Here is a 72,089-nt window from a genome sequence, read left to right as displayed (position 1 = left end):
CAAGCCATTCCCACTCCAGGGCATTTGCATTTTCTGCTCCCTCTGCCTGAAATATCCTTCTCTTATTTTGTCTTCTAGTTTGTATTTCAGATTTCACCTCCTTAGAGATGTCTACCCTGAGCACCTTATCTAAAAAAACCCAAACACACACCCGCACACATATGCATGCACACACGACATGTACACACTACAACCTAATTTCAATCTCTACTTCCTAATGCTGCTTTAATTTCTTCACAGCACACAACATGGTTCATGAGTGTATTAATTGCTTCAGGTTCATTGTGAATCTCCATTACTCCCCTATGAGGCAAATACTTCATCTCACTTAATGCTGCATCTACACTTGACTGGAATTATGTTTCTGCACATAGAGAATGCTCAGACATATATGGGAAATTAATGAATACAAGTATTAAATATATTCAGAGATGGAGACTTTCTGTGAATGCAGAAGACCTCTTTTCCAGATATATGTTCTGGGGAAATTCCACTGCAACAAGAGCGTCCTCTAATTCTTCCATCTTAAATTAGAGGCATCAAGAGGTTAATGTGGAGAGAGAATGGAACTTAGGGTTCCATCCACAAATATTCAAAAATGAGTGAAATTTAGCCCCCCCCTTTTTAAGCAGAGGTTATATTCTAAATGGGTATAGATTCTTCTTCCAAAAAGTCTAAGTCCTCTGGAGCCTTCTCAGGCCATGATAGAGACCAGAACTACTAGTCTGCTAGAATTTGTCTGGTGCCTCTGGTCAGAGTATAACTTATTATTCCTCCAGATCTAAAGGATGCCCTAAATAGAAGACTGCTTTGCCTACATCTTCCTGAACCCGCCTTATGACAACTGGCCATGGACCATGTTGCTAGAAAGATCATGTGACCCCAGAAGGATGAGCCTCCTTCCTGCTGCTGTTAGGGGCTGAGACATCCTAGTGCAGTCAGCAAGGAAGCCACATTTGTTGAGTGACTACTGGGTGGAGCAAAGGGGAAGAATGTTGAATTCTGTGATTTTTCCCTGTGAGGATTCACCGTGTTCACATGGAGACACTCCCATATCACAGCATCTACATTCTTGATGAGCTAGCCAAAGACCTATGCATGCCAAGGAAATACATGAAAAAGGGGACCAGAATAAGATTGTACTAGCCTGGGTTCTTCAGAGAAACAGAACCAGTGGTATTTATTTTAAGGACTTGGATGGCACATGAAATTGTGGAAGCCAAGAAATCTCATCAACTGATGTCTACAAGCTGGAGAACCAAGAGAGCCAGTGGTGTGGTTCCAGTCTGAGTGCAGAAGAAGGCTAATGTCCTGGCAAAAACAGTCAAGTGGAGAGCAAATTCTCCCCTAGCCCTCCTTTTGTTCCATTTAGGCCTCCAGTGGGTTGGATGAGGTCCACCCACAGTAGGGAGGGCAATCTGCTTTACTCAGTCTACCAGTTCCAATGTTAATCCCATCCAGAAATACCCACACAGACACCCCCAGAAAAACATTTGACCAAGTTTCTGAGCACCCCGTGGCCCAGTAAAGTTGACACATGAAATTCACCATCACAAAAAGTTGTGGTGGAGACTTCTTGAGGAAAATTTTGAAAGGGGTTTTGAAAGAGGAGAGACTTTCCCAAAGAAAAGTGATGGGAGGATTCTCTCTGTCTTTAATGTTTTTTAATTGTTTCCTACTCCTCACTGTGTGAATTCCTTCCATGGGAAACCTTCCCTAATCCTTACCATGCCTAATAGACCCACTCCCTGCCCAGTGCTTCTTCTGTAACTTATTTATAGCTTTTCTGTATACTGCTAAGTGCACCATTTTCTATTGCACCCTTATATGGCTCTGTACACCATTTAAACTGTGAGGGTTTTGCAGTGTTTCTAGATATCACACAGTGTATGCCACAGAAGTGCTGGTCAAGAAGTCAGGACCAGAGGTTACAGGTGTAGATGTGTAGCTGGGGTAGAAATAAGGAATGACGTCCTAGCCACTCCGTCTGCTTTATGTGCCTCAGGATACGTGTCTGGGTTTGAATCAGGGCTTGGGCCTTTATCAGTGGGTTAGACGAATTCTTAACTCTCTGTGCTTCACTTTTCTCACCTGCAAAATAGAGAAGAATCATGGTACCTGCCTTTATAGGGCTGTGTGACTTCATACATGAATGAGTTAATATTATGTGAAAAGTAATGTGTGGCTGGGAGATAGTACAAATTTAATTGATTTCAGCCACCATGGTTATTCTTGTTATTGTCACTTTTATTCTATTCATCGTACCTGACAAAAAAAAATTGACTTATTTTTCTGTTCTTTAATCACAGTCTACATTCGACAGCAGAGTCTTATTTATTATGCTATTCCCAAAGCCTTGCAATGTATCAGGCGCATAGTGGGTACTTTCCTCCTGACTGTTGAATGAATTAATTGAATGGATGTGAACATGAAGGAAGTAGCGGGGAAGAGGGCAGAGGATTCTCCTGGTCTGTTTATGCTGCAAATGTGTGTTTTGCTGGAAAGCATGGGCTGAAGGAAGCAGAGCTGTGCCTAGAGTGGGTTATAATATGTTCAGCAAGATAAATTGAGAGTGTGGACCACATTTTGGAGAGAACTTTTGGTGGCAGCCCTGTGGGCTTTCCTTATTCCCTGTCTCTTGGCCGGCAATTTGAAGTTTAACCGACCTTCACGCACAAAATCCTAGTAATGAATTCAACTCATCTTTGAACAGAAGGTGATAAAAGTAATACTGCGCATCGGGAAAGTAGGGGAATTAATGAAGTAATTAACCTTAGTCAGCATGTTATGTGACCCTGGCCCAAGGAACAGATAACAAAACAGGGAAAAATGCCTGAGCCGAAAGACGGTTTATGATCAGTGGGAAAGGGGAAGGATATTTAAAAGCCATAGTGAAAGGGCAGCAGCAGAAAAACTTTATGGGGCTAGGGCTCAGGGATTGCCCCCACTGAAAGGTTGTGGGTTGAAATTTAGGCTAATGGTGTATGGGGCATTGCAAAGGCAATTTTGATGGAGGAAAAGTAGCACTTTTTTTTTTCTTTTCTTCTTTCTTTCTTCTTTACTCTCTCTCTCTGGTTTCTCATCAGTTCCTGCCTCAGCATTTTCTTTAGCTTCCACTATTAGAAGATTCTTGGAGTCATCCCCTCCTATGTGATTGCCCATCTCTGGCCCCCACACCTTAAGAGAAACAGCCTGGAGTTGATGCAATTCAGGAAAGCTCTAGAGATCCAGGGTCCTATAGAACTCTTCCTTACCCTCATGCCTCCATCAGCAGCTGTGAAGGCTGCAGCCTAGCTCTCTGTGTGCTCCTGGTTGGACCCCTGCCTTCCACCCATGTTCAGTACTCTTTGCCTCACCTCCCTTATCTTCCTTGGAAGCATCAGCTCTAGTCTGGAGTTCAAAGCACAGAGGCAGAACAAGCTGACCTGTTGGTGCTTTACTTTCTAACCCACCCTCCACTATTAGATGGATTAGAACAAGTGGAATCCAATGGACATTTTCCCCTCCTTCCTATGAGTGTACAACCATCTATGTTGAGTATCTGTGACCCATATTACTTGGTTTGCACTGTGCAAAACGTTGGGTTAATGAGTAGGTTTCCTGCCCTCCTGTGACCTGTAATGTGGTCAAGGTGGAGAGCTATGGAAACAAATGAAGCCAATAAAGTGACTATTGCTGAGATAAAACTCTCAGGATAGACTAGAGGCACAAAGGGGAGGCAGGGATACATTTGGCCAGGAATTAGAAAGTCAAGAGAAGCTTCACAGTCGAGGTGTCATCATGAAAGGTGGGAGATATTTTTTGGGAGATAAGGGAGCACAGGCATTCGGGGCAGCCACAGGTGTTCAGCCGGGCAGCCGCAGGTGTTCAGCCAGGCAGCCACATGTGTTCAGCCGGGCAGCCACAGGTGTTCAGGCGGGCAGCCGCAGATGTTCAGCCGGGCAGCCGCAGATGTTCAGCCATATGACCCGGAGACTGTAGATAGTGCAAGTGCTGCAGTCTGTCAGAGAGCGGGGCTGAATGGGGATGGGCTGGATGGTCAGAGCCTTTTGTGTTGGCTAAGAAGCCTGGACTGACCTCTGGCAACAGGGAAATCCTGAAGGGTTTTCAGCAGGGTCGTCACGTGCCTACTCATTCTTTAGTCACAGTTTCATAAGATGCATGTGTTTTGAATGTGTCACATGCCAGGCACTTTTCCAGGCATTTGCGGCACATCAATAAACTGAGAGGTCCAAGATTTGCAGGAACTGGAGGAAATGATGCAAATTGGAGGCAGGGGTTGGGGGAGATGGGGAGAAGGTGTCAAGGGCAGAAGGAGCTCTAGTTCAGCGGCCCCACTCAAGTTGGGAGCAGGCCAGTCATGTGTGAAGAATCTGGGAGGCCCAAGGGGCGGGAGTTAAGTAAACCAGAAGTAGAATAGGCGGAGAGAAGGTCCTGGGCTCTGCAGGACCTTATCGACCACTCTAAGGACTTAGGTTTATGTTGTAGTGAGATGAGCAGCCATTAGGGAGACAATGAGAGAGAGGGTCGGAGGAGAGAGAGAGAGAGAGGGTAGGAGAGTGAGCTCACACAAGCATGAGCAAGAGTGAGCAGAGGGTGACATGATCCAACTTAAAATTCAAAGGGATCATTCAGCTCCTGAGCTAAGCACAGACTGTGGTGTAGGGTTCACAGAGGATCAGGAAGAAAAGTAAAGAGGCTGTTGGAATAATCTAGACAAGCAATGGCAGTGGGTTGGACCAGAAGGGTAACAGTGAAAGAGATGACAAGTGCTGGATTCTGGATAGATCCAGATTTTTATCATAGAATTATCAGTTTTATAGTGTAGAGGATAAATTTTACATGGGCTTAACATGTTTTGAATGCTTACTATGTGCCAGATACCAGTCTGAACCCTTCCCATGTATTGACTCATTTATTTTCCACAGCCACCCAATGAAAGAGGAGTCATAGTATTCTCCACTTTCCATATGAGGGAACTGAAGTCGAGAAGTAATAGTGGGGTTGAGAAAATCAGGTTATTCCAGGCACAAGATGATAAGGGTCAGAGTTAATGGAAATGAAAGCAGGAAATCAGGCTATGAAGTGGTGGAAATGAAGCAGGAATCAGGCTATGAAGTGGTGGGGGAGAGAAGATACTATTTCCCATCTTTTTATTTTATTTCTTTCTTCCTGAGCAGGACATCGCCTAAGTGACCATTAAGATGGTACCAACAGCTTGGATCTCTTCTCTGGACAAAAGACTTTTGGAAACATTTTCTCTATAAAGCCGTGAGAGATGCTTATTGTTTGCAGGCTATCACATTGATTCATGGGAAAAGTATTTTTGGTGATAATAAAGCAGACAGTGGAAAGTAACTGCAGTGTAAATACATCTTTACACTGGGAGAGATGATAGAAATGTTAAAATTGAGAAGGTTGAGGGAAGGTTTTTGTAGTGTTTTAATTTCTTTCCCATGCTGTTTTCTGCTAAGCGAATTTCTAAAGAAGGGGTCTAAAATTTCTTTCTTGTGCCTGGGATGATAGGCAATGACAATTTGCAAGTCTGAATTGACTTGAAATGGGTCTTATTAATGAAGCTGTCAGCATGAAGGTGGCAGGAGATAGCGTGCCAGATTATGTTTTGGATTCAGTAGAAAAAGACCTTGATTCTGCTCTAATGCTGAGATTTGCTTTATAAAACTTCCCTATGTCTTATTTATAAAAACAAAGACCACAAGGGACAGCAGTAGGAATGGATGCTTCCAAGGCCTTTTTAGGGTGAAAAAGATGCTAAATAAATGAAAGGTACATAATGAAAAACAAAAATCTCCTACTAGGAACTTTTGAAGGGAGGGAGTTAAAGTTATTTACTCACTCGAGGGGATTTTTCTGCTGCATTTACCATCTTGACAGTTTGCCCAAAGAAAGGGATATGGCAGTTAGAAGTTATTAAGATTTACAAACGTCATTTGTCATCACAGCTGGAGACTCAGTAACAGCTCTTCCGTCTAGACCGCATTTCGAGTCTTGCCCTTGGTCTTCTTCGGGCATCGGCTGTAGTAACAAAGCCTCCTTCCTTTAGATTTCTTTGCTCATGGGAATGTGGACTGTGTTTTAGTGCAATCCACATTCCTACTGCTGCATTAAATCTCCATACTTAAAAATATACTCCAGGTAGCTTAAAGATGGTGATTTGGGCTGTGTCCAAAGGAAAGCTATGTAACTCACATTGAAATGCTTGGGTAATTGACATTACCTTGGACTTGTTGATAGGCTAAGAAAGCAGAAATTGTTTGGTTGTTATCACTGCTGAGACCAAACAGACTATGATTTGTAAGAAATACATCTCAGTATTTATTTTGGTATTTCTATGGGAGCAAGTGAGCATATAAATATTACGGGTCATAAACCAAAAGTACTCGTTTTAAATTAAATCACAATTTGAAGATAGTCTAGAATATGGGGAAGTCTTAGCCATTTATATGCTAATTCGTTTTTTAAATTATTTTTTTAAATGCCTAGTTTCATGGCAGATATAAGCAGAAATGGTTTCTTAGTGACCATCTGGTCATTTTAAGCCATGTTTAAAATGACATGCTGTATTTGCGTTTTATGGCTAAAAAGGCTGTTTAAGGTCATCTTGTCTTGGAATCTCAGCACCTCCAGGTTCGGAGTGAGATGAGATTATTTGAATTTCCTTTTCAATACACAGCATGAGCATTTTCAGTGCCAAGAAACTCATTATTTCCCAGAGGAACCTATTCTCTCATTAGAACTTTCGACAGATCTTTCCATTGAATCCAAATTCATCTGACTCTAACCCTTGGGTCCTTGTTGCAACCACTGGGACTGAACAGTATGAATATAATTTATTTTCTATGTGACAACTCTTCAAATATCTATCATGCAAGCTACCTTCCCCATCTCCCTCCTTGCCTCTGTCCTCTCTGCTTAAGGCTAAACAACCCGGAAAAAACTATTATTTATGAAACAGGGGCAAGAACCCTCACGAGTCTGGTTATGTTTAGCAACTTATCATCGAGGTGATATACATTCTTCCCTTTTGGGATCTCTAAAATATATTTCCTTATTTTCGGTCTTATGGAACTGATTTCACATAGATGGCTAATAGCTTGTCCTCTCCTCTCCCCGACTCCTGTGTCCTGGAATACAATTCTTATGAATCAAAACTCTTGAATTCATCAAAGGACTGGGGAACTCTTTTAAAATCTCTATATTGGCTATGGTGTTTGTTTCTTTTTGCATTTTATTTTATTGGTAAGAATACAACATGAGATTTACCCTTTTAACAAAATTTCAAGAGTACAGTTTGTTATCGTTGGCTGTAGGTACAATGTAGTACAACTGGTGTCTAGAGCTTACTTATCACGATAACTGAAGCTTTATGCCAGTTGATTAGGAACTCCTCATTTTCCCCTCAGCCTGGCCCCTGGAAATCACCACCCACCCCAACTCAGTTCTGTGAACTTGGCTATTTTAGATACTTCCTATAAATGGAATCGTGCAGTATTTGTCTTTCTGTGACTGGCTTAGTTCCCTTAGCATTATGTCCTCAAGGTGTATACATGTTGTTACCTAGTACAGAAACTCACACCTGTCAGGATGGCTATTACCTGAAAAACAAAAGAAAATTATTGTTACTGAGGATGTGGAAACATTGAAACCCTTGCACACTGTCGATGGAATGTAAAATGTAGCAAGTATGGAAAATGATATGGGAGTTCCTCAGAAAACTAAAAATAAAACTACTATATGATCCTGCAATCCCACTTCTGAGTATTGATCCAAAAAAGTTGAAATCAGGACCTTGAAGAGATGTAGCACTCGTATCTATTTTCACTGAGTTTCTATTCACAATAGCCAGGATGTGGAAAGAACTTAGATGTCCATCAAAGAATGGGCAAAGAAGAATGGGCAAAGAAAATGTGGTGTATACACATACCTTTAAAAAGAAGGAAATTCTGCACTCATCTCAGATTTTGATACTTCTTCAAACACCGTCTCTGCCTCTTTTGTTCTCCTTGGCAGAAAAATTAAATCACAAAGAAAGTACAAACTTTTAAAAATGTGCATGTGGGGGCACCTGGGTGGCTCAGTGGGTTAAGCCTCTGCCTTCGGCTCAGGTCATGATCTCAGGGTCCTGGGATCAAGCCCCACATCGGGCTCTCTGCTCAGTGGGGAGCCTGCTTCTCCCTCTCTCTCTGCCTGCTGCTCTGCCTACTTGTGATTCTATCTCTCTCTCTGTCAAATAAATAAAATAAAATCTTTAAAAAAAAATAAAATAAAAATGTGCATGTGTTTATGGTGAGCATAGCATAACGTGTAGATGTGCCAAATCACTACTTTGTACACCTGAACTAATGTAGCATTGATACACAATTTTTAAAAAGCTTTAAAAAATGTGTGTGTGTGTGTGTGTGTGTGTGTGTGTGTGTGTAATGTGTGGTGCACCATTGGCACAGAGCAACCGATCATGCTCCCATTTGCTATTTTCATTATTAACATAATTAGGGGAAATTTTTCGTGGTTGGTCCCAAGTCTTTTGTCTTTTTTTTTCTTTTAAGATTTTTAAAATTTATTTGACAGAGAGCGAGAGAGCACAAGCAGGCAGACAGAGGGAGAGGGAGCAGCAGGATCCCGATGTGGGACTCGATCCCAGGACCCTGGGATGCTTAACCAACTGAGCAATCCAGGTGCCCCCCAAGTCATTTTCATATATTTCAGCCTCTTCAGATTCTGTTGTCACAGGTCTTAACGGAACTTGACTATGTGACTTCCCTTCCAGTTTTTTACAGACTTCTTAACTGAAATTATTAGTAATTGCATAACTGGTGTCATGTTTTTTGAGAGCTTTTAACTCTTTTAAAGCATTCACTCTTTTAGCTTCTCCAGCCTTATAAATATGCCTGTTTGTCCATGATATGCCTTTGAAAGCCTGTCTTCTTTCAACTGGGACTACATAGATGATGCTAGTCTTTCTCCCTGTGGCCATAGCTAATGTTAGGGTTGCATAGTTGTTTTTCTCCTACGTTTTATTTTGTTTTAACTTTACAACCAATTTCACCTTGTGAGTTAGAATTACATACAAAGCAGCAATCCCCCCTGTCTCTTCCTCTATGTTTTGAAGAGATACAATTTTTTCGGGAAGTCAAGTGAAGAACTCATTAGATACGCTCTTGTTTCCACGCGAGACTTCCAGCAGGTGGCTGGAGGACCGACTTCACCCACCACTACTATTTGAGCTGTTAAGGTCATAGTCAATGATTTATTATTCTGGGTCATTGGAGCCGAAGAGTGTGCTTAGGGTTCAAAATCTGAACATACCATAGCATTGCTCCGCCACAGATCAGCTCTGTGACTTGAGGCAACTTACTTCTGTGTTTTCATTTCCTTATCAGAAATGAGAATGAAAATAATGCATAATACATAGTATATTTGGTGAACACTTAGAAAGTTAGTGTCCCTAAAATGTTTAGAATAGTGCCTGGTGCACAATAAGCATCACTGAGTGTTCACCGTTACTATTATTCCAGCCGAGGGATGAGGCACTTCTGTACCTTTAACTGAAAAAAAAATTTTTTTTTCTTCCCTACCTGTGAAGGGGACCTATGCAATAACCAGGGATGACAGGAACATTTGTCTTGTCCAGAATGAGTGTGCCCATAGCTGGGTAAAAAGAGATGCTCCCTGCAGCAGAAGACCCTCATATCTATGTGTTTATCTGGGTAATCCCAGCACTTCCTCACATCATGCCTGGTACAAGGTAAGCTTTCAGTATCTATTTGACGAACTGGAATATAAGGATGAGAGGAGTGAAAAGTTTTTGGGGGACAATTTTGCCATTACATGGATTAGGAAAATTTTCTCTATCTGTCCAATTGTTTGCAAGATATTCTCACAGTAATGTTAACTTGTATTCCTTTATCTCCCCTTTCCTTACTGTTAATGCTTTCCACCATGTTTCAGAAGCTCAGCTTTTAGGACCTGAGATTCCCACAGAGGCATAAATTTTGATCTCTTCTTCTAAAAAAACCACTTCCTTTTAATATTCCATACCAGTGATTGCTCTAATTGCACCAAATCTTGGGATAAAGTGGAAGCAATCTGGAGTATCATCATCTTAGTTAATATTAAGTATTTAACTATGTGACAGCCACCATGCCGTATGCCTTATATGAAATCTCCCATCTAAGCCTCATAGGAACTTTATGAATAGGTTCTGCTATAATTTTCAACTTAAAGATGGAAAACTTTGGGTTTGGAAAAGTTAAATTGTTATCCCAAAGTCACATGGTTGATAAGGCACTGTGCTAAGATTTGAACTAAAGTTGTATCCTTTCTTAAGATTTGAATGTCAAGACTGCAATATTCCTCACTTTAACTTTTTAACCTACTTTTTTTTTTTTTTTTGCTAATAACATTAGCACATATAAGACATTGTGGCCTAAAAACTCTTCTAAATTATTTTCCTCACAGAATTTATAGTGGTGGATTAAGTGTTGGTCACTTACATTCATCTCTGGGGGCTTCTCTGTACATCCGTCTGTACTACGTTCTAAAGAAGGAACGTTGAGGTGAGTCAAAGATATGGGGTCCCCCCAACATTCACAAGGGAGCCGCCATGCTAAGAGGTGAAGATTTGAGACAGAGAAGCAAGGGATCAGTGCTGTTGTTTCCTTCATGGTACTATGTACTAGTTTGGAGAAGACTTGGACTTCTAAGACCAAGATATGGTATAGAGTAAAGGAGGTGGAGAGGTGAGGCCAACTTTACCCTGTATCTGGGGAAATGGCTTTCTTGGTCCTGGGCTTGGTCTCCTTACTTCCTCTTAAAAACTGTCTTATAAAATTCAAAGGACAGTATCAGGATGTGACCTAGAGAAAAGGTATGAAAGAGACAGTTATGTCTATCATCCTTTAGTTTCACTATGCTTGGTTCTTAGTAAGCTCCCCAGGACAATCTGCTAACAGAGTAACCAAATGATGAATCAATTATTACACCATTTCAGTTGATCAGGAATTTGCTGACATTTGATATATTTTCCCTTGTTTCCACATTTAAATTTTTATAGTACCCGTCTTTTTCTTGAGAACTAATCTAGAAGTTAGAAGGCGCAATAAATTTTCTAGACTTTTTTTACAGGTTTTTCAGAAACTTTGCTTCCCCATGAAGGAAGAATTAGTCATTGAGATTATTCCTGGAAGGTCCTCAGAATTTTAGTTATCTGGATTTGGAAGATCTAAAACAGATTCATCAAGTTTTATAGAGTCCTACATTTTTTGCTGTAGTCTATAAAGTTGGTCTAAGATTACTAAGAAGGTTAAATACTTTTCTACTGGGGCTGCAGTGGTAGGATGTCATACCTTTGATGCAGACCTCCCACATCCGGGCTCAGGAAGGAAAGTTGATCAAGGGCCTACAAGATTCCATTGTTGGGATGCAGGGTATTCTCCACAGAATGCAAGTATGTAGTTACCCGTATTATGTCCCCTCTGACTTTATTTTACCTCCACAGCTTGCAAACGAAAAGGGAGGCCTGATTTTATGTTAAAAAAAAAGTCTGCAGTTCTAAACCATAGCCTCTGAGAGGCCTATTTATGTCACAAGCCATCTCCGTGTCCATAAGCAAGTCATTTAACTTGCTTTAGCCTTAGTGTTTTGTTTTGTTTTTTTAATCTTTTAGGTGGGAGAAGTAACACCTTGTAGGGTTTTGATGAAAATTAAATGAGAAAATATAACAATAGAGTCTTTGCTTATCATCCACACAGAGGAGGCTTTATAACATCAGTCGCAGATACTCCCACTGTTGCAATGCTCATCTTAAACAGATTTTACCTGTGTGAATAGCAGGCAGAGGTGAAAGGCCTGTTCTCCCCAGGTTCATCTCTACCCCAGCTAGAGTGTGAAGTTACTTGGGTTTGCATTTTCAATTAAATCCTGTAGATCTTTCTGTTAATGTAGGACTGGAAGAAAGTGTACCCTGCAGGCCAAAGTGAACCATAAGCAAAATGAAGAAGGGTAAGCAAAGATTGTCTCAGCTCTCGTCCCTTGAGCTTTTACTGGGATCTTCCTCCCTTCTCTCATTCCTTTGCCACAGCAAGCTGACCTAATTTTTGAGACTAACATCCCAACCAGTACTCTTTAATGATGCTTTATGTAGCAATCAGAAATTACTTGTCCCATCTCACCTTTTGTACGAAATTAGTTCATTGAAACTAAGGTGATAAACGGTATTAATGCCTCAATGCATTAGCTTTCTCGGGGAACAACTTTGAACCTTTTATCAGCCTCCCCAGCAATTTTATTCACCGGAGAACATAATTTTAGTGAAGGAGAATTTTAGCAAACCACTTGAGTGCTCAGTTGGGGAGCCCTGAAATCACAAAGCTGAGTCACCAGAGTATCTCTTAGAGGAGTGCCGCCCAGACGAAAGGGTACTGAGGAGTTCATGATTTTGAGTCCGGGGTGCCTGGGTGGCACCCTCCGTCCAACTCTTGGTTTCCTGTGATCTCAGGGTACAGAGATCAAGCCCCGCATCAGGCTCTATGCTCAGCGGGGAGTCTGCTTCAGATTCTCTCTCTCCCTCTGCTCTCTGTCTCTCAAATACATAAATAAATCTTTAAATAAAATAAATAAAATAAAAAACTCCTTAAAAATAATTTTGAGTCCAAATGCTATGTTTAATCTAAAATAAATTGCCATTGATAAGATGCACCATTATTTTAGGACAATTAAGGAGAATTCTTTTAACTAAAAATATTTAAACTATGACCAATGCTTTCTTATTACTTAGAATTTTAATTTTACCCTAGTTTAAAGAGATATATTAGTCTTATTTAGACATGGATTCTTAGTATACGTGTTATATATATACATCATTGTTACTATATATATATTAGATTATGTATGCATAAAAAGGAACAAATAATAAGTGAAATAAATTGGTTAATATATTTCTGAGACTTTTTCTTTAAGATTATATTTATTTATTTGACAGAGATCACAAGTAGGCAGAGAGGCAGGCAGAGAGAGAGAGAGAGAGGAGGAAGCAGGCTCCCCGCTGAGCAGAGAGCCTGATGCGGGGCTCAATCCCAGGACCCTGAGATCATGACCTGAGCTGAAGGCAGAGGCTTTAACCCACTGAGCCACCCTGGCACCCCCTGAGACTTTTTCAACTCCAAGTCCTACTGTTCCTAATCACTCTCAACTTTGAAATCATTGGTATTTTTGTCTTTCCACACATTATTTTCCTTTCTGCCTTTAAGAGGGTTGGTGATGTCATATTACCAGAAGCGTGTTCCCTTTGGTCTACAGGAGTTTCTTCTAAGCTTTTGAGACTATGCACAAGCCATGGTAACTTCCCCATAGCTGTGGCCTGACAGCAGCACAGATCCAGCCTGATGTCAAAGATGGGAAGACATTAAAAAACTATGAAGCTTAGGACTGATAAATTCTAAATTTCTTATGATTTTTAGGGGTAAATGTTTACATTTTCAATATGCATTTTCTCAGTGCATGAAGTTAAATGAGAAATAATCACAGTATTTCATGCTTGTGTCTAACTTTGTATTGTCGAAGCAGGGGTTTCATATGGCAGTATGGGAGTATGGGAGAGGTAGAGGGAGAAGGAGAAGCAGGCTCCCTGCCGAGCAAGAAGCCCCATGTGGGACTCGATCCCAGGACGCTGGGATCATGACCTGAGCGGAAGGCAGCTGCTTAACCCCCTGAGCCACCCAGGTGCCCCAAAATATTATGTTTTAAAGAGCTTTTCACCCTTCCTGTCTCTTTTCATTCACTCACTCTAAGGGAATTAAGGAATGTTAATGACCACTAGGAAGTGTTCCTGTGCTACTGAGTGCCTACTGAGTGCCTTAAAGCAACAGGTTGGAGAATGCAGGCTGACCTAGAATGAATACATTCCGAAATTTTCCCTTCTACCACATGTGTGTCTGCTTATGTGTTGTGTCCCAGAAATAACCACAGGCTTATATTGTCCTGTCCAGAGGCGGGGAGGCGTGTTCCCGCTGAAGGCCGCTCTGTGGGAGGAGATGCATGTTGCAAAGACCTTCCAAAGGAATCCACTCAAGCTTCATACCAGATTTGGGAGGGCTGGTTTTACCTGCCTAAAGCTGGCACACGCAAGACACCATCAAGAAATCCCTTGTCTGGGGAGAGTGGGGATACCAGTGCTCCCTTGTGACTTTGGTGCAGTTTTGACCCACTCTTTCCTTAGTAACAACCCAGCTTAAAATCTAAAGCCTTGAGACACACCCCAGTTCCCCGAATGAGGCCGCAGAAAGGTCAGACTCTCCCAAAGTTTGTAGTTGGATTACAGATTTAGCTTCCTCCATGAGTGAATGAATTGAGAGAGAGAGAGAGAGAGAGAGAGAGATGAGGAGGAGGAGGAGAAAGAAGTAAGGAAAAAAGGGAGAGGGGGTAGGTAGAAAGGAAGGAAGGATAAAGGAAGTGGCTCGACCTTGAGACTCCAGTGCCAGGAAATTGGGAAGCCATATTCTCCAGAATACGTATTTTATTTCTGGCATTAAATAAAGCCCTTAGGAAAGGCTATTAATTTATCTCTATATTAAATTACACTCGTTCATACTCTAGTGGCCTAAAAAAGTTAATTTACCTTTGGGTGGCATGAATGATGAATACTTACATCAAGCCCGGGCACTTTACAATACCCAACAAACATTTAGACTTATTTATTTATTTATTTATTGTCTAGATGTGCTTTATTTTTTTTTTTTATTAGTATCTATGGAAAAAGAAGATAGTGGTGTTCTGCTGGGGAGAGCAGGACAGCTCCTTGATAGGGTACCATCTCAGAGAGAAAGATGCTTTAGCATAGGGCAGCAGAGGGAGGAGAGAATATCAGAAAAGAAAAGGGAGAGGAGGGGAGATGATGTCAAATCCCTTGCCTTTTCTGCACCTGCCCTTTTTGTTTGGAAGGTAGTAACCTTCTATCCCACAACCTTAGATTTCTCTAAACCCCATGCCTACCATATCGATGTTTTATGAGCTGTCATGTGAAGGCTAGAACGGGATTCAGGAAATTAACAGCCGATTTTTACTCTCCTGGATGTATCAGTTCCCTGGGGCATTAAAATAATATGAATTGGTTTTGAAATGAAATGTCACTTGTGGAAGAAAAGCGCATCATAATTTGTGTAATTTAAACAATGGGGAGGAAGGGACAGACATTTGAACTGCATTTCATATGTTAATGAATGTTTATTGGACTTTTGGATATTATAGAAATACGAGTCTGGACTGGGCGGTGGGGCCTGATCACGTAGTGATCTTGCAAGAGGAATATGGACCAGCGTGAAAACAGCTGTACCCTTTAGTTATTTTAGAGGCAGATATATTAATCACATAAGGTAACATTGGATGTCGCTTCTCATCTTTGAAAGGTGTGAGGGTGCCCTTGTGTTCCAGAAAATGCTTGGTGCAGAACCCTTGGGTCCCACGTCTCCATAAAGAGGAGGTGAGATGAAGGAGAGAGAGTGCTTGGCAAGCCACAGGCGAAACGCATTCTCCTTATTTTTATAGATCCAATGCAGTACACGAATTTTTGAAATAAAGAAGGCAATGAATCAAGGAGTAAATGGATACATAAGAAAACAAATGAAATTTCTAACGTAGCTCTTGGGGAGCTAAACTCCCAGATATGCAACAAATGATGTAGGTAAAGGAAAGACTTGTAAGGTGTCAAAGCCCTAGGCTAATCACACTGAATGTTGGCTCCGGTCCCTCGGAGACACCAACAGTTGGTTGAAATAAGGGAAGCTAGAATCCAGGGCCCGCGTGGGGCTTGAGGCTCCCCCAGTGCCTTGCAGGAGTTTAGAGGCGCTTAGAGCCCAAGCACTGCCCGCAGGCCCGGCCCCTCACCGCCCTCAGGGGTATTTCCTCCGCTACCTAAGTACCTGGCTCAGTCCCCAGAGGGGAGGAAGCGGAGAGTCAGGTGCGACCCAGTAGGGGGAGCGGGTGAGCTGGCCCGAGGGCAGCTCGAGCACGTCCTTGAGTGTGGGTGTGGGTGTGGGGCAACTTGGGTGGGAGCAGCGTGGAGGCTGCCCCGACGGAGTCCCGCGCCTCGAGGCTGGGGTGTGTGCAGGAAGAGCGAGGATAAATAGGAGGCTCCCTCCGCCCGCGCTGCTGCACTCCCGGAGCCGCCCGCGCCCCGGGTGTTGCCTGCCCAGGCCCGGGTGCCCGGCTGAGAAGCAGTTTCGTTTCCGGCTGGCCGCAGAGAGTAGTTTCCAGGCCCGCCCTCGGGCGCCCGCGGCCGGGGAAGGGGCGCAGGAGGAGGCGGGGGACTCGTCCAGGGGCTGCCCGGCCCCGCAGCGTGGGGTTGATGGACCGGGCCGCCCCGGGCAGCGGCGCCGGCTCCCTGCCACTGCTCCTGGCCCTCGCCCTGGGTAAGTGGCGCGCCGGACGCCGGAGCCCCCGCAGGAAAGTCGGCGGCGGAGTGGCAGAGAGCGCGACCCGCTCCGCGCGCACGTCCCGGCCCCCAGGGCGCGCTGGGGGCCGTCAGGGCCCAGGCGGAGCTCTCTGACCCCCTGGGCGAGCGCGAGGTGCAGGTTTCGGCTCTTGGCACCTAGGGCTGCACCTGTCGGGGCTGCCCGAGGGCGGACGGGATCCCGCGGCCCGGCTGCTGGCGCAGGTGCCTGCGAGTGAGGGGGTGGCAGCGGAGCCCACCGACCGAGGAGCGGCAGGGGAGCCTGGACGGAGGAGGACAGCGCGGGGAGGCAGAAGGGAGGACCCCGGTGGCTGAAGATGGGGCCCGGAGTGCCGAGGACGGTGGAGAGCAGTTGGCGGGAGTGTGTGGGCCTTGGGTGTGCGAGAGATGGGGGGGCGACTCTTAGAGGGGCAGGAATGGATTAAGACCCCCGGCCCTTGTCAGGACAGTGGGGAGGAGCCGGAGGAGAGTGGAAGAAAACTCCTGATAGGGAAAGGGAAATGGCCCGTTTTAAGGAGGGCACTGTATAAGCAACGCGGAGATGTTTTACTCGGAACTTCTTTCCTATTTTAGGATGGCGTGGGGGAGAGAAAACTTTCCTTCACTGAGAAAAAGTACACTTGGGCTGTTCGGTTCGGGAGCTCTGGGTGCGGCCCGGCCCGAGGGAGGAGTGGTGGGGCTGGAGGAGCAGGACGCCTGGACCCTCTAGAGGCTCGCCTCGCCTCCTCCGGAGGCCGTGTTGGCGGAGAGCGCGGGGACCGCAGGTGCTGGGGACAGTTCTTGCAGCTGGATGTGGGAAGGGACCAAGGGAGGCACGCAGGTGGGCAAATCCTACTACATCAAGACATCCCTGCTACATCATGATCATTTTGAGGCAGGGAGGGGAAGGGAGAAGCAATATTTTGTAGTTTTAGCTGGGCTGAGGCTAGGGGCACCTGGGCTTGAGGGGTGGATGTGGGGGCAGGGGGGTCTCCGCAGCTTTCAGTGTCTCCATGATATCACCTCTACCTTCAAGCCTGGCAACGACTGGATTTCTCCTGTGGTGGGGAAAGAGGTGAACGCCTTGTGGACACTTTCATCTGGCTTTGGGCCTTGGAGTAGGAGACGTGGCTGAAATGTGTCATGACCTCGGTTGGAAGTGGATCTGACTTAGGGCCATGATTACAGAGAAGGGACTGATTGAAGGAACCCAATGCTTTGAGTGAGGAAGGCATTGAGTGACCACGTAGTAGGGGCATCACGTGGAGTCTGAAAAAGAGCCACGGGTAGAGAGCGTTAGGTGCAGAGACAGTGCTGATGCTCTGGGCAACATTACTGGGAGGAAGCAGCTGTTTTCTTCCTCCACCTTGTCTGGATTTTACAACAAAGCAGTGATGGAAAATCTGCTCTAGTCAGCAAGATGTTAGAGCATATGGGGTAGGGCTGGGAAGAGGGCTCAAGAGGTTCCTAGACGTGAGGCCTGCCTGAAGGATGCTATGCTGAGGTCCCCCTGGGTGGCTCAGTCGGTTAAGTGTTTGCATTTGGCTTAGGTCATGATCTCGGGGGTCCTGAGGTGGAGCCCTGTGTCAGACTCCCTGCTCAGCGGGGAGTCTGCTTCTGCCGCTCCCCTCCACGCCTGCTCTACCTCTCTCCCCCAAATGAATAAAATCTTAAAAAAAAAAAAAAGACGTTATTCTGAATTTGGGAATGCAAGACTAACCAATATGAAACAGTAAGAGAAACATTCATAAAACCAGACAGAGAAGGGCTAGCTCACCAGGGAGCATGGAGCAGCGGGAAAAGTTGCATGAAAGACGTGAGTGGGTGCCTTGACGCTTGAGTAGGATTTGAAATAGTCAGGAGAGGCCCACGATACAGGGTGCAGTGTGGAGCGAGGGGACGGAGCTGGGGGCCAGAGGACCTGACTGTCTCAGATATAATCCATGGACTAAGAATAATTAAGGCTTAGATAAGGGCACTGGGGCAGCAGAAATGTCGTGGCAGAAGTGATGATTCCAGGTGGATAGATATCCTTTCCCCTTTACTATCACATAATGCTTTATGTTTTTCTCAAACCTTGTCACAAGGCAGAAAGGAAGAGACAAAACAGAACTCCAACCCAATTCGATCGCATACTCAGGGTAACCTGATTGGGCAATTGCCCTGTTGAATGTTTGGCTTAGGGAACTGAATTCAGTCTCCAGATCCCCTAAGAGCCCCACTGCAGGCAAAATCCCGAAGGATGTAATCTGTTGGCATCAGTGGTCCCATAAAGTGGTTCTATTTCTCTTCACACATGCTTGACTTTTCAGTTTCATTCCTAAGTTAAATCACATGTTAAATGTTATTTACTTTTTGAAGAAAATGTGAGCAATGTACTGTGTGATGCACTAATGTGTGCATGTGTGTGTGTTTGTGTGTGTGACAGGGGAGGGGTGCAGTGGGAGAGGGGAGTGCCTTGAGATCAGGAATGGAACAGACATGAGACCTGGTTCCAGCTCTGCCATTCTGTGACTGAGACGTCCAATTTCTGAACATTGTTTTTCTCATTTGTAAAATGAAGGAGCTGCTTTAGATGAGACTAAGGCCCTTAGCAACTTGACATTGTACTCATCTTTAACTAACATTTCCACTGGGAAGTTCAACTGAAATTTTTGAACACTATGTAACTTTCATTTACTTTGTAATGGGATCTTTGTTTCATGCAGAATTTATCATAATAGAGAGAACCATGGATGCTTATTTCTTTGAGAAATGTGATAACGATGCATTAACTTTGGGGTCCTTGGGTGGCTCAGCTGGTTAGGCATCCAACTCTTGATTTCAGCTCAGGTCATGATCTCATTGTTATGGGATCTAGCCCAGCTTCCTGGTCCAGGCTCAGCAGGGAACCTGCTTGAGATTGTCTCTCCCTCTCCCTCTGCCCCTCCCCCAGGTCCTGCACACTTGCCTGTTTTCTCTCTCTCTCTCTCTCTTTAGGGGTGTCTGGGTGGCTCAGTCAGCTAAGCATCTGCCTTCGGCTCAGGTCATGATCCTGGGGTCGTGGATCCAGCCCAGCAACAGGCTCTCTGCTCAGCAGGAAGTCTGTTTCTCCCTCTGCCTCTGCCTCTTCCCTCTGCTCCTGCTCTCTCTATCTAATGAATAAATAAAATCTTAAACAAATAAAATAAGCAAATAAATCTCTAAAAAAGACAATAACTTTGCTTAAAGTATCTTTTTTTTTTCTATCTCAAAGAAATCAGATTATCTTTTTTGATTCTGTATTAAATTTCTCCCTCTCACCCAGTGGCAGTATAAAACTAAAATGGAAATCATAACCAGCGAAAAAGGTATAAAAGTGCTGCCTTTTAAAAAATGAGTGAGTTTTAAGACTAAAAATATATTCCCCTCCCCATTAAAATTGAAAACATTAATATTTGTGGGTCGGTTTAAGTTCTGCCTGAGAATATGAATGTGATCATACTGTCATACAAGTCATACAAGATCATACAAGTCACCAAGCAGGTGGGTGACAGCAAATAAAATTCCCATTGTACAAATGAAGTAACTGAAACCCCAAAAGCTGAACGATTTTAGGCTTTGCCTCTCCAGTTATACTTCTGGCCTAGAAGAACATTAGGAGTGTTTTTTCCCTCTTCAAAATCCCAGGTTTTGCACTTAAGCAGCTGTTACAAATTGATTTTTGCTTTTTCTCCGTTCTCAGTTGTTGTGTGGAAATTCCCAAATAATCCTGGAAGATCCCACCACTTGCAAGCATGCCTTGTTACACCCTGCTGAAGGTGCCCCTGCAGATACTTTGGTCTGCCCATGTCTGTGCTGAAGTCAAAAGGCCTTGAGGACACACAGTCCCCATGCTTTGTCCCATGGTCTCTGTAGACATTGCTCACCCTAGTGCCTGCGTGCCTGTGAGTCCTCAGAGAGCCCAGTGCAAGAACCTCATCTTGTTTTTTCCCACCCCTTTATTGTAGTCGGCTCATGCTGGGACACAGACATGAGTGTCACGAGGAGGACAGTCGGGGGGACAGTCAAGAGAGACAGGCAACACGCTCTACTTTTAATCAGCTCTATGAATTATGGACCGTACTTGTAAACTCTCCATTAAGATTAGCAGCTTCCAGGAGGATCCAGACAAGCCAGGGTCCATGGCTTAAGCCTAAGCCACGATCTTGAAACCCTTCCAAAATTACCATGACAGATCCCTGGATCCACAAAGAATCTGTGGGTGGGTCGGGGGAGCAGTCAGGGACAGGAGGGCACCAAAGTAAAACGTAAGAAGAAAGCAATCTGATTAAAATGGGTATGCTTTGTAATGTTATTATTAGCTAGCCTTCCCAGACATATTTTTATCTTAAGGAAGGAAATTTGGTAGCTTAAATGAAATCTCTAATTGTTAAATTTAAAGAAATGAGAGGTTTTTTTTTTTTTTTTAAATGGTTGGAGAGAGAGGGTGTATTTAATCTTAATTCAGATCACTTAGGCAATAACCTACTTTAATTATCAACGAGGTAAATTCCAATAGCCACGGAGTACTTTTCTTCATTCTTTACTTTTTTTTGAGGATATGCAGTATGTTATTTACTTGACTGGGAGAGTAAAGGCACGGATTCCAAAATGGTGATGAAAAGTGTAACCAGACTATAACAATGTTTGTGTTCAGCCTTTTTTTAGTTTAAAAGTGCCTGAGTTGATAGTATAACAGGATGAGTTATTAATTTAATATTTCCCTCACTGCAAAGCCTTGGATTTATTAATTCATTTAGCCTTATTTAGTTTTTTGGCTGGGGGATGCACAAAGAGTGCCTGGCACATCGTAGGACCTCAAAACCTATTAGTTAATTGACTGAATGAATGTAAATCTTTGACAGTATCCAGTCTTTAAAAAAACAGCAGATTGGGAAAAGAAAACAGTTCTGTTTCTTGCTGGCAAAACATGCACACAATTCAGAGATGTAGAGAGATCTCCTTCTTCATCTTTTTTCACTTGGGAACTGCTTCTGGTAATGCTAGAGATCCTTTCATCAAAGGACTTTCGTTTTGCAAGTAGTAAGTTTGCTTCTGTTTCTTATGTTCTGTATGGGGGATTCTGAGTGCTCCTTGTCTCTCAGTGTTTGCTTCAAGGGCACATCTCATCAGTCAGAATAGGGGCTTTTAAAATAAATGTTTAATGGGTGCAGGAAGGGCACAAGTCATGAAAACAGGTCATGAAAAAATGACCTTTGAATTCTGTAAGGTGTGAGGTAATTTGCTGACTTGTTTGGTTATAAGTTTCTCTCTCTCTCTTTTTTTTTTTTTAGCCATTCTTCTTTCCTTTTTAAAATTTAAATGCAGTTAATTAACATATAAATGTATTATTAGTTTCAGAGATAGAGGCCAGTGATTCATCAGTCTTATATAATACTCAGTGCTCATTACATCGCATGCCCTCCTTAATGATGATTATAACTTTTTCTAATACACACGTTTCATTAGCTGGGAGTAACCAAGTTGCTTTGTTCATGGTTTCTATTCAGTATTAAATGAAATCAAACCTATGGTGGATCCTATAGAAGTTGAGACAGGTTGGCTGTTGAGGCTGACTGCAGTCTGACATGTTAATATTGAGGAATCCCTAACTAATCTAACATTATATATAAATATTTCATAGTCATCGATGGTCTGGGTTTCTTGATGGTTAGACTGAAGCACGTGATGCACAGACCAAGGTCCCCCTGCCCTGTGGTGAGTCACATGGTCCAGGTCTTTCCAGAGCAGGAGAGGACAGCTTCCTTCTGCCTCTTACTCCGGGAAGCCCAGTAAGACTGCCAAGAAATTGTCGTCAGGGCTGAATGAGGCACTTGTAGGAGATGGAGACTTGACTTTTTCATGACCACCTCCCCACTGGGATGTCATTCTGAGTTTCTGAAACTTGACTGGTCTCATCTCCTAGGGTGACTGACACAAGATATTGCTGATGACACAAGCAGATGCCTACTTGACCTTTCCTACGGAATCTCAACATAACCTTTACATTTGGGGGACCTTTACAGTTGAAAAAGCATTTTCATATTATCAGCTCATTGATCTTTACACCCAAAATCATAAGAGGGCAGTTCTGTCGTATGCATGCCAGTCGCTGTTCTAAGAACCTGATAACTCATTGTATCCATATAACACTAACCATAGGACACACAGGTTGCACATTATTATCATTCCCACTTATATAGGAGGATATGAAACACAAAGGCATTAAATAACTTGTCCAAGGTCCTGGCTTTATGAGCATGAGCTCTGAAGATGAGGCAACAGAGCCTGGAACACAGTAAATAAATACGTGTTGTTGAATGGGGTAGACAAGAGGAGACAGGTCACTGAAGTACAGTGCAATGACATATCATAGCACTGAACAGTGACCCACTTCTTTTGACTTACTGAAAAAGCACTGAAGTTCATGCTAGCTATTCCCACCCGCTTTGCTTTCCTTGATGTTGACCTATATATCCGTGGCATCCCCAGCTCTGGATATGCCTTAGGTTCTTGGATTCCTGGTTCTTCATCCCAGCCAGGAAACCTGCTTTCTTATATCCTAGGCACAGGCCATCCCAACCCATAGTGAACAGTTGGTGGGATGATGTTCCTGACTGACGATGGCTAAACAGCATATCCTGAGGTGGTATGATGCTGTGGTCAAGAGTGTAGACTCTGAGCGAGGCTATGTCTATTCATGACCCCCTTGGTGCTGTGACTTTCTAACTCCTTGATGGTGGGCAAATCTCTTAAACTCCTTTGGCCTCAGTCTCTTCATCTATAAAAGCCCATAGAAATAGAACCAAGGCTATTGTATGGATTGGATTAGTTACAGCACAAAGCACTTAAAATGTTCCTGGAATATGGTAAGTTCTGGATAAACATGAGCTATTATGATAGATAATAGGAAAGTACAGAAGAAATCATTAATTATAATCAGCATATTTTTAAAACTGTGGATATTTTGATTCTGGGTACTTTCTTAATATAACCAGGGTCTATCAATTGATAGGAAAACTTTCTCTTGCCTTTATTTCTCAAAATCCTGTTCCCATGAGTTATGAAAGAGGAAATAGATAAAAATTCTCAAAAGAGTTCTATTTGGCTGGTTTTGTTAGAAAGGAACAAATGTAAAAAATAATCCTGCAAAAGCCAAATGCATATCTGCTTTCTAAAAATGTCTCTATAGATTCTTCCTCATCGGCCAATTTTGATCCTAGTTTTATGCAGTTAAAAGCTCTATAGCATTTGCCTGGCATTGACACCCAAGCCCAACATCTTAAGGTTGGACCAGACACAAAAGTCAGCCTGCACTAGCTGAGAAAAATAAAATATTTAGGAGATAATTTTAATATTTTAGGCAATCTCATCAAAATGGGGTTATTTCATTTATTTGAGTTAAATAAATAATTATCTTAATTAAAAAGAAATAAATTTGTCTTTGTGGAAAAATGAATGATGACGCACTGTCAAAATTTGTTTCTAAAAATCAGAAAGATGGAAAAATAAACAGAAATTGTTTTTAGAGAGTTTTCTTATGACAAAATAATGTTTTTTTTTCAGATTATAAAGAGTAGACAACCATGCATAAAGGTTGTTGTTCCATAATATCGTCTTGTAACATCAAGAAAGTTATTTAATCTCCTTGTGCTGCATTGTCTCATCTAGAGAATGGTATCAATGATAATAATGCCTATCTTTGGTGACACAGGATTGTTTTGAGGATAAAATGAGATAATTCAGGAAAATATTTTAGCAGAATAATTGGCTAATAAATGTTCAATATAGTATTAATATTCTCACCTTTGTAACTATGTAATTAGAATTATTTCATAGGTATTGACTAAAATGGAGAAACAGAATGATTGCATTCCTGACACCAGTTGGAGTGTTGGTGTTTGTGCTTTGAGCAAAGGAAATTGCTGTAATATTCACCACTGGAAGCAAAAGGATAAAGGCAGGAATTTGCTCCCTCATAACCATGCTTTCAATAATGCCTTGAACTGCATCATTTGAATATAAGTTCCATGATGGCAGAGGTTTTTGTTGATTTATCTACAGCTGTATTCCCAGGGCCTAGAACAGTGCTCCTACGTGGTAAGTGCTCACTAAATATTTGTCCAATGAATGAATCTGAATGCACGTAGGATAGGCGTCCTTTTAGACCAGTAGCTTCTCATAGTCAGTCACAAAGATCATGATGTAAACTTTGCATACAGGCACACACACACACTAGCTTCCTTAATCAAATCAAAGAACCCTCATGTTTCCCAATAACTCTTTATATTCCATCTTTAATGTCTGAATTTGCAAAAAATGACTTATTTTAGGCAGTTCTTCACTTAGATGGTAGCTATACCTGGTTTTACTGAGTAGGTTGACTTGATAGAATGAAATTTGTTCATGAAATTTAGGTATTGACTGCCACCACCAGCAAACCATGAACTTACCCATGGCATAGTGTTGGGGGTGGGCTGTTGGTAAGTAGTCTTTATTTCTAAAACATGTAATAATAAGGAAGACATATCTAAAATTGTTTGCTATTTTAAAGTTTGTCTAATACTATTATAAAATGTGTCTAATACTGTGTTTAGCATTAAGGAGAATTGTCTAAGTATGTCATTGTCTTTCCAAAAGGAATTTGCATTATATTGGACATAATGTTTATCAGAAATGAAACATTGTATAGTAGTTGAATACCTAACAATTTAAATTACATAGTAAAAATGAAATATGACCTCAGAAAGAGAAATTATGGGCTGGAGTAATTGGGGGAAAAAAAGCCATTGGGGAAATAGGGACTTGAGTTAGTTTTTCTAACTAACAATGGAGAAAACAATGGGAGAAAGATTAGAAGGTGAACAAATTAGTAATGACCCTTCCTTTGTGTGTGTGGCAGAGAGTGAGTAGGCCCACATGCCTAGGACAAAGAGTTAATTTTGTGTGGTATCGAGGGGAATATTGACTGGGTCAGGACCTGGTTTCCAGAATGAGAACATTAGTCAGGATCCTGAATTCTTGATGCAATGCCATCTTCTCAGGATTTCCTAGGAATTAGAGCCAGGACATTTTCTAATTTAGACAAATCCATGCATTTAGTTATAGATAAAGACTTTACTTTAAAATGTTATATGGTCTTCTATCTGTGGAGTTGTTCGATTACTGGGGAAATATCCAGATTCCGTTGTACTGCGTGCCCTGTAGCTTGGTGAAGAGCTGGCCTCATCTTTGCTTAGGGGTGACCTTGCTTAAGGCTGACCCCAGTGATTTGCTTCATGGCTTCTAACCATGTACTGCTAGGCTTCCCAAGGCTGGGGGTGGCTCATAATCACGAGGTAGCTCCAGGCCCCTTTAGGGTACCAATTGCATTTGGAGAAAGAGACTAATCCAAGAGGACCAATTCAAGAGAATTAACTCCTGACCACAGAGAAAAACAGAAGGGAACGAATTTAATGAACTTTATTCTTCTCAGTGACTCCCCCTCCTTCCCCACCAGCCCCTTCCAATGACAGCTCCATTTGTTAACCTTGAAGAAGTCATTTTATCCCTAACTCATGTCAGAAGGCCTCCTTCTTGGGAGTATAGTAAGAATGGATAATGGGTAGCTATTGTAGTATTTTCAATAGGGGATGAATACAGGGAAGGCAGTGGCTCGTTTTGTTTTGTTTTGTTTTCTTTAGAGAGAGCAAGGGGTGGGAGAGTGGAGGCATAGAGGAAGAAGGAGAGAAAATCTTAAGCAGGCTCCACATCCTGTCAGAACCTGACAGGGGGCTCCAGCTCACAACCCTGAGACCATGACCTGAGCCAAAATCAAGAGTCCGACACTTAACTGACTGAGCCATCCTGGTGCCCCAAGGAAAGCAGTGGTTTTTAAGATGGGTTTTTATGTGCAGATGAGGACAGACAAATGAGAGCAAGTAAAAATAAAGCTGCTGTTCTAGGCTGGGAAGTAGCCTAGAAGGTCTGGACCCGGCCATAGAGAGAAAGGAATAAATCCAATAAATGCTTCTAAGTGAGATATTTTGGGGATCTAAAAACAAGTCATGTGTAGGTAAGAAAGGGGAAAGAGGAATTAAAGCTGTCTCCAAAACTGTTAACATGAGAGAGAAAAAGAATTTATGGTGCCGTATGTAAAAGAAAGCTGCTTTTTTTTTTTTTTCCTTTTGGCTGGAATGTAAAATGCTTTTGAGATATCCAAATGTCTTATGAGCATTTGGAAATATGGAGGTTGACTTCAACTAGGACAGTGGACCCCAAATCTGATCGCTCTCCTAAGAAATGTAAAAAGTACAAATTATCAGGCCTCTCCCCAGACCTACTAAAGTCTGGTTGAGATGTCTCCATCAATCTAAATTTTTAAAGGCTTTCCAAGAGAAAAAACTAATTTTCCTTTCAGAGTAATTGCAAATAATATATGTTGATATTCCCCCATATAGGAGGTCCTTTTGGGTGTAGGCTGGTTTCCAAAGGAAAAAGAAAATGGTAACTTTATAATTTAAAAATCTGGCACACACTACCTTAACTAAGTGGCCAACGTCAAAGTCACCGATGATGTCATGTAGATGTCATGCATCCCCCCCGTAATGTGATGAGGAGAACACTTCTCTTCTGTAGAGTTTGCTCCTAAAACCCATAAACCCAGTCCAAACATTATAAAAATATCAGACAAACCCAAAATTGAAGGACATTCTATAAGACACCTGACCAGTACACTTCAAATTTGTCAATGATATCATTAAAAAAACAAACAACAACAACAACAACAAAACCCAATACAGAAAGACTGAGAACCCATCACAGACCAGAGGAGACTAGAAATCCTGACCCAGAGAAAGCACTTTAATGGAAATTGGTGGAGTTAGAATAAAGTCTTGAGTTTAAGTCAACAGTAATTTGCCAATATTGGTTCTTTGTTTTGATAACTGTGCCACGGTAATGTAAAATGGTGACATTAGAGGAAAGAAAAGAGGGTGAGGAGGGTACAGGAATGCTCTGTATTTTGCAACTGTTCTATAAATCTAAAATTATCACAAAATGAAAAGTTTAGTACAAAAAAAAGCCCTACAAGAGGTCCTCATGGCTAGCCTGTTTGGACAATCACCTGGTTAGAAAATAGGGCTGAAAATAGAAAGTAGTCATTTAGCTGATTGTAATTTCATTTTTATTTTATTTTATTTTTAATTTATTTATTTGTTAGAGAGAGAGTGAGCAAGCACAGGCAGACAGAGTGGTAGGCAGAGGCAGAGGGAGAAGCAGGCTCCCCGCCGAGCAAGGAGCCCGATGTGGGACTCGATCCCAGGACGCTGGGATCATGACCTGAGCTGAAGGCAGCCGTTTAACCAACTGAGCCACCCAGGCGTCCCTGATTGTAGTTTCAGAATCTACCACAGTGCCTAGTGATAAATTCTAAGTAAATATTTATTTAAATGCTCAGACCATGGGTGTTTTGTGACACAGAATGGCATATGGAAAAGAATACAAAGGCAAAATCATAGGGAGAGAAAGTAGAACGGTGGTTGCCAGGGGCTGGGAGAGGAGGGGATGGGGAGTTACTGTTTAGTGGGTGTAGCATTTCAGTTTTTCAAGGTGAAAAGTTCTAGAGCTGGATGGTGGTGATGATTGTACAATGGTATGAATGAATGTGCTTAATACTGCTGAACGGAGCATTTAAAGATGGTGAAGATAGGAAATTTTGTGTCATGAGTGTTTTACCACATTAAAAACATTTGAAAAAAAAAGAACTCTGAGAGTAGAGTATTGGTGGCACCCAAGCATGGGGTGTGGGAGTTGGAAGAAGAGCTGGAAGAGTTGAGTAAAGAGGGAAGGACGAGTCAGGAAGCTGAGAATGGGGGTGGATTTTAGATGGAAGATTTGGGAAGGGCAACCCTATCAAATACTGATGAAGGAGGGGGCTGAGGCTCAGGAAGAGGCCACTGGTGGGTGAATTACACGGAAATCACTGGTGTTCTTAAAAAGCCAGTGATAAGACATTGGTGGTAACTGAAGAAGACGCACGCACGCGCACACACACACACACACACACACACACATATGACTGAGAGGATAGAAGTTGGAGTGGTGGGTAGAAAAGAGAAAATTTTGTTTTATGAGAGTCAACTTCAAATCATTGAAAACCTTTTTTGTCTCAAAAAAGGTTTCCTCTGTGTAGTTCAGAGGGCACAACTTGGATTAATGAACTAAAATTCCAGGAAGGCCACTCTCACCTTAATTTTCTCCCAGGTGGAACTTTGAAAAAAATGGGATCAGTGGCTTGGGATGTGGTGTGCTTTGCATACCTGGACAAGTTTATGGTCTGGTGACACTTATGGAAGTTGTGTAAGGTGATTCTTGAGTTAGATAGGAGGTGTGCCAAATGACCATCAAGGTCTTGTGTCTCTACAAACACAGCATGATGTTACTGCCATTTGGGAATGCTTTGGAGTTTGGAAGAACAGGGTTTCAAATTAAGCCACTGTCAACTGACTTCTCTGGAAAGAAAATAGGCAGGACACTTGAGAACTTGTCAACCAATAGTAAAGAATTTTCAAAAGTAATTTGAGATTTTTCCTTCTTAAACTGTATTCAGTGACCTTGTCTTCTCATGAATGAGATATCAAGGTTAACATCACCAATGATGTCGTGTGGATATTACATATTCCTCACATGATGTGATAAGAGGATATCTTGGGATTTAGTACTAATCCCATGCCCCAGGCTCAGGTTTGACCTTGTATTTTACCGTTTATTAGGATAATAGCTATCAGTAAGGATTCAACTATGATTTGGAAAAAACCCTGGCATAACTATAATTGATAAATGATATTGACAAAGGCTTCAAATGTGATTTTTGGTTATATCAGGAGACATATTTTCAACATTGCCATCCTTGGATAGAATGCGTCTATGAGAAAATTCTCTGATCACTTTTAGATACATGACAATTGTCCTGAAATGGAGGGCAAGAAGAGTGACTGAATATGTGATTTAGATGTGAGACGAAACTACACCCAAGAATAATAAGCTACACTTCCCATTTGCCTTTGCAGGAGCCTGACAAAGGAAATGCATCCTGTTCTCTCTTAGTGATTTCTACCCAACAGTATTCGCCACTGTTAAATACTTCTTAAGTGGTTTTCTAGACTAGTCAGATTCTTTACTGGGAATCTGTCTCTCGGATGTGGCAAACAGGGATTTCAGAGCTTCAGCTGGAAATATGTGGTGTGACCATGTCTCAATGTGTCTTACTTTCATAGGTCACACAGGAAAATCAATTGAATCATTTCACAGTCACACCAGACACTTCAAGAAGGCCCTTGTTCTTAATACTCTGCATAATTCTTCACTGCAGCTGGACAGATTTACTCAGTATCTTCAAAACACATTAGGCTCATTTCTGTGTCAACGCCTTTGACCCAGTTTTGTTCCCAACCTCTGTGAAACTTTTCCCTATGGTTTTTCCAGCTCAACACATTGCTGCTTTTGGGGATTCCAATAGTCTCCATTTTCTATATACCCGACATTTAAAATATACTACCTTGTCTACCTTTCTTTCTTTCTTTCTTTTTTTCTTTTCCTTTCTCTCTTTCTCCTTCCTTCCTTCCTTTCTTTCTTTTTCTTTCTTTCCTCTCTCTCTCTCTCTTTCTTTCTACTTCTGCTCTCTGCAAATCATTTTATTGATAAAGATAATAATGGATTAATGTTAAGTTGGATTGGCTTTCCCTAGCTCATTTTAAGAGCCTAAATTCTGGGGCTTTTTCAGGTTGGGTAAGCATCTACTCTTAAATTCTATGTTCTTTCCTTTACCATTATTAAAGTTTGATGACTGTTACCTCATGGGTCAGAGACTGTGTTATCACTAAATCCAGAGGCCAACTCCACATTCTCTCCTCATTTTGCAATCGGATAATCCTCCCTGATAACAAATTGTTCTTTTGGTTGGTTCCTTTCTCCTCCTGTCTATGAACTATTATGGAAATTCAGTGAGCCCAGAGCTTTTCATTTAAAGTATTGTAATGTCTGACTGTCTGGAATGGTCTTATCATAAAGGAATGGGAATCAGAAAGTCAAGTTTTGACAACTGATGATTTCTAAGAAACTAGCTCTAGGTTATTATGGGATTCCCATTCAATTTAGTCATTATTGTTACAGATTTAATAATGGTCATGGTGAGAAAAAAAAGAGGTTGATTTACTGGCAAAGACATTATTGTAGTGTTGACAATTTTCAGATATATGAAGTAGTTTATATATGACAGGTGGTTAAATTACTTACCTCTCTGGGCTTTAAAAATTTAAGATTGTGGAGTACTTTTTTTATTTAAGATTTTTTTTTTTTTTTTTGTCAGAGAGAGAGAGAGACAGAGAGCACAAGCAGGCAGAGTGGCAGGCAGAGGCAGAGAGAAAAGCAGGCACCCCGCTGATCAAGGAGCCCCATGCGGGAGGATCCCAGGACCCTGGGATCATGACCTGAGCCGAAGGCAGAGGCGTTAACCCACTGAGCCACTCAGGTGCCCCCCTGGAGTACTTTTATAAGTTAAAAAAGTGTTATCCATCATTCTTAGCTTTTCTTAAACACCAAGATACTGTTTCTACCTATTGGGATAAAATTTTACATGTGGAGAGGAAAGAGTTCATATGTTACATTCCTGATTTTGAATGAACATAAACTATGAAGACCCCCTTATTTTTTTCTGTCCTGTCTCTACTTCCTTTCCTAGTCCTAAAAATCCAGAAGCTTATCTTTGAGTTTGATAGTATGAGCAGTTTTTCAGGTGATATGATTTGAGACACCTTTGAAGAGACCCTCCTTCTCTTAGAACATGAGATATCCTGATGCCTCAAATGCTCTTTGGACCAGGGCACAAACAATATACCTCTTTGAAGAGCTCTTTGACTATTTCCTTTGTCTCTGCCCAGCTCCCTACCTATAGTGAGTTGCCCCTTGTTTTGGACATGGAAAACACCATGTCCAGGGCACTAGTTCTGGCCTCTCATTCAGCAAAGGGCCAGAGAGACTGAGGCAATTAGCACCCCTTACTTGGAATTTTGTCTAGGAAATGGGTGATGAAAGTGATTGGGGGAGACGTATTTCTCCTTCATTCTTTCTTCCATGAACTATTTTAAGTTGAAGGTTTTTTTGGTTTTTAAAATGCCTTATATAGCTACTGTATGAGTGGACATGTGGTCCGAGCAAAGTTTGGTGTCTCTTTGTGGCGTACTTTGGAGCTGCATCTGCGTGATGGGTACACACATTCCATTGCTTTGCCTTCTTCTTTGCTTCATTTCTTTTTTTTTTTTTTCCCCTCATTCTTGTGACTCCAGAGCTTGGACCTCCCAAATAAAGTGATATCGCTTCATATATATCTCAGGTTCTGCTTTCTAGAAGACCCAGTTTGAAGCACTTGAGTTTAGAGTATTTGAGTTACTTAATTTCTCTCCTTGCACATCTGCTTTGAAAGCAAATGCATTTGGAAAGGAAATTATATTTAAAAGTTATCTTCTATTTGGGGGAATGTCAAGGAAGTACAAAGATACTGGTTTATAGGAGGGCAAAACAGCAATGAAAAAAGATGGAAAGGGATAACAAGGATAGATGGAAGAGAATGCTAATGTCAAACTTCACCTCTTTTAGTTTTTGTCTCAGTCAGTCACAAGCCCACAATGATAAACATCATCCCAATCCCTAATATTTTTTTAACTGCATGTTTTTTCTTTTCTTTTCTTTCTTTCTTTTTTTTTTTTTTTTTTTTCGGGAGAGAGAGTACGAGGGGAAGAGAGAGTGAACACAAGCAGTGGGGGAGGGGCAGAAGGCGCCCGAGAGAATCTTAAGCACCCGCTGAGCTGACTGGAAGCTTGATCTCATGACCCTGAGATGACGACCTGAGCTGAAATCAAGAGCCAGACCCTTAACTGACTGAGCCACCCAGGAGCCCCTCCAACTGTACATCTAACATGTAATCTCTTTTCAGGCTTAGAAAATGCTCTCTGTATAGTATATATACTCAGGATTCTGTTTCTCTTCTTGACAATGGAGATACAATGAAAAAAATCCCCCAGATCCTTACAGTTTTTATACTCCGAACGTTGATTAAAATTTTTAACACTTTATTAATTTTATTTTTCTAAGATTAGAGCTATGATTTACAATCCCCTTGGTTGTCAGACAGCACCATCCAGGATCTGACTTGGTCTACTGTGTTTGTATCACTGAATCACTTAACCAACCCACTGAATCAGTAGCTCTGGCAGACATACTCAGTATGCTGAGTCACTGGCAGAACTGTCCTGAGAATACAAAGAACCATACAAGACGCCATATTTCTCTTCCATCAGCTGAGGCGCATTCACTTCAAATGTCTTTTAAAAATTCTGGAGAGAAACAGCCTATAGAAAGGCCAACATGTTGTTTTGCCTCCCTAAGTACATACATATAAGCACATTGTAGGAATGTGGTATGTATATGTATATGTATACGTATACATATTTATCTTTCATTTTTTGTTTCATAGTCATATTTTACACATGGATCAAATCACAGCATAAATGTAGAAGTTTGTCAATATCCACTGAGGGGAATGATAATCTACTGTTTTACCAGAGGAATTAGAATCCTTTTTTACTTCAGCTTCCTCATAGCTGTTATTGGATTGAGGACCTACCCTGTGCCAGGCATTACCAAGGTTAATAATTCATACCTTATTTTTTCTCTTTTTTAAAGCACATAGCTAGATCTACCATGTTGCTTACTTACTATGGGCCTCAGTTTACAGATGGGGACCCTGAAGTTCAATGTTGAATGAGTTAATCATAATCACAAAACTAGTGATTAGAAGGTACAACCAGGATTCAAATCTGGTGCCATTTGACTCCCAGTTTACCTTTTTCCCATTAATCTACACTGCTTTCTTCTATATAAACAGAATTTTAGGGATTTGACTATGAGCTATTCTTCCAATTTCTGCTTATATTCATAGATTAATAAATTCTCCTTTGATTTACAGTTGGATTTTCTAATGGGGCATGGGGTGTGGTTCAAATCCTAAAATGAGATTGGTACAATATCATAAGAAATTCCTGGATTTGGTAGATACAAATAGAAGCTAAGATATCAATGATTCCTAAGTCATCAGAATACAGATGAATGGCTATTTTTTTGATAATGTTATATTTATTTTTAAAATAAAAAATGCCCTTGGCTGTAAAAATGGAAAATTCAGCTCAGAGATGAGGCAAATACAACATACATAACTGTTTAAGTTGGTCACATTTGATCTTTTTAAATAGTTGACCCAGCTGGTGTACAACTTACCTCAGCATTTAGCAGTTAACTATGAGACAGTGGGTCATGCTCCTTGTCAGACTGGGTCTCTTTCAATGCTCATATTGTTCCCAATGACTTCATTCTCCATGCTGACTGACAGGGATAATACTTTTAATAAATTCTGTAATTTTTAATTTGAACATCTCATAATGGAACTTTGACTCATGAAAGTAGAATTGGATTTCTTTTCATTTTTGTCTTTAGTTTTATGAGTACAGTAGATATTTAAAAACTAACACCAGAAATATAGATTCAATTTCTCATCACTTAGCAGACACAACTAATCTAACATTATTTTGTTTTATTTTGTTTTTATTGCTTTAAGCATCTTTCAGAAATTCTGCAGGTCACATGAAATAGCTGAATGAAAGAATAAGAAAACAAAAAGATTATGAAATATTTTACTGATAGGTGAAACCTAATACAATTTTTAAAGGGAACTCTAAAAAGTCTAAAATCGTTTTTTTTAGGTAAGAAGCAAAAGTGAAGCAAAACAGAGCCACAATAAAAAAGAACAAATAATCCCATCATTACACTGCTTCCCAGTAGCACAAGGGATATAAGAGTTTCCTTTTATTAAACACAGACTGAAACCTCAGTATTTAATCAGACACCCAAAAATGGCTGATGTGCTATGGGGCTGCATTACCAGAAATACAGTGCCTACAGTGTGGGGGACGAGAGCCCCATTCTATTCTGTCTCTGCCAGAACCATGTGAAATGGCATGTTGGTTTGACCTTACATTTAGGGGACCATGGCAAGGATTATGAGGGTCTTGATGATGACAGGTAAAATGTGGTTGAAGGAACCAGGATGCTCAGCCCGAAGAAGAGGAATCCTTTCAGAAAGACTGGATATTTGGCTTCAAATAATGAAAATCTGTCATGGGAAAGAGAGATTAGACTTATTCCAGGTGATTCCAGGGAGCAGAGTAAAGTTATGGGAAGGCAAAAAACCAGCTTAATGTAAAGCAGCACTTATAAGCAGCACTTACAGAGCTTTAGAAATAAATGCTCAATAATCTTTTTGAATGAAATGGCTGCAATTGAAACAATGAACAGAAGGTCTCACTGAAATGGGACGCCTTAGAGGGAGAAGACTCTGGACTGAAATTAGAAGGCAAAGTTGAAGAACTTTTCCAGAGGATGATTTCAGGAAGTTGAGAGCCGGTTGGTAGGATATTTTAATTCCTCGAAGGTTTTTACTAATTCTGAAATTTAATAAAATTTGTGACTCTTCTGAATGAAAATCGTATTGTTTTCCATGTCTAGGTACCATATTTTCTTTCATTTTCTCTAAAGTATAATCTATACATTCTCTGATAAAGATAATGATCATTTCAATAACATGTTTTTAAATAAATTCTTTTACTATATAATTTCATTTGATTTTCATGAACCAGATTACGGAATAGGCAGGAAACCTGTGATTCTAATTTTTCTTAAGGAAAAAGTTCAAGATAGATTGTTAATTAACTCAAGGTAACACAGTGAATTAATGACTGAGTTCAGTGATCTTTCCACAAGATAATGAAACGTTCCCAAAGAAATTTTTAAGAAGTCAAAATTTGAGCCTTTGAGGCTGCTTAATTGATTTATATTAAGCAACACATTCAAAATGAAGGCTATATTTTGGACAAAAAATATTAAAACAGGTTGGAGAGAATTGCAGTGGTTCTCGACCAGGTCAGTTTTCCTCTCAGGGATATTTAGCAATGGTGGGAGATATTTTCGATTGTGACAACTCAGAAGTAGAGGGAGAGGTGAGGGTAGGATGTTACCAGCATTTGGAGGGTAAAAACCAGGGCTAATCATTATTCTATAATGCACAGCTTCCCTTAACATGGAATTATCCAGTCCCAAATGTCAATGGTGTAAAAGTTGAGAAACCTTTGGATGCTTTGCATTCAGTTTAAGCCAGATTCCTTTGAACAATGAGATGAGATGTATAGAATGTAAAATACCTTTAAGCCCTTATTTTCTAAAGACCTTTCATTGACTGAAAACGAAGTGATATTTGCAAAGTTACCAACTTTGACTACAAAGGATCAAAAGTTGCAGAAGAGGCCCTGCCTTTCAGGCTACACTGTGTAACCTTTTCTGCCTCTACTGGTAGCCCATCTTTTGCTCTTTGGCTTCTATCAATTTTCTCTCATATTAAAAACAAAAACAAGTCCCCTCCTTTTTTTTTTTTTTTTAAATCTTTTCACTAATCTTTCCCCTCCCTTTTCAGTTGGACATCTTTGAAAAGTAATCTGAAATCATTTGCATACTTCTCATGCCACTAATATTTCTCCCTAATATTTGTCTTCCGGTGTCCCATATATCTGTGATTGGTATCACAATCCACTCAGCCACTCAAGCTCCAAACTCTGGAGTTATTCTAGACTTCTTTTTTCTCACTTCTCACTCTGTCCCACCAGCCACTAAGTCTTTTAAATTTTACTCGTGAATATCTCTCGTGTTCATTTCTTCTTCCCCATACGCAATGCCACCACCTTGGTTTAGGTGTGTCTGAATCACCTATACTGGTATTCAAGTAACCTTTTCAAACAAACACATACACACAACAAACCAAATAAAAAGATTATGTTGTTTCTCACTTAAAGCTTTTCAATGACCCCAAATTGGGTGACTAACAGAATCCAAAGTAATTAAGATCGTCATATTTATTTTTACCCCAGCCTCCTCTCCATCACAATCCCTACTCACCCTCCAGACAAACTAGACAAGTTGTATTACTTACACTGTGTCCTTTTACAAGCTGCCCCTTTTGTTTAGAATGCCTTGGCTAATTACAACTTTATTTACCATTTTCTTAAAAATTAATTTTATTTTTGATAAAGTAATAAATATACATAGATTTTTAAAAATCCAGTAGTGCTAAAAGGTTTATAACAACAAAAAGCGGATCTTGGCACTGTGGCTTCCCTCCTCTCCACCTCTTAGAAGCAACCACTTCTGAGTATTTTAAGTGTTTCTTCTGTATTTATGTATTTACCTCCCTCTTCCTAAATACCTTGCTTGTAATGCTATTTATTGACTTGTCAAGTTTAGATTTTACCTACTGAGTTCCTCTACCCTCATAATTTCAGTGTATTGCTATAGGGGTGATAGTCTAAACATTTAAGAACTGGCACAGCATAGATACGGATTCATCACCGCAGTTTCCCCACATGGTGTATGTGGGCTAATTACTGGCCCTGATTTTTTTTTAAATCATTTTTGATATAATAATTTCAATTATCAGTATTTACATTATTATTATCATATAAATATTGTCTACTGCAGAAACAAATAACATCAATGATTATGTTACCTTGCTTACACAATTTTTATTTTCTAGAAATTACTAACTGATGTGTTAAAAAAATCATTTCTTCCTCATTAAAAACTCCCCACAATCCTCATCTGCTCTCTCAAGTCTTTGCAGCCAGGTAGAGTTGACTCTCCATCCTGTGTCACCTCTGCTGTTGTCTTTATTACACTACACCTCAAAGACCTGTGTGTCTACCTTCTTTACCAGAATGTGACCGCTTTAAGGTCAGTGATAGTATCTGTTATCTTTGAGCCTTCAGTGTCTTGTGTTACGGTACTCAATAATATTTGTTGAATTATGGATGGAACAGGAATGCCTTTCCTCTTTGAAGCAGCCTTCAGTATTGAGTAAATGGTTTTGTGAGCATTTCTGTGATTCTCGAGTTGCTCCGTACAGATCACAAATTGAAATTCCTGTCAGGGTCTAGGCAGGTCAAGTAAACGAGCGCAGCAAGCCTGATGGTCTGGGGCGTTAAAGGGGTCACCTGCTGCTTAGCTGCGCCCGGTTGTTGCCAGGAGGCTGTTTCACACTGTGTTGCCAGAATTTCTGCTTTTTCAGTGGAAGCAGAAAAATCCAGGTTTAATATGATCTGTCATGATTCAATTTTTTAAAACCATGCAGATCAAGAAAATGGTTTTTCAGGCTGGATTTGGTTCATGGCCATCAGGTTGTGACTATAACCTGAAGTTTGTGGGTGGGGAGAATAGCGCATGCTACCCCAGTGTCTTGGTTTGCCTGAGAGCCTCCTCCCTAGGGTCCCTAGGGAGCGCCCAGGGCGCTCCCCAGGGGCATCCCTTCACCAGCTAATGCTGGCATGTGGAGTGATTCATAGCGGAACAGAGTCTGGGCACAGGCACCAGCCAGCCAGCCTGCTTAAAGTCCCTGAGCAGGGGTTCAGGGCAATCAGAACTCCCTCTGTTAGGTGGAAGTGGAGAATGATGGGTTAAATGATAAGTGATAGAAAGGAGTGTGAGTGGACTTAAAATCGTATACTAGGTGTCAAGCCACATGCCTTTTCGTGTTACTTAATTTTATCTTCACAATATCCTCTTGAAGGATATATTGTCATCCCCAGTTTGTGGATATTGAATTTCTGTAAAATTTAGAGTGTTTTGTAAAATTCCCACTGTTAGAACAGAGTAACTCCAGAATTAAGTCCTCCTGATTCTACCCATGGAGAAAGCTCATGTATGGGAATTTAAAAATGAATTAAACCTATTTTATAATAATAAAGAAATTGTTTGAGATTTTCCACTAGAAATAGATACTAAGATTTTTTTTAATCTGAACGTTGTTTTTATAGACTGATTTATTCATTCTTTCAACATTTGTGTTCTGTGTTAGTTACCAGGATTACAAAGATGAGTAAATATATAATCAGCGTGCTTGGAAAGCCCAAAATGATTACATGTTTCCAGTTTATTGTAAGTGTGAAAAGAGAGTGGCAGGTGTTGGGAATAAAAGATATGAAAAATCTAGAAATTTGGTGGCCAAATTTTGTGTGTGTGTGTGTGTGTGTGTGTGTGTGTGTGTGTTTGAACCAAAATACTGATATTTGTTTTTTTTTTTAAGATTTTATTTATTTATTTGATAGAGATCACAAGCAGGCAGAGAGGCAGGCAGAGAGAGAGAGGGGGAAGCAAGCTCCCACTGAACAGAGATCCTGATGCGGGGCTCGATCCCAGGACCCTGAGATCATGACCCAAGCTGAAGGCAGAGGCTTAACCCACTGAGCCACCCAGGTGCCCCTGATAATTGTTTTTTTTTTAATTTTTATTTATTCTTTAAATTTCTTTCCAGTGTTCCAGAATTCATTGTTTTTGCACCACACCCAATGCTCCATGCAATACGTGCCCTCCTTAACACCCACTACCAGGCTCACTACTCCACCGCAAAACCCTCAGTTTGTTTCTCAGTGTCCACAGTCTCTCATGGTTCGTCTCCCCATCCAATTTCCCCCAACTCCCTTCTCCTCTCCATCTCCCCATGTCCTCCGTGTTATTCCTTATGTTCCACAAATAAGTGAAACCATATGATACTTGACTCTCTCTGCTTGACTTATTTCACTCAGCATAATCTCTTCCAGTCCCGTCCACGTTGATACAAAAGTTTGGGATTCATCCTTTCTGATGGAGGCGTAATACTCCATTGTATAGATGGGCCACATCTTCTTTATCCATTCCTCTGCTGAAGAACCAAGAACCAAGTATCTTGGTTCTTTCCACAGTTTGGCAACTGTGGCCATTGCTGCTGTGAACATTGGGGTACAGATGGCCCTTATTTTCACTACCTCTGTATCTTTGGGGTAAATTTCAATTGGGAAGACATTCCCTTTTTTTATTGTTGCAACAAATAAAATACGCTACTAGAAAATTAGAAAGTGCAAATAAGGAAAATCAAGATAAAATCTCCTAACCAATGTGAACAACTCTCTATCTACTTACTTACCCAAATTTTTGATTATCTGTCTATATGGGCCTATTTTATACTATTAACACACACTGATGCAGACAAACACACAAATCCCACTGCGTTATTATTCTATAGTCTATCTCTCTTAGGAATATATCAAAATGTTCTATTACTGTTTGAATTATGCTTGAATAGCATATTATTGCATGAAAATAGTTCCATGTATTTAGTCAACTCTATCTTTATAGATACTTAGGGAATTTCCAATTTTTTATAACCCGTGTCATGTAGAGAATTTTTCAGTTACATCTTTTTATGTATCTTGGATTATTTCCTTCTGATTAATTACTAGAAATGAAATAACTGCATTTTTTTTGGTATTTCTGCTTTTAGCACATAGAGTACTAATTCGTCCTCCAGTAAAGTAGTGCTAATTTACCCAACATCAGTGGATTTGAGTTTCTATTTCTATTCACTGTTTCCAATGTTAGTTACCACTTTTTTTTTTTTTTGAAACTTTTCTAATTAGATAGCTAGCGAAGAGTCTCCATATTGAAAGATTCTTTTTGAAAACTCTTTTGGCCTTTGAACTTGCTGGATACTATTGTCTTCTGGCGCAACAGTCTCACTTTGTGTTAGGGCTAATTGGTTAGCTGATTGCCTGTCTTACTAGCTTCGGAACACTTTGAGGGTAGAGTCTGTCCTGTCCACCTGTGTTTTTCTGGATGCTCATGGATGTTTGTTGAACTGAACTGAATTAGAGAACATGCATAGTTTGGAAACCATTGGCTAGATGGATAAATGTCAATATACCCAGTGGGCAAGTTATCCTATTCCTGCCAGTTACATAATAATGAGTAATTTAAGTGAGCATTGATTACATGCCAGCAATGTGTTATTTTGTATACTCCCCTGATTGAATCCTCACAGTAATGCTCTGAAGAGGAGATCATAATTATCTCCATTTTGCCAATGAGGAAATTGAGAGGTTATGAAATTGGCCCAAGGTACATGACTGTAAAGGGGCAAAACCTGTCATGAACTCAGGTCTTGCTAACTCCCAAGCCATCTCATTTCTCCCCATCTACCTTTCCTTACCTTCTCCTGCCCTTTCCAACCTCTTATTATAGACATTTATTATAGACATTTAAATGGAGAGAAGAACATAATAAACCTCAGTATGGCCACTGCCCATCTTCAACAATTACCTATATGTGGCCAATCTTGTCACGTCTCTAAGTGTCTCTCAGCATCTTGCACCCATCGCCCCTTGTTGGATTATTTTAAAGTAAATCTTGGATACATAAATTTCATTAATAAGTATTTAAATTTATATCTTTAAGACATATGGACTGTGTTTTTATCCTGAACCACAATATGATTATCACACTTAAAATTATCTGTAGCAATTCCTTAATATTATCCAATGTTTAGTCAGGGTCAAATTTCTCAAATTTCTCAGATCAGCACATTAGACTTTTTACAGTTGATTTTTTACAGTTGATTTTTTACAGTTGATTTTTTTACAGTTGATTTTCTTGAATCAGGTCCACACAAGAACTACCCATTGTATTTTAAACGGTTCTAACCACCACACAGTATTCCTCTCTCCATCATCCTTTCCATGAGGTCTGTTCTTCTCAGCAGCAGGAATACTCAGCTGAGGGAAGGTACAATTTTCAAACAATTTCCACAAATTGAATATCTAGTTCACATATCTCAAGAAGGAAGTACAAACAATAGTTAATACCTGAGAAACATTGAGTCTGTATGGAATGGAGAGAGTACATTGCCATGTGGGTTTGTCCTCCATTCCCCCTGGAGACTCATCCGTGTATCTGTGCAGCTGCTGAGAACTCTTTCTAGTCCTCTGCTTCTGTGATGTCTCCATCGTAAACTATGGCCAAGTCTCTTCACTCAAGATGCATAGTTACATGTAAGTGATGTTGGCTTGAAAATTCTGTCCTTGTCATTGAGGGTAAAAAAATTAGACTTGCTGGTCTGTGTACCCACTCCCACCCCAGGCCCCTTGCTGTGGGAGAATGCCTTGGAAATGAAAGTCACGGGCTTGTTATTTTCACAAATGGGTCTTGACTTTGGTAGAGTACTTTGCATTAAGGAAATTTTCAAGTTTTCATGCTTGTTTTGGTTCTGTTTTGAACTTGAAGGTCTAGTGATCCTCCACTGTGTTGTGGCAGATGGGAATTCAACCAGGAGTCCTGAAAAGGATGGCCTTCTCTGTCGAGATCCTGGGGAAAACTGCGCAGGTAATGCTTTACAAGTGATGCATTTGTATTTTATCAGCCTTATGTTCAATCTTGGAAAGCTGATTTCCCTAATTTTAATTTTTAATACTCATGTAATCATAAAACTAGGTAGTTTTTTGAGCACATACGAATGTCCCAGGCTCTCTGCCAAGTGCTAGATGTATAGTAATGCCTTCGTTCCTCACGAGGGTCCTCTGAGCTGGACAGTATTTTTTACTTTATTTCAAAGTGAGGCCCAGAAAGATTAAGTAACTTGCCAAAAGTTACAGAGCAGGTAAATTGCAAATCTGGGATTCACACTCAGGTCTTTCTGATTCTAGGGCTTCCTTTTTTTTTTTTTTTTCAGGGCTTCCATTTTTTTTTTTTAAAAGATTTTATTTTTTTATTTGACAGAGAGAGAGAGAGAGATTACAAGTAGGCAGAGAGACAGGCAGAGGAGGAGGGGGAAGCAGGCTCCCCACTGAGCAGAGAGCCCGATGTGGGCCTTTGATCCCAAGACCCTGAGATCACGACCTGAGCCGAAGGCAGAGGCTTAACCCACTGAGCCACCCAGGTGCCCAGGGCTTCCATTTTTAATAATTATACTATTTTAGGTGTCACAGGTGTGTCCTCCAGACTCTAGCATGGAATATCTTGGAATAGATTCAGAAAAAGTTGGCATATTCTATTCAAATTATTATTTTTTCTATTCCACAACTTAAAAGAAGGGAAGAAGACAATGACTTTTACATATTTTTTACCTTAGAGATGCTTGATTCAGTATTCTCAAAGCTATTAGTCCAAAGAAAGAATGAGCCTTGGTAAGAGATCAAATAATAAGTATTTTAGGTCTTGTGGGCCATGCAGCCTTTTTACAGCTACTCAGCTTGGCCATTGTATTGTGAAAACAGCCATGGACACATTGCAAACGAGCAATTTTAGATCTATTTTAATAAAACTTTATTTAGAGAAATAGGCTGTGGGCCAGATTTGGCCATTGGACCATAGTTTGATGACCCCTAGTCTGTCCTTTTTATAGATTGAATGGTCTGGTCTTCTGGGGTTGTTTCTGTTTTAAAATAAAACATAGGCCAATTCTAAAAGTAGGTTGGAGAGAGCCTCCTGTATTCCCTGGAAACTTTTTGGAGCTGGGAGGGTAGTGACTTGGTGTTAAGTGCTCCTTTCCTAGTACCCTGGAGAAGTCATAACTGAGCCAGGAACATACTGAGCAAGTTGTCCTGTTGTGAGTCATCAGTTCCAGCCCAATCTTCCTCTTTCTTTCCTCATACTAGTAGGTGGTCTGGAAAGTGCCCACATGCTGTGGAATCCATTGGCGTCTTAGGTCATGCTTGTGTGGGTCTTGTCACTCATGTAGAGAGAAGAACAAGGCCAATTTTATCTTCAGTTGAGTTTTAAGTAGCTTCAATGATGGCATTTTCACATTTCTTTTGGGAGATCATTCTGTCATCCAGTGATGGAGAGTATTAAAAAACCCGCCTCATCATTATCTTAAATGTGTTGCCTATTTTTTTAAATTTTAGTAAGAATATTTAAATATGAGATCTATACTTTTTTTAAAAAAATTTTTTATTTCTTTTCAGCGTAACAGTATTCATTGTTTTCTCACCACACCCAGTGCTCCATGCAATCCGTGCCCTCCCTAATACCCACCACTTGGTTCCCCCAACCTCCCACCCTCCGCCCCTTCAAAACCCTCAGGTTGTTTTTCAGAGTCCATAGTCTCTCATAGTTCACCTCCCCTTCCAAAGGAGAAGGGAGTTGAGGGAAGTTGAGATCTACACTTTTAACAAAATTTGAAGTGTACAGTATAAGATTGTTAACTATAGGCAGGATGTTGTACAGTATATCTCTTGAAATTATTCATCTTGCATAACCCAAACTTTGTACCCATTAAACAGCAACTCCTCATTCCCTTCACACCACCCACCCCCCCCCCCAGCCCCTGGAAACCACCATTCCGCTCTCAGCTTCTGTGGATTTGGCTATTTAAATACCTTTTATAAGTAGAATCATGTGTTTGTTTTTCTATAACTGGCTTACTTACCTTAGCATAATGCTCCCAAGGTCCATCTGTGTTGTTGCAGATGGCAAGAATTTCTGCTTTTTAAAGGCTGAATAATATTCCACTGTTTGCATAAACCACATTCATTCATATTTTGATGGATATTTATGTTGTTTCCACATCTTGGCTGTTGTGTATAGTGCTGCAATAAACATGGGAGTATGAGTATCTCTTTGAGATTCTAATTTCAATATTTTTGATTAAATACCCAGAGGTTGGAATGCTGGATCATATGGTACTTCTGTTTATCAGTATTTTTTTTTTTTTCTCTCAGAAAACTCCGTAGTATTTCCCATAGCAGCTATGGGTTGCCTTTTTGGTCTATTAATTGTTTCTTTGCCATGCAGAAGATTGTTGGCTTGTTTAAAGTCACACAGTAAGTGGGGTAGCCTACCACAAATTTGGAGAGACCAGGTCTAGAATGTATAATTGTTAATCACCATGCTAAACTGCTGGAATCACATGGGAAGATCACAATGCTGAATATGCGAAGAAAATTCTGGAAAATAATCCTTGAAAGTAAAGCCCGAAAGGGAAAAGCTGTTTCTGAAAAGGAATTAATGTGAAGCAGGAGCATAGTGCCTTTATTGTCTGTGTGACCTTGGGCAAGTCACTTACGCTTTGAGACATCTGTTTGCAACCTGGAAAATTAAGAAATGAATCAGATGATCTTTAGGAGTTGTTCTCGTTTCTAAGTGATTTTATAATTTTATTTTCAAATAGCCCCAATCTCTAAGCATTTCATTTTTATTTTGTCCTTTTCTGTCTTGAGGAAGGAAAGTATTCATTCCTACCAATGCTTCTGTGTACCAGCAATGCAGCAGACCCTTTTCTAGGTACCCCAGATGCAATAAGGAACGACATGGTCAAGGATGAGGTTGTAGAGGTAATGGGGAAAGAGAGGTAAAGGGTAATGTCATGGAGAGCCTTGCTGGGGATTATAAAACCTTCAGCTCTGAGTTTTAATAACATCACTCAGTGTCTGTGTGCAGACGAGACAGTTAAGCGGGGACAGACAGAAGCAGGGAGACTAGTTAGAAGTTGTTGCCATGGAGACTACTTCTGGTCTAGAGATAAATGTCACGCTTAGACCAAGGGAGCAGAGATGGAAGGAAAAGTGAATATATTTTAAGTACAACCAATGGAATTTTCTGATGACTTGGATGTAGAGTAAAAGAGAAAGACATCGAAGTGACTCTAAGATACGTGACCTGAATCATAGAAAGAAAGTAGGTTTCGTTTACTAAGATGAGGAAAGACCAGATACAAAGGGGGAAATCAGGTGTTTCATTTGGGTAGTGTCAATTTCAAATGTCAGTTAGACAACCAAGTGGAGATGTTCGTTGTGCTGTTGGACACTGAAGGAAGACATCTGGGGTGGAAACATAAATTTGGGATTGTTACCATAAAGGCGTTCAAAGCCAGGAAATGCTCAGAAAGGGAGTGTAGAGAGAAGAGATGAGAAAGCACTGAGTCCCAAAGCATTGTAAAATTTAGATTCTGGGGGATATGGGAAAGAACCAGCAAAGGAGACCAAGCAAAGGGGGCGTTATATACACCAGAATCCCATAGCACGCACTCTCAAAAAACAAAAGAAATACAAGTTTTCTTCCTGTCCAGTTTTCTTTATGTGCCCCCCAGCTGAATAATTCTAAATATGCAAATACACTCACACACCGACACTAAGTTATTTTTTTCTTCCTTTAAAGGGATAGAGTGAGAAAGGGCAGCTCTAAGTGAAGGCCCTCTCCTGTAAGCTGAGAGATCCTTGGCCTAGCCCTCCTAGTTAAAAGACATGCCTATCTGTTCTGATTAACCCCCTTCATAAGCATATTCTAGTAACACTGGAGGATTAACAAATACATCTGTGAGACCTTTTTTTCTTTACCTGGAGTCATCAACTCTTGCATTTCTGTGGAAAATGGCATTGGATGTAACACAAATAGGAGTCCCCAGATAAGAGAGATTTTCAAATTTTGCACTTCTTCAAGGGCGGTATGAATTTATATTCCCCTGTCTCCAGCAGATAGTTGGCAAGATAAGAAGGAAAATTAACTTAGAAAATATAAAACTTTCTTCCTCACCTCCCAGCTTAAGAAGGTTGTAAAGGGAGGAAACCCCTATTGGGAAGTTGCCAGGAAGTCAAGGACTAGAAGATTAAAGGCTTAGCCTCTACTTCATAGACTGGGAAGATATGTCTCTGCAAACTTAAACTTTTCTGTCCACTAGCTGCTCCTTTTTTAAGGTCGAATATATATTGGGGGGGGAAGAAAAATTTATAGGTATTTTTTTTACTCCCTCTCTCTCATTGTTAACACTGATGGGAATTTTATCTCAAAATTTAGGCCCTCCTTTTTAATCTCTTGCACGGAGATTTAACTGTGTATTTACCTAGGGGGTTAGAGATACTATGCGGTTATCACACTGTAATGAGAATTACATAAAATATATTACCCTTGAAGCTGATTTTAGAAAAGCTGATGATATTGATATAATTTATAAAATCACTAAATAGATTTATAATGAGCACACCTGGAAGAACTAAGTGAATGTTTTATGAAAAGTAAAGCTAAGGTATCAATTCTGAGGAGTTTTAAACATAAAGCATCACAAGTCCTGATTGGGTTTGAGAATAAGAATTGTCTACAAGAAAGATCAGGGAACTGTGTTGTTTAACCAAAGCATCCATCAAAATGAGAAAAATTCCATACCAAAACTACGTCATTTGATTGTGTGCGCTATTCCGCTATTCCTCCACTGAAGTTTGACCCAAGATGAATCTGTCATGTCCTCCTCTCCTCTAAATAGTCCTATGAGCCAAGGACTTCTTGCCTATCTGCCCATATGACAGAAGAAAGATGTTCTTACGTAGAATTAGATATTGTCATACACCTACCTGCAGGAACCCTCATAGTTTCTTACCTAATTGGCTTTAGAGTCTTTGGAATATGGCATCCCAAGAAGACACCGAGGTATGTTACCTGTGGCGCCTAGCTGCTTGAGAGCTTGTGCTGACATTTTTCAGTATGTGGGACTGACTTATTCCCATAGAATGTTTTGGTTTTGGAAACGTGGGTTGGAAAAGAGTAAGGCCGGGGGGAAGAAAGATCGATGAGTTTCCACCACCTCCAATATGAGGGGAGTTTTCACATTAGGTTTTCAAGACCAGGTCATTTGCTTCTCAACAAAGAAACACAATACATGGGACGAATCATTCTTTTGTCATAGGATTAACTTCTTGATAAACATCTCTGCAATGGAAGGGTAGGCCTTGCCGTCCCTTGCTCAATGTCATCAGGTCTCACGATAGGCAGAAAATGTTAGATTTCACAGTGGTTCAATTTTCAGATAATGTGACCTTGATGAGTAACAGATGAAGGCTCCTGGAACTGAGGAGGCCTTTTGAAAGGGGTATGCTGATAAGCCTTCTCATTTCCATCAGAGAGAAACGATGATCCCATCTGTTTGGGGAGGTAGGGGCAGGGCCGCGCCGTATGTGCGATGTAGTTTTCTCCAGTTTTTAAAGTTCCATAGAGAAATCACTGGACGTTTTCTGCTTGGTGGCATGGAAGGGTTTTTAAATACGAATAATGCGGGGGATATTTAAGATCGTGTTTATTTGGCAAAGGAGAGAGCTCTGTGAATAATTCAGACAGGGCCTGGCAACCATTTCCCTGGCCTGGGTCTGTGCTGCTTGGATGGGCTGAGGCTGGTCAGGTCACCGCACCCAGCAGCTGCTGGTCGAGGCACTTTTTGGTATCTTGCTGTGTATGGGGTTTATTAAAAGGCTGGCTACATTTAAAGGAGCATAACAACTAGAGGAAGTAGTAAAGCGCAGGATACAGAGCCACATATTAAGCTTAATGTCAGGTTTGCGTTGCAAAGAAGGAAGGACCTTTCTGGACCACAGCGGATCTATCACTAAGTCTTACTGCTTCTTAAATTCATCTCCTAGACCTCCGTGCCCCTGCTGCAGACCCACGTCACATGTTTGCATGGCTCAGGCAGTGGTTTTCTCCTTGGTCCCAGCCTCTTCCTACTCTAATCCAATCTTCAGCTTCCTACTAATACACTGATACAATGCTAAACTCAAAAAGCGTAGTTCTTACATATACCACTTAATTTAATCCATAAGAACCTTCTTCAGCTCTCCCCTGCCTTGTATTTGAAGTGTAAACACCTCAGGCTACTGACGTTTGAGGTCTCTAACTTCCATTCACAGCTGTCCTCAGCTGTTCCCCACCAGGTCCCGTACATCTCCATTAAATCTGCCTCCTCCCCGCTGCCGGATCAGGCTTGCATATTCCTGACTCTGAGCTTTTGCTTCCAACATTCTCCACAAGTGCAACGCTTGCTTACCTCCTCTTAAAAAAGCAACCCATATTTTCCAGAACTTTTTCTTTTATTAGATAAACACTGTTTGTAATGATACAAATTCTCTTTGGATTGCCAAGATTTTCAAGATTCTAGAATCAACTCAGTTACAGAGGACTTGATTGTCTGGGGTCCTCTGCTAGGAAGTTCTGCATGAGTTCTTATTCGAGCTCCACAACAGCCCTCCACGGTAGATGGTATCATCTTCAGTGTCCAGGTAGGGAAACTGAGGCTCAGACAGCTTCCTAAGCTTACCCAGACCCATGCAGCTAAGGAAAAGACAGAGCTGAAAATAAAACACTGATTTCCTTCCTCCTAATCTGGTCTTCTCTCTTTCCACTGTTTCCAGCATGCCACAACTGTTTATGTGGTAACTATGACTGTTCTTACTAATGGGTTGCTTAGTATCGTCTTTAATGTATTCCGTTGTACCAATTTAGATAGACGAGATAGGCTTTACTCTTTTGATGTTTTCCAGGGCTTACTACAGGGCTCTGGAAATAGAAGGTACGAATGAAATTGACTGATAAGTTTATTTGCCAAAACATACAGATCTTTGTTTTTGAGACACTTTGCAGTTATTTCTGGAAGAAATTTCAGTAAGAGTCCCATTGACTGGGATGCGTGGGAGCAAATGTCTGGCATGCACAAGCTGTCAGCATAGCTGGTAACCAAGTCACCAACAAAACCAGGTCAGCCAGTTCCTCAGCAACATTCTGCCACCCCCTGAAACTTTGTGACCTGGCATCACAGGAATTTGCTGGTTATAGATCATCCAAAGTTCTTGGCAATTCCTCTTCCTGGTGGCCCTGGGCAATTATATGTACTCACTTTATCATATTAATTAAGAAGTTTTAGGAGTCGTTACTATGAATGTCATCGGGATGCCAGGTGCCCTACCAAACCTTGTGTGCAATGACCTTCTGAAGTGGTCTTTCTGGCTCCACAGGCGCCCGAGTCCTGTATGCTGCTGGTCACACCATGACTGTGGAAAAGTCCAACCCTGGGTCAGAGCTGGCTTGTTGGCTGTAGTCTCTGGGTGTGGGCACGTGTCTGGTGTGGATCAGCTCGTGGGCCACAAGTCACTATCTCTGTACGGTTTCTCTTGTCAATCCTTATCTATTAAAACCTTCTACATGTAAGCAAGGGAGAGACTGTTACATATTACTGTCCCAGTTTAAAAAATTAGGCAAGGAAAACTCTAAAAGGTAAGACACGGAGTTTGGAGCAGGATCAAATCCTGCATATGAAGCTTCCAGTATTTTCCTCTTTCTTCAGAGCAAGAGAAACCATTCAGGGGTTAAATAAGGGAGAATCTCTCATTCAGGCAAGCATGACTTCTGGGTGCGTCAGGCTGAGCGCAGATGACAGGTACCTGCTGAACAGCCGGCTTGGCCGAGCGCCAGAGTGGGGCGGTCATGGATTCTGGGGCAGGACCCACTGCATCTGGGTCTCGCTTCTGCCACTTCCCTAGCGTGTGATCTTGGAAGGTGACTTAGCCTTCATGTGTTGTTCTTTATTCATCCATTAATGCGAGATAAGAATGATGCTTACCTCACAAGGCTGTTATAAGTATTAAGTTTATATATATATATATACACACATGTATATGTTTATATATATAACCAGTATCCAACACTTGGTAAGTGCTATGTGCATGTTTAAGGAAAGGAAAGGAAAGGGAAGGGAAGGGAAGGGAAGGGAAGGGAGGGGAGGGGAGGGGAGAAGAGAGGAGAGGAGGGGAGGGAAAAAAAAATGGTCCTTTTTTTAATGCAAAAAAAAAAAAAAAGTCTCTATACCCTTCACAGAAAGAGTAGCCTTCTCTCATCGCGACTATGCTCTACCCTTTAAGCAACGCCAAGGTTTCTGAGAGGTAGGCTGGACATAAATCTTAATTAAAATATGCAACATTCCCACCAAGATCCCCAAGACCCTATCTCTAGAGCTATTTGGGGACCACAAAAGTCTGGCTTGTATCCCAATGTGGAGAGAAGGAGAACCAAGAAGCTGGAGTCCATTCCACAGAAAGAGGGGAATGGGATTCTCGACACAGACGCGTCTGGGAAGTGAGTTGACTGACGGGGCTTTTTCTCACTTGGCAGCTACCACCACGCAATCGCAATCGAAGCGGAGAGGCCACTTCGCGCGGTGCCCCAAGCAGTACAAGCACTACTGCATCAAAGGGCGATGTCGCTTCGTGGTGGCCGAGCAGACGCCGTCGTGCGTGTAAGTGGGGCGCACCCGCCGGCGGGCAGAGGCTGCGCCACGGTGCGGGCCGGGGGCGTGCGGGGACAGGGAAGGCGGAGCCCCCAAGCCCTCGGTCGGGACCCCGTTCCCCTCGTCCTGGCCCGCCCTCCCCACCCCACAACCCCCGCCACGTGCTTTGGGCCCCCTTTGGCAGCTTCTCAGGGAGAAACGGGCGGGCACTTTGCCCCCGAAACAGAGCCCGGATCGGCTCCCAGTCCGTGCCCAAGCAGAACCCTCTCTCCGGTGGGGACGCGCTTTCAGCCTCCGTTACTCTCCCAGGTGGTCGGGATGGAAGCGAATTCGTCTGGCGTGTGTGAGGTAGTTCGTAGTTAACGTAAAGGTGAAGGATTTTCTGCCAGATGAAGAGCTACTTTTGTAGGTGTCCATTAAGTGCCAGGAAATGAGCCTGTTTGTAAGCAGAGATTCGCAGCCTGACCCTTAGGAAGGGGACTGGGAGGAAAGTGCTCTCTCCACCTCTTAGGACATGGAGGGCAAGTTTAATTTTATTCAGGCACAAACAACTTTTTTGAAAAAAAAAAATTATTTTCTTCTAAAGAGATGCCCCTCTGAGTGTTCTCTGAGACCTCTTCTGACGGATGAGCAAGGTGATTTTTTAAGTATAATATTGACGTAAGTTCATGGAATGTTTATGTTTTTATGTGGATTTCCTACAGTATACATTTTTTTTTCATAAATGTCTCAGAACAGAGATTCCAAACCCTAATTTAGTGAAACGTTTAAGGGTCATGGACTCCACCAAAATTCAATTAAAATATAAATTTAACTAAAAAATAAATACACTGGTTGATACTTACGGGGGGATAAGAATTGCTAATATAAGGAAATTTAAAAAAAATGGGTGTGTTTGTGTGTGTGTTGGGAAAGAAGAAAGCTGCTTTTTTTTTTTTTTAATTTCCTCTAATTGCTCACTGGCTTAAGAGACTATATTGAGTTTAAAAAATATTTATTTTTATTTTTTATTTTATTTCTTTTAGAGAGAGAGGGTATGCATGCTCACACTAGCATGGCTCTTGGTGGGGGGAGGGTTGAATTGAGAATCTTAAGCAGGCTCCACACCCAGTACAGAACCCCACCCGGGGCTCGATCTCAAAACCCCAAGATCATGACCTAAGCTGTAATCAAGAGTTGGACGCTTAAACGACTGAGCCACCCAGGTGTCCCAAGTTTTAAAAATATTAATGCTCTCTAAGCCAGTACATTTTTCCAACTCATCCCTAGGTCTGCAGATTTATTGTTCTTTAATATTCCTACGTTCTAAAATGAAAACCACAATGTGTAATCTACCTGCCCAAGATCCAAACACAGCTCATATCCTTCAGTGTGAGGTTAAAACTCATTTCCATGGCCTCTGCAAGCTGCTCTGATCCTGGCTCACCTTCCTAGCCATCTCTCTCACTGTAAATGCCCAAATGTTCCTCTGAAATCCTACATTCCTTTTCATGCTTTATCACACAAGCTCCTACAGCCCGGAGAGCTTATCATTACTGATGTTTTAGATGTAACTTGGACATCAGCTCCTCCTGGACCCCAGCTTTGGCATTGACTGCTCTTTCTCAGACACATACTCAGGTGTGTTAGATAACCTTTTTCTGAGATCCAGTCACCCTCCTATGAAAACTCTTTTCCTCTGGAGCATGGCTGTTGGTTTCCTTGAGGGTCCCTTCTGAGTCTGTGAGCACCTAAAGGTGGGTCTTGTGGCTTATTCATTTTTTGTGTCCCAGGGCCACGCGCAGGGCCAGAATTTAATAGGTGTTCAGGAAATGACCAGTGAATAAGTAAATAAGCCCCTCTAGCACGGTCCAACTAAAGTTATGCTGTCAAAACTAAGAACAACTTCCTCTGGGCCAAGAACAGCTTCTTAGTGGTAAAAAGCTATAGAATCAATGGGAAGCTGAAGAGCATAGGAGTCAGGACACGGATTTTTGGAGTCAGGTAGACCTAAGTTAAGATTTTGTCTGCACCAATTATAAGCACTGTTAATAGTGGGTCTGTTTCCTTTCCTGGGCCTCAGTTTATCTACTACAAAAGGAGGTAGTAATACTCCCCTCTCAAGTGTTGAAAATAAAGCAATCTGTTAAAAAAAAAAATCCTTATTATAGTACCCAGCACAGCGGAGACGTTCCATAAATTGTACCACTGAGATGAGTGGGACATATTTGACGTGACTTGACCTTTTGAGTGACTTGGCATAGCATAGATTTAGACAAAACCCTCTTGCCATGGGAGACTCTGCTATCCTGAAAAACCAGAGGTACCCCCTTTTGCTTGGAATTATAGGAATCGTGGACTCCTGTTTTTACATTTAAAAAAAAAAAACAGCGTGTTTCCAATAACTCAAATCCCTTGAGTCTTCTCAGTATTTTCTTAGAATGGGGATGATTTGTTTCCAGACACATACTTTTTATTTATTTATGCAGCACAGTTCATTTAAGCAGGGTTGCATGTGCTTGGGGCAGAAACTCCAGAAACTTCCTGAGTTTGAATCCCGGCCCCACTCACGTAATTTCTCTATACCTCTGTTATTAATAAATGGCAGCTATCTCAAAAGATGTTATAAGGATCAACTGATGTAATAGTTACAAGTCTCTTACAATAGTGTCTGCTGATTATTTCAGAACAGTGATCCTAAATCTGGTTTGCCAGAATCCTGAAGGGTCATGGACATCTTTAAAAATTATTTTACATTTTGTAAGATGCTTATTAAATAAAAGCTCATGTATTCAGTTATTCAGCATTTAATAAATGTCTACTAGGATCTGGCCCTCTTGATCTCTTTCTCTTCCACTGAAATGACCATTAGCTGATATGTTACTGGTTTGCTGAGAAGGGAACTAGCATAAGAGCCACTATGTAACTTGGCTATGGACATGTTTGACCTTCTTGCATGACCTTATCGGGTTATGGCTTGCAGGAAGTACTGCTTACTGAGAAATTCAATTAAAGCTTGGTTAAGCCACTGAACCCAGAACTTATCATTAGAAAAACATTCTGAAAGAGCAGCAAGTAATTGCTGTGTATTTTATGGGCAAGTTATTGTTTAAAAATGCCATATTCAGTAAATTTGTTAGAGAAACAAGTTAATTAGAAGAGACTATATTTGTAAGATCTTAATTATGACCTTAAAAAAAAACTCTTTAAAAAATATCCCTCTCACACATGCAATTAAATGTGATTTTCCCCTCCAGTTCCTTTCCTATGTGTAAGAGACTTTTGATATTTCAAGATATTTCTAAGCTCTCTTCCTGTGATTTTGACCTTGTGACAAAGATGCCTAGCTATTTTGCAGGAAGCAATTTTCCCTCATACATCCTTGGGGTCCTTTTGCAATAGATGCCATTAGATATCTTTTCTCTTTTGCTTGCATTGAGCCTCACCTTTCAATTGATGGCTGTGGCTGAGCTAGTTTTTGTTGTAGTTGTTTCAAGCATTATATCAGTTATAATGTTGGCGTTAAAGGATCTCCTTACTTGTGCAAGATAGGCTTTGTGGGAATTAACTACCTTGCTCCTGTCAAACATAACCTATAGAATGGTCTGGCAAATAGATCCTTTGTTTAAAAGATAAAAACAGAACAAAATAAACAAAGCCAAGAAAACCAACCAAGGTTACAGAGAAATTTGTTTAAGAAGCAGAATTTCATCTTTTTGAGATTTATATGATTGTATATGCCACCACCATCTCTTTTGTTTTGAATGAGTCTGAAGGGTTGAATTTGCATTGTTAATGCAAAGGGACTAAATTTCACAACATATATTTTCAGTTTGGAAATGTCCTCCAACAAACTTCTTATGCATATTTGAAGCATCTAACGTGATTCAGAGAATACTTTGGACAGTCCCCAAATCACTGAGCCTTTAGCTTCTTGAGTGTTGCTCAGACAAGTCGTGGGTTGGTCAAAGGGAACCTGATGATTGGGGTAAATCCTAAGTCTATGTTGATAAAGAGTTGACAGACTGAGGAAAGTGAACATCCCCCTTGGAGATTTGTTGCTGTCTGGTCACTGCACTTTATGACGGCCACAGAGAAAGGGGCCACTTACAGGACAGTGGAGGACATGGCGTCCCTCTAGCATCAGATAAAGGAGCTGGAGAGGATAAGACTCACTGTGTTTTGGAAGGATGTGGTTGGAGAGGTGATGAATAAAGGAGCCTCACCTCATCTGTGGCCACGTTGAGTAGCAGAATCAGAACTAGTGAGTGGAAGTTAGAGAGAGAGAGAGAGGGAGGGAGAGAGAGAGAGAGGAATCCTGTTGAATCACATTTATGGAGCCTTCTACGTGTTAGGTATTGGTCTATGAACTTTCACACCCATTACCATGTTGGATCATATTAAATAGTGTAATTTTTAAATAATTTTCAAGAGAACTGGGGCATGTTGAGGGCCCTACAATGGAATGGGAAGTCCTGGGGATTTTGAATTCCTTGTCATAGTATTATTTAAGTGCTTGGGAAAGCTGCGAAGGGAATTTTACCATCCCCTCTCTTTTAAGCTTGGAATCTAAAACTTTAAACTAAGTTTTGGTAATTGCTGTCATCTCTGTTTATTTATATTAGCCATATTGTTAATGTTCAAGTGATGACAGGTTTTCAACCAAGCAAAGAAAGTGAAATTACTTGTGAACACAGCAGGATACAGCTTAATTTGAAAAAAAAATTTTTTTTAAAGGAACTGTGCCCTTTATTAATTCCAGTTAATGACAACAGTGTTAGTTTCTTCAAACAAGAAATGGTAGAGATTCTTCAAAGTCTTGCACTGTTTACCTCGTTGTTTTGTTTTTCCAGCTGCGATGAAGGCTACACTGGGGCGAGATGTGAGAGAGTTGACTTGTTTTACCTCAGAGGAGATAGAGGGCAGATTTTGGTGATTTGTTTGATAGCAGTTATGGTCATTTTTATCATTTTGGTGGTCAGTGTCTGTGCATGCTGTCAGTAAGTATTTTTTAAATTTACTTTTAAGTAAATCTGAGAAACTGTATGTTGCTGTGTCTTCTTCTTTCCTTCCTTCCTCTTTCTTCTTTCCATTTTGCTATGATTTAAATAAATCACATTGTGAGGTTTGCCATTATTTTTATTGAAGTATCTACTTATAAAACACACAATGCATAGTTTTTGTCATTTTACTGAGCATAAGTATTATAATTAAAAATAAAGTGTGTTTAAATCTCTTGATTGGAAAAAAAAAAAAAAAGGTGGACCAAAAGTGTGAAGGTGATCAAAGGTATACACTTCCGGTTGTAAGATAAAAAAGTCCCTGGGATGTCAGCATGGTATGGCAACTGTAGTCAACAATACTCCATTGTATATGTAAGGCAGACATTCAACAGACTGAGCCACCCAGGAACCCCTTCTTAACATATTTAGACTGACATTTTATTTTCTGTAAAACAGGGTGATTAAACCAGATAATCTGTATGATTCCTTTTAGCTATAAAATGGAAAGTTATTTAAATTTTTTTTTTTTACTTGCCTAATGACAAAAAGGAGTTTTTATAACACCAGTTTTGGGGCAGAGCTGAGAAATGGCCTATTTTAGCACATCGATTTGGAATTATGCTTTAAGAAACTGGACTGCAGTCCAGAGTATCTAACACTTTTTTTTTTAAATGTATCAGTAAGTGTAATTAACATATCCAGAGGCCACTCTCACTCTCTTGGTTTTCTGATGTCTGTTTCCAATTTGTACTATTTCTTACTCATGCACTAAATAGTGCTTATTAGTAAAATAACTGGTCCTGGAAATTTTGCTTGTGCTAACCAAGCTTCATCAACAACTAGGTACCATAATATTTCTATTTAGGTAACTCTACTCTATTCACACGTTGGCCAACTGTGGCTATCATTTGGGCCTGGACAGAGATAGGTTGAGAGAGAACCTAGCTTATTTAAGAAAAAAAGGAACCTACAAATTTTTAGCCATCTAGAAATAAGATCATAGGCCCTCTTGATGGTTGATTATATGTTCCCATGAAATAACAGGCTTGTGCTAATGTCTGACACTTTGTTTTCCAAGTCCTCTTTGGAAGCGTCGTAAAAGAAGAAAGAAGGAAGAAGAAATGGAAACTCTGGGTAAAGATATAACTCCAGTAAATGAAGATATTCAAGAGACTAGTATTGCTTAATGGTAAGGTGATGAATTTGGTAGATGGGATACTCTTCAGGTGACCGTTACCTGATGAAATGGGGCTTAACTTTGTCTAGTTAATCAATGATTGGAATTTGATTGTGCTTAGAAACAGCTAAAAGTAAATTGATTTTTTTCATAGAATCCGAAGCTGAATAAAAGACTTTCTCGTTTCTCTCTTTTGCGTGTTACCGCATCGAGAGGCATGTGGAATGAGGACTTTCCTGCACTTTTTCTGGTGTTCTGAGATCATCCTCTTTTCTAATTCTGCATGGTTGTGGTAGTTGGTTTATACTTTTTCTTCCTCTTTTTTGGGTGCAAGGAAGAGGTATTTTAGTTTGATAATCTCACATTAAAAACTAATAACCATGTTTTAATAATAAGCACATTTATGAGCATTTATGCTTTGCCGAACACTGTTCTAAGCTCTTTAAATGTTACATCAATTAGGATCCCACCTGGATCCAAGAAGGAGATTTTGATGAGGGACTGGGAGGGCAGGGTTGGGGAAACCACAGGAACTCCAAGGCTCCTGGAATTTTAACGCTGGCAGGAGGCTGCTCCCTCCCATGCCTGGAAGGGCTGGGGAAGGTTACTTTGGCACTCAGAGGCTGGCCACCAGAGGGCCTATACTCTGCAGGAGCTGTATCTGGGGATGGAAATAGCCACTGCTGGAACCAAAACAAGGAAGAGGAGGAAAGGCAGGAAAAACACCCCCAATTTTCACACCTCCTGCCTTTAGGTCTCCCTAAAGTGCCTCCCATTAGCCAAACCCAAGCAGCACCCAGGAGGCAAGGGAGCCCTTGTGACGTGTCAGGCCCCTCCCCTTGGAGTGCAGAGTTGGGGAGGGAGGTGGGCAGAGAAAGGCTCCCAGGGTACAAAAGGAGGAGGGCTAACACCATTGGTGAGCTAGGGTAGTTTGGCTGTGATAGAGGCAAATCCAATCTGACCAATTTAAAATGAAGGACATGTTTTGGCTCCCATGAACTGGCAGTTCGGAGGGAAGATAGTCTGCACACTTGGGTGAACAAGAGGCTCTCACACCAGGAAACATTATTTCTCTTTTTCTGCTCACATATCAAAGAGTTGGCTTCATCCTTGGCTAGTTCCTCTTAAGTCATAGCGGTAGCAATGAGCCACGGGCTTCCTTGGTCACCTTCAGAAAGAGAGAGCAGTGACTCTCCATAGCTCAAGTAGCAGTAGAAAGAATCTCTTTTCCCAGAAACACCCAGCAGATGCATGGGGTACAGCAACTGCTTGTCGAGAAATCATAATGTTCTCCTAGCTTATTACAGGATGACAGTAATCGTTAATGAACTGAAGACAAAAATGCTGGCTCTAGATTTTTCTTTTTTAATTTCCATAGTACATTTCTCTTAACCAGCTTGCTGTCTTTTCCCTTATTCCTGCAGGCTATGAAGTTACCTCCAGGCTGGTGGCAAGCTTCAAGATGCCTTGCTCATTAGAAAAAGGACAGAATGTGTCTCAGGAAAAGAGCCAGGAGAAATGAATTTTAAATGATGTATTTACTTTTTGTCTGTAATGTTAATCTGTGTTTTTTACTATTTTTATAATAATAAGTAATTTTATTATTGTTCAGTAATTGGGAAAAAGCACTCAGTTAAGAAATTTTAATAAATGTCCACTTAAAGTTTTGTTACCAGTATTACCAGTCAAACAAAAAAGGAGAGAGAGAAGGAGTTTAGATTTTAGGAACTGCATTAAAAATAAAGCTGCCATTTATCCAGAACATACCATGGACCAAAAGTTTAAAGTATATCATTTCCTTTAATCCTTTTAAGAACCTATGAATATCTCCTATGAACCTCATTTCCCATATATGGGAACAGACACAAAGAAGTTAAATAACACAATCCAGATTTACAGAGGTAGGAATTGGGAAGCTGAAATTGGAACCAAGATTTACCCAACCTCAGTTTGGGTTCTTCGCTATGATTTTTATTGATCAGAGTGGGCACAACCCAAATCACTAATATAACCCAAGACTTTAGAGTACATTATGTTTTGCCATGACTCTGAGATGCTGGGGATATTTTCCTGCAGAAACTCAGGTTGGAGAGTCCTGGCTGTATATGTTACTATTACCATCATGTTTTCTGCAGCACCGACTTCTTTTATATTCCTTTTCTCCTTTATAAATTCTCTGCGGCGTGAATAAATTCTTACATTAGTAAAGCAAACAGATTTGCCCCCATAGCTCGGGTAATGAATAAAGATGGAAAGTAAAAGCTTGAGCATCTTTAAGCCCAGGTAAGTGTTCATGCTAACTAAGGGATAAATGATAGCACTGGAAGAAGAAGCTGTTTATTCCTGGGCAATGGTCAGTGACACCACAGCAGAGCCCAGGCACACACTGTCTGTGACCATAGCCTCATTTTTGTTCTTCCAAAAAACAGTACCTGTGATTGCTCTCAAGTGGCTGTTGATGCAATGAAATCATGACCGTGAGCATCTGTTACTTGGGACCGTCTTGCCAAATGTTCCTTCGACTCCATAGTATATTTAATAAAGACTCTTAAAACTGAAAAAGCTAAATCTATATTTAGCCAGTATTCCATATAATATGAAAATGTCTACACTGACTGGATGGGTGATTTATGAAAACTGATGGAAGGTGTCCCCCACTTGCTGTACTTACGCTGTTGTGATGCTAGCCAAGCAGGTTTTATTCCAGAATCCTAGCAGATTTTACTCTGCAGTATAGACGTCACACACAAAGCGAAGAGGAGAATTCAGATTGAAGATGAAGTTGGATGTCACTTTCTAGCACATATCGTGTTTTGAGTCAGAATGAGGTTGTCTTCACAGAAATAGCTCAAATATATTAAGAGTTAAGCCAAATAACTAGTTATCTTCTAAATCTGTTTTTTCTTCTGACTTCATAACCATCCTTGAAACAGGACTATATCCATTGGATTCCTGCTGCATATGCTTTATTTTCAAAAGTCTTCTTCTGGGCTAATCTATGCCCTTGCTTTTTCTCGGTGTACTTTGATACCAAAGTGCTTGAAACAAACGGTTGTTACAGCATTTAAAAACAAAACAAAATGCTGAAAATGTTTCTTCTTCCCTGAACTGATGTTGGTTGACCAGTGGAATCTCTCAAGCCAAGTCAGGCTTGGGAATTTTGTTTTGATCCTAAAATGTAAATGGTGTCTCTTAAAATTTGGTAGGTCTGATACCAAGAAAGAATGTCAAAGATTTTCATATCTTTTAAAAAATGTATTTTATAATTGTTTTGTATATTCTAAATGATGTTGTTTATGTAAACTGTCAACATTATCGTATAATAAAGTAAATTTATTTTTAAAACGAAATGAGCATATTTATTTGGAAATTTTTTTAATCAGTACCATGACTTATTAAGAGAAAGAAATTTGCAGATTTTTGTTTTTAAAATTTTTATATTTTATAGAGATTACAATTCATGCATTTGAAATGATCTATTTTGGTTATAGGTTTTTCTTAGAAACGAATGAATTTGGAAGTGTGGTGGACACCTGTAAGATTGTCTGTCCAGCTGGGGAGGGCATGTGCTATGGCGAGTGCTGTGACGTGTGTAAGCCTGACAACTCACAGACCTGTATCCCTGCAGCAAATAATACATTTTAGGTTAATAAAAAAATTTAAAAAAAAGACTGTCCAACAGCATGGCCATGTTTTTGAACCCCCCACCTATAGCTGCATTTGGTTGGTCTAAGGTGAGTACTTCATGAAGTTGGGTGAATTGGAATCATTCCCAAGGGGATTGTGAACCTGAACAGAAGTTAATCTTTCTGGGTTCTTAGGACATAAAAATGTGGATTTTGAAGCTATTGTGGCCATGTTTTGCTTCACGTGTCCCAGAAAAGCAAAAGAAGCTGGTCAGAGGAGAACAGAGACAAGACTCAAGTTTTCTGACAGTCTGAGTCCCCATTATGTGTAATTCTAAAACTAGCCTCATTCTATTCCTGTCTGTGGGCTCTATGAGACATATTATCATTACATTAAATACTTCATCTGGCTTAAGCTAGTTCTATTTGGATTTTCTGGAACCTGGAACAAAGGTCCTGACCAACTCTGGTGCATCATGAGATTGTGGAGAAGCTGCTTCTCTTTCTCTCTTTTTAAAAAGATTTTATTTATTTATTTGAGAAAGAGAGAGAGAGAGAGCATAAGCAGGGAGCACGGAGGGGGTGGGGCAGAGGGCTAGGCAGACGCAGGCTCCCCACTAAGGAGGGAGCCTGATGTGGGGCTCGATCCCAGGACCCTGGACTCATGAGCTGAGCTGAAGGCAAATGCTCAACAGACTGAGCCACCCAGGTATTCTTGGAGTTTTTAAAATCAGAAATGACATCCTCTATGAAACAGAATGTCAAGTTATGTTTTTCAAATAGTGTCTACCATTGTAGGAGAGGAACACTTCTACCAACTGTATTCTATCTTCACCATACGGCCATTCTAAAGGACGGTTGCAGGGAACATGGAATTCAGCAAGCATCGTCTGCATACCTACTTTTCTAGGCACCGTGCCACCCACCGTGACAAATGCTAGGCAGGAATGAGACATGGCCCCAAGGAAGCTTGCGGTTTGGTGGGAAAAGCAGCTACTCACTGATCATTTCAGTACAATTTGTTGCTCTGGGAGAGGTTGCAGGTAAATGAGATACAAGAAGAGGATGACTAAACCAGCTTAGAAGGCATTGCAGAAGGCTCCTGAAGGATAGTACATCTGAACTGATGACTGTTCCTGGAAAATAAAGGTCTCTGCTCCTGGAGCAGGCTGGATAGTTCTGGGATCCTTGTTAAATTCTATAGAATTTCTTGGGAAGCTCTAGCAGTGGAGGAAAGGGGACTGAGAGAAAAGAACAAATCAACGCTCTCTGCTTTGTTCCAGAATGCTCCGGGCACGATACGACCAAGTACATGAACATATGAGCTGACAGGTGAGATGTTCCTGGTTCCAATGATATTATATTATTAAGTGAATGGGATTTCCTTCCTGAAGTGGATTATGTGGGTCTCTCACATTTCCCACTTCTTATCATTGCCTGTGGAGTAGGCGGGTTACACAGAGAATGGGGTAAAATGCTCTGGGTCACATATGTCTTGCTATTTGGACAAGGCTCTGGTTGGTGCAAAATTTTGTGAAGGAAGTCCAGGACACATTTCAGTGTCATGGATTTAAAACCAAGCTGTTGCCTCAATGAGACCTTCATTTGAGTATATTCTGCATATATTTTGTTATGAGAGCCTAAACACATTGGGGCATTGCTATCATTCATTCAAAAATATTTAGTAAGTGCCTACTAAGTGCCAAGTGTCTTAGTGCTGGGCTTACATCAGTGAAGAATATGGTTAAAAACAATCTGTGACCTCATGGAGCTTATATTCCAGTGGGTATAATCTTTCACAGCATGGAGTTTAAAACAAGGCATACCCAAGAAGTTATGATATCCAGAGGATGTTACCATTAATTAGAATTTTAATCTATGCCACAGGCTTGGAGCATGAAACTCAAGAGGAGGACTCACAGAAGAACTCATTCTTTGGAAGGATTAGCAGATTTCCCTTGATCTTCAAATAATTTACCTATTTTAGTAGTGCCTATTAAGAGCAAAAAAAGTATAACCATGTTTCTTTGGTATAAAAATCTTGGTTTATGCTTTCTTTTTTGTCATGGTTAATGAATAGGGTGCTACATCTGGGCATCTGTTCTTCTTCAAAGAATCATCTACGCTTCAAATAATCTTCCTGAAAAAGAACCTATCCCCATGTGATCATCTTTGGCAAGCTGAGCGTTAATGCCGAACATAACGTGCAAGTACTTTATTCTTGCCTGTTTGCTAACGTTACTAAGTCCTGGGAATGTGTATCTTATAATAACATCTAGTTGGCACTTCTGTAAACCAATTCTCCCCCAGGGCCTTTTAGCTATTGGTGTTTGAAGTCGTCTGAAATTCTGTATTAGGAAACTAAATAAACTGTGTAACTTCAAAAACTATGTCAGCAATTATTTTGGGGAGATAAATTAGGATGAATGTTTCTGCTATTGGAAATTTCAATGTGGATCTCCAGGTATGTTTAGTCAACAGTTCCAGTCAGAACTTGTATTATAAAAACAATGGTAACCAGACTTTTTTTTAAAGACTTTCTCCGTGTTTTACTTCTCTTTTTCAAGCTTAAGTTACACAAAAGTAAATGTGCAACAGAGGTACCTCAAGAGCAGTCTTCTTTTTTCTTCTCCTTTGGTCTATTTAAAAGAAGTCAAACAAACAAAATACTTCACAAACACAGATCTCCTTAATATCACTCACTGCAGCAAGTGTAATTATTTTTGTAAGATGTGTGCAGAATAGTAAAATATTCCAAAATTCCATGAGCCAAGCTGGGGCTGATGATTTTTCATGTGCTGGGTTTTAGTAATAAGTGAGAAAGAACCTTTCTTTGACTTACCCTGTAAAATGATTTTTGAAATACTGCAATGTGTAAACTAATTTTGATAAACCTGTTTCTAGCATTATTCTTTTTTAACACCTAAAAACATTTGTTTACTTAATGAACCAGAACTACCAATTCTTAAAAAAAAAAAATCAAGTACACAGTGTTTTTTTGTTTGTTGGTTGGTTTTGTTTATTTTACTCTTAAAGAGAATCTAGTCCTGCGTATTGAATCTCTACCCCTCTGCTTCCTAACTCTGAACTTCAAAATATCTGAACTCTTAACCAAACCAATGCTCCTGATCATTCTCTCAACAGCACAGGGATGGCGGAAACTTGCTTCCAAACTGTTAAAATGCAAAGGTTTCGAGCACAAGGTCTTTGTTCAGACAAACCTGGGCCTCACTCTTAGGTATCTCACTTATAGTGAGACCCTTGCCAGTTGCTTCACCCTACGAATGTTCTCATCACTACGAAGAAAATAAACAATAAATAGAGAGGACTGTGAGGATTTGATGAGATAACACATGCAAAATACTGAGCTCAGGGGCGCCTGGGTGGCTCAGTGGGTTAAAGCCTCTGCCTTCGGCTCGGGTCATGATCCCAGGGTCCTGGGATCGAGCCCCACATCGGGCTCTCTGCTTGGCGGCGAGCCTGCTTCCTCCTCTCTCTCTGCCTGCTTGTGATCTCTGTCTGTCAAATAAATAAATAAAAACCTTTAAAAAAATACTTAGCTCAGCACCTAGAATATTTTAAACACTCTCTGGGTCTGGGCCCACTTAATGTTAGTTATTATTAGTATGATCAATAATAGTAGTGACTATGGTGATGATGTTCTCAAAATACTGTTACGGAAGACAAGGAAGACTTTTTCTGAAGTTAAGTCACTGCCTTGATACACTGAAGTCTTCTATATTTTTCAGGATTCACAATTCCTCTGGAAAGATTTATCTTTCTACTCTTGTCTGAATGAGCCATGAGTAGTTAGGGTGAAAAATTCCAACTCAGGGACTGGCCCTATGAAATTGCCTTGTTTCTCTCCCTAGATTCCTCCTCTCTCCCTCCTTGAAAGTACCCAATGAGAAAAATTAAAGAAGAATTATTACAATGCTGGTGAAAATACTTCAAGGCCTAATACTTTTAAATGGCGCTGAGATAAGTTCGTTATTTTTGGAGATGGAGTTGGACTTCATTCCTCGCACACTACAATCACTGGAAGTTTTAAAAATAGCTTGGGTCGGGGACTGGGTGTAACCTCTCAGGACTGCTGTTCACAGTGTGTTTGCACAGTAATAATTATTATACCCATTTCCTTTATGATAAACCTAAGGCTCAGGAAGCTAGAGTGCCCTGCCAAATCATACTACCGGTAAATCCTTGTCACCTGCCTCTTAACCTTGGTATCTCAGATCTTGAAAGAAAACTACACTGAAATTATCTATTTCAAATGGATTTCAAATGTTGTTCTAGACTCTACCCACTGGCTAAATAAATGATTACTAAGACTATGGTCGACAAATCTCTGAAACATTTTAAAAAGTAAACAACCAAAGCGGAAGACAAATAAGAAGATTCTGTAGCAACTAGCTGATTTGTTTTTCGTTTGTTTGTTTTTAAAATTCAGACTTTCAGCCAAGTTTACCAGCCTTAGTTATTTTTCCTTAAGTTAAAATATCTGAAAATGGAGAAAAGGACTTTGAGTAAAACACATGTAGATTGAGCGATATGGCATGCACACAAACTTAACATAGGCATATCGTGATCTTAGTGGAGAAAATTTAATTTGGTGGGGCCAAAATAATCTTTCAAACCACAAAATATATGAAGAGGTAAACAGCCTGGGAAGTATTTGGCTGTTTCTAAAGCTTTTATAATTAGTAAAGTTTGTACAAACTGATGTAAATTTAAGATTTTTTTTTGATAACTAAAATTAATTCCACATTGCCTAAATCTCTTGAATTCAATGGAACTTCATCAGTTTAAATTTCACCAATCCAAAATTTGGGACCATCCAGGCATGGGCTAGGCAGATGTTTACCTTCATGAGAACTAAGAAATAGCATTTTGTGGAAACCATAGAGGAGGTTTCAGTGTTATAAGCTTTTCCAGTACATTGAACATTATACTTGTACAGCAGCATCTTGTATTTTTTTTTTCATGGTAATATTATCACCTCCTGTGACATCAGTTATGTGTTTAAAATCAAACTTATCATTTTTGTAAACTAACCTTCAGATCCTAGTTCAATTAATTAAATATTACCAAAAACTGATGATGGGCACACACACAGAAGTGTCCTAAGTGCAGGGAGGGTGGAGAGGAGAACAAGAGACAGCATATTTTTCAAGTAGGAGAAAAGACATACACACAAGTAGCTGTAAGAAAAATCAGAATAAATTCATTCATTCGGAATAGTCAACATTGACTATATGCATAGCATAGTGACAAGTGCTTAGGGTAAGAGGGTGAATGGACTAGACTTAGTCCATGTCCCCATGAATTTTGTTCTCTGGTAGAGAGGATGAGAATTTTACATGTCCAAAGAATATCTTTGTAGTTTGTATTAGGGATTATAGTGGTTAGGGAAGACTCAGGAAAGGTGACATTTATCTCGGCCTGCAAGGATGAGTGGGATATGATAGCAAGTGTAGATGAGAAGACATTTCTAAAGGGAGGTTCAAGCTGAGACCAAACTAACCCTTTTCTGGCTGGGTCACTGTCTGTGTGGAGATGCTCCGAGTAAGCTCAGCAGCCCATCTTGAAGAGGTGGCTGGCCAGCCTGTGACCAAGAGAGTGGGACACTTGCCTACTTTGCCTGAAAGCAAATGTGTACTATATTGCGGATCCATTCCATCACTGAAGAGATTTTGGCAATTGTTCTCAGACTATTCAAGCTAAGAACTGGTAGGGAGGAATTTGGCCTCATTCAGGGCCATCCCAGGACTTCAAAGGGTTTTCCAGTACTTAAGGGCTTCCATTCTACTTCCCCTGGATTCTGTTCCTCCTTGATCAGATCTCAGTCTCCTCAGGTCCTTCTGGGGTCTCACAAGCTTAGAAGCTTAGCCATAAAACGTGTTTTTTCATAAGAAAGGACGGACTTTGTCTTAGGGTTGGCTGGCTTCTTTCTTACCCGCTCCTTAGGCAAGGTGGAAAAAGAGGGAGGATTTCCAATATTTCCTTATTAAGTATCTAAATAAGCAAACCTTGCTACTAGAAGAATTCATTTTCTATCATGCCCTTCCCAAAGAAACGAGTTCCTTTTAATATGGAATTGTTATGCTATTTTTGAAAATGAACAACTTGGCATTATTATGCTAGACAAGCACTTCTGCCTTCCACATGTATCTCTGAAGTTACATCACAAAGCTTTCTTTCTTTAATAAAGAGAGCACTTTATGGTGATCGCAGGGTGGTGAGATCAAGTCCAGAGTCAGGATCTGTGCTCAGCAAGGGGTCTGCTTAAGATCCTCTCTCCCTCCACTCATCCCCCTCTACCCTGAGTGCACGTGCACACACACTCTCTCTTTCTCTCAAATAAATAAATAAATCTTAAAAATAATAGCACCTTAGGGAAAATGAGAGGGAGGTCTTAGTTTTAACTCACTGCAGATGAGGTCTATGTGCCAGGAAGGAGAGGAGCTGGATGTCCTCTATGGGTAAGAGAGCTATAGATTGGATGGGAGTTCAGTAAGTGAGAGAGTTGAGCAAAAAATTCCACTTGAGGAGAACAACCGTTACAGACAAGGTCCCATGGGTTTGTGAATGGGAGCACATTTGGAGAAGGCTGTATGGGACAATGTTGAGGTTTAAGCGAAAGACACCCAGTCAAATCTGAATTTCAGGTAACCAAAAAAATAACATTTTTGTGTAAGTATTTCCGAACATGCTATCAATGTGGGCATTTTGTATTTACTTGCTAAGTCTGACAACCCTAGCGTGGGAGAGTGGAGCATGGTGTGTTGAGGGGAGTACACCTAAAGAGGAGGCTGTCCGGTAGAGACAGGACAAGATAATACTGCACCTTCCATGACATGCTAAGAATTTGTGGACTTTACTGGACAGGAAGGACAAAACATTCCTGGCAAGCAAGTGACAAGGTAAGATATATCATTTAGGAAGATGATTCTGCAGGTATTGTGAAGGGTAAACTGAAAAGTTGAGAACTGAAGGACAGGAGAAATGACAGGAGCTGGATTGGGGAGGTATAAATATTAAGGCTGTGATATACTGAGGGCATTATGGTAAGAGAATCAACATGATCTCGTGATCTGTTGAATTGGGGGATGTGAGAGTAGGAAGAGGCAGAGAGGACTGAGAGTTCCACAACAATGATGGGGTAGCTTTTGATGTGATTAGTTGAAATCTGGATTGGGGAGGAGGAGCAGGCAGGGGTGGAGGCTTGAGGGGAAGCAGTTGAGATGGCAGCTTCTGTTTAAAAAAATAGATTGAGGACTCTGGGCACATCTTTGTAGAGGAGCTACCAAATAAGCTAGACCTGAAGTTCAAGGCAAGTCCAGGTCAAGAAGAGGCAAACCTGAAGCAGGAGAAAACCATCATGAAATAATAGGTTCAGGAAGGGTCGTCCAAGAGTGCTGGAGATGGACCGAAGAGGACAGATGCTGGGGTCATGAAGAGAAGCCTGCATGTTGATGTACAGCAGCTTGGGGTGCAGTAATAATGTAAACGAGGGAATGGAGAGATAAGGGGTTGGCATTAGATCCACTTGGCATTAGATCTGGCCTTAGAAGAAGTTGGGGACCGATGAGAAAGGGAGGAGACAGAGGTGCTTTTGATTCTGTGAGCAAGGGAGATTGAGCTGTAAAAATGCCTTGTTCATGATAGCAGGGGCAAAGTGAGACTGGCGCTGAGGTTAGGGAGAGAAGACAGGCTCTGCTGAGCATTCACTGAGTTTCAGATGACTTACCGGACATCTCAGCTAAGGTGTCTTGCTAGTGGGTGCAATATATAAATTATACACAAGGGTTGAGCTTACAGATTTTGCCAGGATGTAAAATCACAAGTGATTGGTATTTCTGAAGCTATGAATGTGGAGTGGCAGTCTTAGCTCTCCAAGGTGCTGTGAAATCCTTGAAAAGAAATGCAAATTTGAGTGTTTTAGTAGAAAAAAATGCCACTCATGCTCCAGATAGGTTGTGCAGGAAAAAAAAATCCAATAAATTAATTTGGTTCATTACTAATTAGTTTTTCTCTCCTGAATGCTTATATGCTAGTAAGTGAGAAAACAAACTAATTAAATGTCCAATCTGGTTTAAATTTAGCCCAGATGAGTAAGGTAAAGAGCTCCATCCAGAAATTTCCTGGGCCCTTCAGAATACAAAGCTCAGGCTCTCAGAGACCCTCTATCTCCTCCTGTTTCTCTCACTAAGGTGGTGGGCAGGGGATGAGGAACAGGACTTCGGCCTCCTGTGAGTCCTTGGATTGTTCTGGAAGGTGGCCCGTATTGTCTGGTGGGCATCCTCCTGTCCTGTGTGTTCTGCTGGTCTCAGAGGCTGAACTCTGAGGCAGGTGACCAGAGATTGGGGGAGAACAAAGAAAGTGCATTGTAAAGAAACCCAAGGGGAAAGAGAAAGGGAATAATCAGGAGTGGGTGACTGGTGGCAGCATCTGCCACCGGGATAAAGCTAAGAAAAGGTCAGGTTTCAAGCAGTCAGAGCAATGATCTCTACTCTACATGATATAGGAAGTTGCCTTTCCAACCCACAGGCGGGAACCTATTCAGAGTAACATTTATAAGAGTCAGCTCTTAGTAGATGACTGGAGGTCTTCTCCCAACTGCATACTCAACACAGCGATTGAACTCAAATAAAGGATCTGGGAAGAAGAGCTGGGTTCAGGCATTAGTGGTCATGGAGGCCATTGTGGAGTAAGGTGGCGAACATGATTGCTGATTCCAGAAGAGGCTTTGTAAAGGCTAAGATGTTTCATCAATACTTGGCTGAAAGCCCAGCTTGGGGCATCAGATAAGTCAAGACAATGGGGTATGTAAGTTTAGTACAGGCTTCACAACAAGAAGAAACCTCTGATGTAACTGGTTGATATGGCACCTCTCTGCATGATTAGATGATATCAAATGATATGAGATGTAGGGATCCTCATGGAGTCTGGGAAAGAAGAAAATGAACAGCAAGAATTGGTCAGCGTTTATCTGGCCCTGCCCGAGGTCAGACTTGCGGGGCATTCTACCTGTGTGTGCTGGATTTTCTGCTGTAATCTCAGCTTTCCCACCTCCTTTTCTACACTCCCCTCTGCATTGCTGGCCAGAGACCTGGGATCCTGTTTTCCAGGAGCCCTCTCCTCTTATAGTCCCAGATGAGACTCTTCCAACCTGCACAAAATTTGCAAGGTGAAGGAAAAGAAAAGTTGCTTTTCTCTGGTGGCGGTTGTAAGCCAATGTCTGGCTAGATGACAGATATAAGCTTTGCAGAGTTTTTCAGGTGTATTCTTGGGAATCACACACTTCCAGTCATAGCTTTCTTGACCTCTGACTTCCCAGCTCTTCCAATGGCTGTGTAGGCCTCTAATTCCCTATAGTGAAACTTTCTGTGTGGAAACCCCGGGGGAGGTTCTATTTCTCTGATGGAACCAGAGAAAGACAGCTTCAACTTCCTTTTGCTTTAATGATGAATACTAATAATAATTTAAATTACTACTATTACTTCCCAGATACATTGATGCCAAGAAGGGGATGCCTGAGCACCTTAGGTCCAACCCACCTAAAATCAGACTTTGACAGGAGTGCTTGGGAGCACCTGTCTACTTGGGAACTAGCTTCAGGGCACACAAGGGAAGAAGTGGGGCATCTGAGGCAGGCACTGAGAGAAGCTCCCGAAGGGCATGCCGGTGAGGGAATTATTGCTGTAGACAGCTGAGCTTAACCCTACTTGTGTCCATTTGAGGAATGTCATAGAACGCCCCTCAGAAGGGTTCCACCAGGATTTGGGTCAAGATGGAATCTCTATCCACAGCCAGTGGCCCTTCACTGACAGAGGGTCCCCTCTGGAAATGGCATTACATCCTCTGTACTTTTGGCCTGTCCTGCTCACAGGTAGAGAAACCCTCCCTTAGGATAGAGAAAGCCCTCAGGACAAGAAGCAGAGATTTGGAAGCCCCAGAAAGGGGAAAGTAGTGTTTCTAAATCTGTGGCCCTGTTGTCCAGTGGCCGTGGCCATGTCAGTACCCAGCTTCCCTGTTAAGTCATCCAGCCTCTCTCTTCTGCTTTGCTGCAGTGACAGGAGCAGAAACCCGAATGCAGAAAGACGGGAGAGGTGTGGATATTGGCAAAATGCCCAGGGAGTATGAAGGCAAGCATGAAACTGGCCAGAATGGACCTGGTGTTGGGGCACCTCGGTGGCTCAGTCAGGTTACGCGTTTGCCTTCAGCTCAGGTCATGATCCCAGGATCCTGGGATTGAGTCCCACATGGGACTTTCCGCTCAACAGGGAGCCTGCCTCTCCCCCGCCACTCCCCGTTTCTCCCCCTGCCCGTGTTTTCTCTCTCTCTCTCTCTCTCAAATAAATAAATAAAATCATTAAAAAAAAAAAAAAGAATTGAGCTGGTGTTATTAGAGGAAATCCACACACCATGTTTGCGTTTATTCCCTTCCTCCTTCTCTTCCCCACCCCTCTCATCTCTCTCTCCTCTTCCTCCTCCTCCTCTTCTTATAACTGATTTCATTTTAGTTTAATTCATCTTTCAGATAATGTCTACCACAAAGTTTTAAGAAATTAATTCAAGTCATTTTTAAAGAATTTAGCCTGAGAGTTCCCGCAAGATAAAACAAGATACATTCTCCTAAAAGACCTCTCTCCAGATTGCCTTCCCCAACCCCTGGGCTGAGCAAAAGCAATCACCTGCCTTCAGCGAATACACACAGAATTGCCCAATAAATATGAGTTGTCATGGAAACCGAGCCAAAAGAGAATAGAAAGATGAGGCTGAATATTAAGGATTTGTTTGGCCTCAGCGACTTTTTCTCCCCCCGATCTGAAATTGTTCGATCTATGAAAACATAAACCACACAGGTCCCTGTCCGAGATAGACTAAATGAATGCTAAAGGCGTCCCTAATAAGTTCCTGAGATTTTAGTGTCTTCCACCAGCCACTCCTACACCTCTTTGCCCCCTTTCCAGGGGCTCATCAAAGAGCGATGGCAAATGACCTTAGGTGGCCGTATGTTTTGGTGGGAGTGGTGTGATTTGGAATCAGACAGACCTGGGGTGTGTGTGTCCCCCCTGGGCACTGGTGTTTTCCCAGCAGCATTTTGACCCTGGAGACTCATATTCCATAGGGCGATTGTGACAACTTATTTTGTGACTAGAAAGAGGCGAAGAGGAAGTCAAAGTGCTTTTCCTCAGCGCATCTTACTGCTCAGATTCAAATCTGAGTCTGTATTTCCTGTTAATAAGGATACTTTCCTTAGCGCCATAGTTAAAATATTCTGATACAAGTCATTCAGAGGGACAAGAATTCCCATCTACTTCTTCACAGCTCAGACACTTGCCAGGAAATGCATCTTTATGGATTTGTTAAGAACCAACGGACATTATTACCAATAGTCAGAAACTGTGTGCTTGAGTTTGTTTGTGGAATTGGTTAGCTAAGTAAACCTCAGCCTGTCCTTACCTTTTTTTGAGTCTCAATCTCTCTAAAAGCCATAAAATAATTTCTTAAATGCCTCATTGGACTGTTGTGAGATTTATTTCTAATAGAAGCTAACATTCATGTAGCTTAGTACATGTACCATATTATGTACCATATTATGTGGGAGTCACTCCCACATATTTGTATAGCAACTGTTGTTGTCCTGGTCACTTATCTCACAGGGTGTAAGGACTGGTTAATGAGCTATGTGCTTAGTCTAGTGCTTTTGTCATAGTAAGTTCTAAATCAGTATCAGTTGCTATTATTAGTAGTCGTACCCTTATCATCATCATCATTACTCTATTATTGTCTGTATCTTCTACTAGACTGTGAGCTTCCAGATTACAGGGCCTTATCTATCTGACTTACTGCTATAATAATGAAAAAATGAAGATGAGGG

The 72,089-nt window shown here is 41.0% G+C and overlaps 1 protein-coding gene across 1 annotated transcript; it reads left to right on the top strand.

The window, feature by feature from the left end:
* The first annotated feature begins 15,992 nt into the window (after positions 1–15,992).
* Positions 15,993–59,917, top strand: BTC (betacellulin). Its single transcript, XM_080830845.1, has 6 exons — positions 15,993–16,424; positions 41,666–41,764; positions 50,303–50,426; positions 55,250–55,396; positions 56,478–56,588; positions 58,001–59,917. The coding sequence occupies exons 1-5, from the start codon at positions 16,361–16,363 to the stop codon at positions 56,584–56,586; spliced, it is 543 nt and encodes a 180-aa protein (XP_080686971.1). The 5' UTR covers positions 15,993–16,360; the 3' UTR covers positions 56,587–56,588; positions 58,001–59,917.
* Positions 59,918–72,089: the final 12,172 nt, after the last annotated feature.

The sequence above is a fragment of the Martes martes genome (genome assembly GCF_963455335.1).
Source record: "Martes martes genome assembly, chromosome: 2".
Taxonomy (NCBI): domain Eukaryota; kingdom Metazoa; phylum Chordata; class Mammalia; order Carnivora; family Mustelidae; genus Martes; species Martes martes.
This window is presented reverse-complemented; position numbering and strand designations above follow the sequence as displayed.

Excerpts from the sequence above, each read along its gene's own strand:
- BTC (XM_080830845.1), top strand. The coding sequence starts at position 16,361 with ATGGACCGGGCCGCCCCGGGCAGCGGCGCCGGCTCCCTGCCACTGCTC. Across the intron at positions 16,425-41,665 it reads GCTCCTGGCCCTCGCCCTGG|GTCTAGTGATCCTCCACTGT; the intron begins GTAAGTGGCGCG and ends TTGAACTTGAAG. Across the intron at positions 55,397-56,477 it reads AGTGTCTGTGCATGCTGTCA|TCCTCTTTGGAAGCGTCGTA; the intron begins GTAAGTATTTTT and ends TTGTTTTCCAAG.